The following is a 60,948-nucleotide window of genomic DNA, read 5'->3' as shown; positions in this document are numbered from 1 at the left end:
TTAAGTAATGCGTGAGTATCATTTTTAAGTAAGTATTATTTAGCAGCATATTTAAGTAATTAGCATTATGTAGCATATTTCAATAATGCATATTATTAATAATGCATATTATGCTGAAGCAGCATTTTTAAGTAAGCACCATTATGTTTTATGTTTAAAAATTCTTAAGTAGCATTTTGAATATCATTATGCCATATTTTTAATGAATGCTTAAGTAGAATTTAAGTAAGCAACCACCTGAGTAGCATATTTGAGTAATGCTTAAGTAGCATTTTTTTAAGTAAGCAGCAGTATGTAGCATGTTTAAATATTGCTTAAGTAAGCAAAAGTTTCATATTTTAATAATGCTTAAGCAGCATTTCTTGAGGAAATAGCATTATGCATCATATTTAATTAATGTGTCATTTTTAAGTTAGTAGTTTTCAGTAGCATATTTAAGTAATACTTCAGTTGTAAATTTACTTGATGCTAAGTAGCTTTTTAAGTACATATCAATATATTACATATTTAAGAAATGCTTAAGTAGTATTTAAGTTAGCAGCATTAATTTGCATATTTATGTAACGCTTAAGCAGCATTTTGGGTTTTTTTTTCTACTAACAAGTGATTCATTGTGATTTTGTACAGATTTTTTTTTTAAAGAAGCCACATAAGCACTTTTGAGGTTAGTTAACATTTAACACTGTGTGAAGTCATTTTACACAATGCTAACTGGTGGGTAAAAACATCTACTACTTGTTAGCTACAGTAGCCCCATAACTCCAGTGCAAAGACAGAAACAGAGACAGACACAAAAACTTCATACACCACACTTTTTCACCAATATAAGAGGAAAAAAGTGGAGATTTGATTTTTCACTGATTTATCACCTTTAAGTATAACCCTGCATTTACCTTATGCATTACAAAATACTGAAGTGGTTCACTCACCAACACCTGGTTTGCATGAAGTAAAAAAGCAGGTGAGAGGACTTTCCTTCAATCTGAACTTTGCCTCTAACTCTGAATACTGAGTCAACATGCTAACACATCCATGGGCCCCTCTGGAACAAAGCTGAGGTCATGCTTGAGTAGCAAAAAATTCAGCACAAAAAAATTTATTTAAAAGTCAAAGTAAAACGAGGCTTCAGAGTTTGACGGCTGCATAAATTTTAGTTTAGAGAACTTGAACATTTGAACAAACGAATGAAACATTCACTTTTCAGCCAGCAAAATAAAACTGAAACCATATCATGCTGGCATCATGCAGCGTGAAGTTAGCACGGCTGGTTTTGCATACTCTGATACTCTGATACTTCTCAAAGTATCATAATGTGCTAAACAGTTTCTTTTTCTGTAGTCAAGTGAAACTTGCTGACACATTCATTCAATTTCATTTATTTGTTTTGACTACAACTATAACTACTGCTGTAACTGTCTGTTTCCTGTCTATTTTAGAATTAGCTGTTAGCAGGCAGGGCCTTTGCTAAGCAGTATAAGAAGTTGCTTAGGCGCCCTGAACCAACACGGGACCCCCTAGTATTTACATTTTGAAATGTATTCATAATCACTTGTCAAAAAAGTGCAGCGAGTCCATTTAGTGCATTTTTCTTCAGCAAAATTAATGAAGTATTCATTCTTCTTCTACTCTTGCATTCATGATTGGTCTTGGTGGGGTGAGGGGCTCTCTGATAGGCTGTCACTTAGGGCCCTCAAATGTTCAGAAACAGGCCTGGTTATAGCCCTAAGAGTCGTATGATGCAAAAATGAAAATATCAAAACATATAAAAGTATAAAAAGACACATAAGAGCAGGGATGTAGGAAATAAGACACAGGATTGTTTAACTGTGACTGCTAAATGCAGTAACAGGAAAAAACGAAAAGAACTGCACTGAGCACAGTAAAAGGCATTATAGCACAGTTAACACTTTAGGATACACTCACTTTTCAGCCAGGGAACTGAAACTGGAAGCGTATCATGTTGGTATCATGCTGCGTTATGTTAGCATGAGAGGTTCTGCATACTTTGGTACTCTGATACTTATCAAAGTATCATAATGTGGTAAACAAAAATGAGTCAGTTTTGTTTCCTGTAGTCAAGTGAAATTCACTGGTGAGCAGAACAGAACAGATTTCTCCCATATTAAACTGCAAGGGACTGCGCTTCAGTCCTTGTGCCGGGATTATGCAAAATAGGGGAGGACTTTTATTTTATTTTAATTGTTTTATTAGTATTTTTTTTAATTATATTTGTTTTGTAATTCATTATTTTCTCCCTCACATATTCCTCAATTTAACTGTATTTATATATTTATTCTTTTATTTATATTTATACATATTTATATAAATCTATTTTATTTATATTTTTTATTAACATTGTTTAATTTTATACTGTTTTTACATTGTTTAATTTATCTATTACTCCCTTACTTCTTTCATTCAGTTTTATTTACATATTTATGTATTTTTACTTTACCTTATTTCTTTCCTTTATTACTCCCTTACCTAGTTTTGTTTTATTTTATAATTTTTATAAGTTTTATATATTTTTTTATCTTATTTAATTAAATTATGTCTCGTTCACTAATTCTTTCACTGTGTTTTATTTATTTATACCACTTTAACTGGCAGTTTATTGTTTATTTAGCTGCTAGACATATTTAAGGAGCTGCCCCAGATTAAAACATACAAAAAGTATGTACACAGAAAAACATTAAGATGAAAAATATGCAAAAGTAAAAAAGGTCACAATGTACCAAAGCATAAAAATTCATAGCAGCAGAGGTAATGTGTACATCGCTGTAGTTTCAGCTATGACTTCATTTCTTGTAATAGTTTAAGCAGCTAACAGTGAGTGAATGGCGCTGTTTTGGATCTTCACATCGTGACTGGTTAGAGAAACTCATATTTAAATTCTGATTCTTACATATATGAGACCAGTGTGCAGTCAGCCGTAGCATGTTCAGGGCTGCAGCTCTGAGGCCTGTGGAGGAGAAGAGGAGGAGACGCTGTTTACTGTCGTACTTGTTTGGGAATGTAACACTGCACAGGAACATATTAAAGAGCTGCGGGCGACTGAACTCAATGTACCAGCTAGACTAATAGCCTGTTCAGAGTGGAGCAAAACAGACATCAGAGAAAAGTATGCAGTAGCTCTCTTCATTATCATTTACGAGCATTTTCTTTACTCTGCTGTCTTTTCTCAAGAGGCACTTTGAACTGACTGCATGAGACTGTGCATATGTGAGAGGTTTTTTTGTTTGTTTGTTTTTGTTTTGGAAGTTGAGTGCATTTCTCATATGGTCACCATACACTGAGAAAGAAAAAGCTTACTTATGTATACTTGTGGATGCAGCCTTTTTTGTGTGGGCATGTATTTAGCTCTTTGTGGGGACTAAATGGGTCAAGGGGAAATACAAACTATGGGGAAACATTTCAACAGCATGGTGACATTTGTGACTTTCTGCCTTTCTTTCTTTCTGTCTTTCCTGCTTGCTTATTTATTTAATCTTTTATTTAAAAGAATAGAAAGTGTTTCTTTTTTTGTTTTTTTTTTGTTTTTTTAATGGAGCATTTATTATTTTTCTTCACATGTTTCCTAGGGTTGTACTTAAAGGGGAATTCCTTTGCAAAATCTCTGTGGAAAAAAAATGGTTCAAATGTAAACAAAGTCATTCAGAGTGGTTTGAGGTGAAATGCTTCTAGAACTAAAACTTAAAACTTATTTCTTAAGTCCATAAAACTTATTTTTAAGTCCATTCATGTCATTAAACTAAAACTTATTTTTTAAGTCCATTCATGTCATTAAGGAACAAGCAGAGCATTCTAATATATATATAAAAACTCAGAAAACACTGGTTGTTTTGGATAGTAAATGTAATAGCTATATTTGCATAGACACTGTGACCTTTGATTCCTAAAAAAACAACAAAAAATAGCACCATTTCACATCTAAATTTCTCTGAATCACTTTGTTTACATCCTAACGATTGAACAGTTCAAACATTTTATCAGGCTTATTTCTTATTAAGGTCCATGCAAGTGCAGCTATTCAGGTAATTCACAAGTCAATAGAAAGGAATACAAAAATAAAAAAAATCGCCACAAGACAGGAATACACATTTATGTGTATGTGGGTGGGCAATATGGCAAAAATAAAATATTCTTCAACACATCTGGACAATACATAATATGTATCACGCTACTTCTGAGGTTTGATAGGTCGGAGGTTTGAGACGGGGGTGGGGGGGGGGACTTTTATTTTGAAAAAGGTACGAAAAACTATGAATGCAATGATTTTTATTCAGCAGTTCACCGCAACAAATCCAACTGAACAGATCTAGTTATGCTCTCTTTGTAATGAAACGTGCAGTTCTGTAAGTCCGACATCCACCACGGGCTCAGAAAAGCGTACTGAGACATAATGAGACGTCATTTATCACAGTACATATTGTTATTTTCCTCACCACTAATTTCAGACCTGAAGGTGGCGGGAGGGCGAGAGAGAGAGAGAGAGAGAGAGAGAGAGAGAGAGAGGGAAGGAGGGGTAAAGGGAGGGCGGGAGTCCTGCGTCTCCATGACGACGCGCGCTGTTTTTGTTAGCGTGCGCGTGAGTCAGAGGAGTGGTGAGTCACAGTCAGGAGGAAACTCTCCCCGCGCGCGGCTGGCTTCACACGACCGTGCTCTCCCTGGAGCCAAATAAGGTCAACACACACACAGAGAGAGAGAGAGAGAGACAGACAGAGAAAGAGAGAGACAGAGAGTTAAAGAGTGAGTGAGAGAGAGAGAGGCGAGTGGAAGAGAACCCACCCAGTTTGTTCACACCTCAGTTTACAAGGCAAACAGTTCATTCTCCGTTTGTGTCATATCTCATGAGCGTATAGCTTCCTGTTAGCCTAGCTCCTTGTTTACGTTACCAAGATACTGTGTTATTAGCGCATGCGCATATCATTGGCCAAATATACATTGTAACTCCGAACGTTTAGCTTTGTGGCTCCTAAGGTTTACATGCAGACTGCAGCTGAGGTGGTTAATGCGAGTCTTGGCTAGCGTCGCTGTCCCTCGCAGCTGCATTAGCCCGTCAAGCAAATTTGAGGCAGTCCTGCTGGGCCTATCAGATGCAGGCCGGGTTGTGGCTTAGTGTAGTACTAAAGCAAGGCCTTGCTTGCTGTTTGTAGACCAGGGGCCTCGGAATCAAATTACCTGGGGGCCACTGATCAAGTGGTCTTCTCCTAGGTGGATCGGCTGAAGAACATAAGACGGAAACGACGTTTCATGTTCTGTTCAAGCTCACACCTATGCATATCCAGTTTTTTTTAGTATAGTGCTACAAATAGGTTTTGTTTGTTGTAGCAGGGCAGTTTATGAAGGTTTATTGCCTGGTTGCAGGCCTGTAGTTGGTCAAGTGAAGAAAAAAGTTCTGCAAACTTTCAATAAAAACATGAAAAATGTTTAAAACCAAAACGCAGAAGATTAAAAATTGAATTTTGGCTAAGTTTAGACATGCAAGGAGTTGTGTTAAGTTGTCTGACAGGCCAGATGTGGCCCCCGGGCCAGTACTGTGAGACTATGCTCTAGACAGTTGGAGGGCTTGAATGCCTGAATACAGTAACAGACAATTTGTAGCATAACATTTCCAGCAGCTGTTTTGTGTAAAGTCCTATAGTGGTGACCACTAAAATGAGTTCAGTTTCTGGGCCTGTGTATTTCATGACAAGCTTAGAGCTGAGGGCACTGTGGTGAGGAATCAATAGGCCGCTGGTTTTCAGTCTCAGTCCTCAGCAGCCCATGTACAGCACGTTTTAGTGGCTTGCCTGCTGGAACAGATCTGACTCAGCTTATCAGCTAATCATCAGGGTCTTTAAGAGATGAGTCAGCTCTGTTAGAGCAGTGAAAACCTAAAAAACATGCCCTGACAGTGTGAGTCATTAGAGTAGTTTGTGACTTGGTTTTAGGATAACAATAATGGGCGTTAGGGCAGGTTGATTTCCACTGAACTGTAGAATGAGGAAAAAGTGATTAGGGCACATCTGCCTTAATGAGCTCCGGAGAGATAAGAAAACAATAAACTTGTCACCTTGAGACTTCAGCTGTGTACTGAGATTGAGTAAGGATTTTGCAGCGTAACGAGGATGTTCCTCACCTTTGTCACTCAAGACAGAGCAAGTGCTATAAAGAGACACGCTCTGTACTGTGGCCTACATAATAAGGTTGACCAGCAGGTAATTTGTATACTCCTGCAGTGTTGGCAAGCACATTTTGGTGAGTTTCAGCTGCTTTTTTTAATTTGTTGTTTCATTATTAGCTTGTCTGATGAGGCAATGTAAAAACTCATTTGCTACCCTTTACTGAGAATACAGTACATTAATAGTCAAGACCCTAAACTGTAATATTTTGAACATTCGATTTTGCTCTGTGTATGAACTCAACTTTTTTCTAAACACCTCTCCTAAATAAAAGTCCTTCTGTAGCTTAGCAACTGTATCTAGGCAGTTTTATTGTTAATATTTTAGAACCATTTTACAATATGCCGCACCATTGTGCTTGCTGGGCTTTGGAAATCGGTTACCTCAATATCACAAGGGTTTGGCGGGAAGAGTGAAAATTTATCAGTGTCTTAATCCAAAATTACAAGAGGAGAGGGGAAGGATTTGGATTAAACAGTGTGGAATACCCCATTACCAGTTAAAATCAGCACATGGAACACATACAAAATGAAACACACATATGTATGCTTTAATGTACATGACTAGTACAAGTTACAAGTTAACTTGCAATGAGCTAACTCAACAGATTTAAGTATGCTTGATTTCCTGCAAGTTGGCCAAGTAGTGTATTTTTAGCCAAGTAGTGTATATAGCCTTCAAATGCCTGTTAGAGAGTGTTCACCTTTCTGAAATTCTGGTGGGGTTGCTCCAAAAATGACTAAGAATTTAACGGGGTAATTAATCTACCCTTGCCTTTAATAACTCAATAGTTGACATGCCAGGCTAAAAAGCTGGTGAGATGCTGTATTAACAGTAACCAAGCAGGGTGGAACTTAGTGAAGGGTCAATTCATATTAGAGTAGCTAAAACAGAAAATGAAATTAAATTCATATGAAGCCAAAAGAAGAAAACCCAAAATGCATTCTAACCGGCAGTAGCATTTTATATTAGCATGGACAGTGCACTATTAGCCCCTATCTTTACTCTCTTTGTGCTATTTCAGTGCACAACTGCTGTTTATTTGAATTTAACATATAAAAAACAACACAACATTATTGTACATTTTATATTTTGTTTTATATTTTTTCCAATGTGTTCGGTGTTTTCTCTCTAGAGAATGTGTTAACTTATAAATCAACAGAACTGTAACATAGTTGTCAGGAGTGTTCAAACTTTTGCATACAACTGTACGTCTTAAACATGTCCTGTCCATGAACTCTGAGAATGCTCACAGCTTTCAGCGTTCAGGCTGTACCAGACAATATCCTCTGTGTAGAGTGTGTGTATGAGAAAAAAGAGTGTGATAGTAACACCAAGGCTCAAACCCACCGTGCTGAGGTAGGGGGATGTTTAAGCAATATCATAGATAGACAAATTGAGAACATATTAGGTCAACAATTATTTTGAGCTCAAAAGGAAGAAGACGTGCGTTGCTAGGGCAGAGTGAATGAGCTCATTGCTGTGGGTACTGAGAAAAGAAGGCCTGCTTCTTCTTCTCCTTCCCCTTTTCTTTGCTTCATTTCCGACTTGCATCACTTACATCACATTTCCTTTCAATGTAATGACGCCATTCTACAGCAAAATCCTCTTTCAGAATGTCTAGCGCTCTATTTAGTGCCCTGAACAGAAGCTCCTGATCAACTTAACAGGACATACAAGGCCAAAACTGGTACTAGTTCAGCACTGTTCACAAAGACATTTGACATAGTTTGACAGTGCTTTCTTTGCAGTGTAACCAGGTGCACTGCAATAATGTCATAAACCAACTAAAATTTGGACATACTTTATCATAAAGGATTTTTCCTTATTTTATATAGTTTTACACATTTTAGAATAAAAGTGAAGGCATCAAAATTGTGACATAATGCACAAAACACGGTGTGAAATCAAAATCATCCTTTGTTTGGTTCTTCAAAGTAGACACTTTTTCTGTGATACAGCTTTGCACATTTTTAGCATTCTCTGTAGCAGCTTCATGAGGGGACACCAGGCCTAAAGAAGGTCCCATGTATGTTAAGCACTGGCATGGGAAGTCATTTAAAAACATTTTGTAAATGTATTGGTATCAAATGTATTGGTAACTATTTATATTTGTCTTAAAAGCTCAATTTGAGCCTTTAAGCATTCTCATTTGGAGACACTCTTATCTAGTGCGACAGTTTAATCATGTCTCGATTAGTGTTATAGAGTCTTATAGGACTCTTATTCGTTTAGCCTCTAGTCTTTTCATTTTTGGTGCACTCTATCTAAAAAATCATAACGCTCAGTAGTCAGAGATATGACCAGTCAGGTAGCAGTATATTATGCCACGAGAGATGCACCAATGTAGGAATTGTGGGCCAATACACACACGTCAATACACATCACCAAGCATCATCACAGTGGAAAAACATAAAATGTAGTGCACACATGACATTACTTTTCCATAGTAACATGCAGAATACATGCCAAAACGAAAAACAAACCCTCTATTACACTGTTTTTACATTGCTTAATCTCTTTGATGAAATACAATGCATGATGATTCGCATTTCAAAAACAAAATCCTGAATTCATGTCAGAACTGAATACAATCTACTTTAAAATGTAATGAAGGCACAGCCATATTGCTTTCCACAGTGCAGTACTTTAAACAGGTTTGCCTCGTTGCAATGCAGTCAAAACAGTGAAAACAGAAACGCGGTGCATTTACGTAGTTTTCACATCACTTGCCCCCTTTTTTAACTTTAAATCTATTTGATTGAAATACAACTAAAACAGTGAAATGCAACCCACATGAGACTGCATTTAAACAGTAACATCCGGAAAACATGCCAGATGAAAAATAAAAGATCCATTACGTTGTGTTAATGTTGTTTTAATTAGTGCACGGTAGAAAGCAACATAGTCATGCTTTTATTACATTTCAAGGAGGACTGTTTTCAATTCTGATATGAATTTAGCATTTCATTTTTAAAATGCAAATCCTTGTGCATTGTTTTTTCAGTTAAGAGGTCGAGAAACATGAAAAAAATATAATAGAGGGTTTGTTTTTCATTTTGGCACATATTCTGCATTCACTATGGAAAAGTAAAATTATGTGTGTGTTGCATTTCACACTTCCATTGTAATCATTGCTCTTCAGTTCAGCTCTAACTGTTCTCCACGTTTACTGGTACAGGGTGCTGCAAAATGATTAAAATGCAGAAACTTCAGCATAACTAGTAGCCCAGCATTGCCTAAATGTTCAGTTTCCCAGAGCACAATAAATGCTTCCTCAAATAAGGGCTTCAGTTATTGCTCAAATCTATCCCACAGCCGATAAGGTTTTTAAAACAATTATACGCCGATACCGATATGATTCCGATATTATTGCGCATCCCTAGCTTTCACCAAGTTAACATAAAAAATAAAACACCAGAAAGGAATTACTAACTCATTGTTAATGATGAAAATGGACCTGAGTAAAAAGGAGATTCCTTTCCTCACAAACATACTTGAGTAGGAGTAAAACTATCATTTGAAAATATAAATATTTTGACGGAGTATAAATCCGTCAAAACTTTACTTAACATGAAGGATGAAAGTGAGTAAATGTAAGTAGCGTTGGAGTGAAACAGCCTCTCTCTGTGAGACTGATTTTGCAGTACCTAACTATACGTGAGGCCTCAGAGTGGCTGCTCTTTAATTTAATTACCACTGTTAAAGGTGGGTGGGGGGAGAAAGAAGGAAAAAGAAAAAGAGAGGGAAGGGAGGAGGAGATGGGGACAAGGCTGGGAGTGGAAGAGAGAGAAAGAAAGAGGGATTGTGGGGGGGGGTTAAGGTGGTCTGAGTTGGATATATTTAGCCAAAGAGGGGAGAGGGAGGTCTGTTCTCAAGGGCTTATTCCAGTAGGGTATATTTAGACTCCAGCTACGAAAAAAAAGAGAAGGAAAAAGAATGATGTATAAACAGTAGTACTGGAGTCTGATGTAACACAGTGCAATAGGGCCACACACACACACACACACATACTGCCTCAGCTACTCATGTGAGACACACACTGCTGCAAATTAATAATGCTCTGAGAGACAGGCATTAACCATGGTACCCTGGTACAAAAACATACACCCAACCCCAGACATTTCAGTCAGTCTTTTCCATGCATACTCCAAAGCCAGCGTCGCTGCAGATTCTTCAAACGTGGGCACGGCTAAAATGCAAAGACGGAGTGAGTGATACAGCTGAAAAAGCAATAGTAACGCTAATAACACTGAAAAGTGTGCGGTCTGCATGAGGATTAACGATAATAGTGCAGAGTTCTGGCCAAGGAGGCAGAAAGCTCAAGCGCAGCGCGAGCCGCAGTGACGCCATTGTGGTTCAAACACACTTCCTGCCTGCTGCCACAATGTTTGTATGTCTTGTATCCATAGCAACTGCCAACACATAAATACCAGAGAAAGAGAAGGAGAGGTGGAGGGGAGAGAGAGTAAGTGAGAGAGGACAAACCCATATGACTGGCCAGAAAAAGAGCAAATGGACCCAGACTGGGCCTCAACCCTCAGTCTGTTTATGTGTGCGTGTGTGTGTATGTGTGTGTGTGTGTGTGTGTGTGTGTGTGTGTGTGTGCACGTGTGTGTGTGTGTAAGAAAGCCGCACGGTTCTAGAGCAGCAGTGCTCTACGTGGTCTCTGACAACCTGCTGCTTTGTGCTGGAGCAATTTAACATCCCAAATATCATTATCCCAATATGAAGCCTCAGACAGGCTGCGTTTGACAGTTTGAATATAAACATTTTATAAATACATTTTTAACAATTTTTCCTTTCTTGCTAATTGCAATTACTGTATTTATGACTTTCCAGCCTGGAAAAACCAGTCTGCAAAGGCAAAATGCGAAAATGAAAAGTAGAACAGAACATAAGACTTACTACAGATTTTCTTTGTTGTCATATGTAGGCCTTGAACTGAATTTTCTTCACTTTCTTGCAATTAAGGAGTCTAATATAGTTTGTAAACACTTAAAATTTTACAAATTCTCACTCTCCAGTCCGAGCAGTCCATATGCTAAAAATAACTTCAAAAATAACCCGTTTTGATTTCATTGTTGTTGTGATGTGGAAACCAGCAAATTTATATACATCTGCCTATTCAGCCTACATCAGTTTAGCCCCGCCCATTCTCACTGAAGTTATAAGGAGTGTTGTGAGCCTGGATTGCTTTTTGAATGAGGCACGATGAAGAACAGAGGAAATCTATCAGTCATAAAAGAAAAATTAACGACAGCTTGTTTGATTCTAAGGAATAAGGGGGGATTGGAAATGTTCAGGTAAAAATGAATTATGAATTATTGTTGATAGATAAACTCACACAAATGTCATAAGTAGGGCCCGGAGAAAATACAATACAAGAAAAAATATAGGATTATGAGTCCTTGAAACAAAACTGTACTACATTTATACTAGAGTTTCATACACAATAGTCAGAATAGTTATGTAGAAATGAAGAGCAGCATAATTTAACGTAAACAAGACTTTATAACTGGTTTTCTGTGTTTGGTATATTGGCTTGCTCACTTTGCTTAAAAAGTATGAAATATATCCCTGCAAAATAGTCCTACATAACTGAGTAGTTATGTATAAGCTGATAAGTAGCCCATCATCTAACTGACAAATTTAAGACCTACTGTAACACTGTTTTGCCACCAAAAACTAAACTAAAAAAAACTCCCATTAACTCCACGCAAATAAACCAGCAGTGATAAATTCACAGTTACAGTGCCTTTTACACTTTGTCTAAAACTGACAGCAGCAGTTTGAAATATAAACTACTGGTGGTAACGGTGGCCCTTTTTTCTCTTTCTCTCATGTAAAAAATCTGACTTGGAACAAAATCTAGTCACATTAAAGGGCACTGTTACACTAAAGAGAAGTAAAATAATTTGATACAGTTTATAAACACTGTACAGTTTTCAACCTGTTCTGTTTACTCCCCAGTCCATACAGTCTGTTTGAGGAAATTAAGCCTGTTTTTAATTCACTGTGTTTGTGATGTCATTAAAAACAACTCATTTACATATATCTGCTTAATCAGTCTCGAGCAGAGAACCCATTCATGTTCAAGGTGTGTTTCAGCCCAGACTGCTTTATAAATGAGGCACAGTACAGAGCCAATTAGAACAAAGGTCATTTACATATATCAGTCTTACAGGCACAGTAACAAAAAAACACACACACACACACACATCATCTAAACCGCTTATCTTTCTGGGTCGCAGTGGGGTGCTGGAGCCTATTCCAGCTGTAGTAACAAAACAATCACATGTAAAAATTAATTATGATATAATAGTTGAAACCCTCTCAAATGTTCTAGAAAAAAATGGAAATGGAAATCGAATGGAACTCAAGGAAAGAATAAAATACAAGAAAAATGTCAGATGGGTCCCTGTAACTTACAGTAAAAGGTAAGAACTTTTTATCCTGTAAAGTTACCATTTTTGAGATATTAGTGTTTATTACAGCGATGAGGCTCTTTCTCTCCTTAGGTTGCTAGTTTAAGAATTTTTGGAGAACTGTAGCCTCTCTGTATCTAATGGGTAAACTGATGCAAGACCTTTGACTGGACGATTATGATGAGGGTGATGTGGAAGATTTGGCGTAATTATCGGAAATGGTTGAGTATTCTTGTATGAATTTGTCACTAACAATCTATTGTCTTGTCTTGTTCTGTATGTAATATCCTCTACTACCGTGGGAAAGCAGATATAGGTAATTGTGGCACTATTGAATTAGGAGAGAGAGGGAGAGAGAGTCTGGAGGAAGACCTCTTTCCTCTCAGGAATGCTTGTATAATTAGATCGGTGCTGTCATGACAACCAAACTGGATTTTTAGGGGCCCGAGGCTGAGATTAGAGTCAGTTATAGCAGCATGAGTCACAGTCTGAGACACACAGTCATACTGACACTGCACATGACACACACACACACACACACATACCTCAAAGCATTTACAAAGCCTTTAGGCACATATATATAAACTGTTTGACACTCTCACCCTCAGCAGAACATACGTGTCAAACAGGACAGTGAATTCTGGACACACAAGCGCACACATCCACAATGTATTGTCTATTCTTCCTGTGTAGCATTGTGAGCACGTACTCTGCCTTTTTAAAAGTCTGGAGATGCATAGTTTTGCAAAATGTTTTTAATCAACAACTTGTTTTCTTTCCAATAACTTGAAAGGAAGATCTATTCAACATATCCACGTAATTCACTTGGCCAAAGTTATTCAAAGTGCTTTGGTGTGAAGTGGTTCACTGTACAGAAACTAACCAACTTACAACGTTGGGTTGTGATGTTTACAACATGAATATTGCCATTTTATTCATTTCTTTTCCTTTCCTTGTCTGTAATGCTGATGGTGGTAAATCTGAAAAAAAAAAACAGGTTTCCTTTCTGAACTATTTTGTCTTACAGTGCTCTGCATGTACCTCTCCATTAAGAATGAATTTTCAAAAGAAGTGTTTTGGCCAAAACCTTACCTCAAAACTATCATAAAACAATGTCTCAGGTGTCAAGCAGCATTTTTGTAAACATTTTGTGTGATGACTTTCTGTGATGTAGCTAATGGAGGCATTAAACTCTTCAGACGTCTGCTTCCTATCTCCACCACTGTGAACAATTCTGACCTGCTAAGTTTCTCTAGCTTGGAAGATTTCACATCAAACTCTGAATGACTTTTGTTTACATCTTAACAATTTAATTATGCAGAAATTTAGAAAAATTCACATTTAAATTCTGTAATAATAGGCCAAGTTAATTTAAAAACATTGTTTTGTTAATGAAATAATCTTTTACTGTATTTTTTCCTACTTACAGAAAAATTAACAGTAAATAGCAAACATTAATTGGAAAATGGAAAAAGTAAAAAGTAAAGCATGGTGTCACCAAACTTCTGATGTGCAGCGTATGAACACATAGGCTGTATCTGAATCCTGGAGCTAATGCTTTAGTGTAAACTCAAAAAGGAGCATTAATTAACTGAATTATCTACTCTCTGACCTACAGCCCATCTCCAAAAGATCAAACAGTTCAAGAGCTACAGTCTGTTCTAACCTGTCAACACATATGGCGTGGCACACTGTCCTCCGTACGAGACCAGTCTAAACCCAACACTGGACATTTGATACTGCATGTGTCTGGGTTCCAGCGGTATTACACAAGGGCCTCTCTGTCACACATGCAGACACACTCACGCTCATAAAACCCACACACACTCAAAAAGCCAGAACTGAAAAAAAAAAGTTAAAATAAATGATTAAAGTTCAATAAAACGGATATGTGAAACCTCAAGTCAAAGTCAAAACTCCCAGGTCATTCTGCTTACACGAGCATTTGTGTGCGTTGCTAGGTGACTGTGTGTATGTGTGTGTGTGCGAGGGAGAGGAATGTGTGACGTGTGTAGAGCACTTAGAGGGGCGTAGACGTCTGAGAGGAGCCTGTTCTCAGCGAGAGCGAAGGCTGAGGCTGGAGGAGGAGAGAAAAGCTGGAAGTCGTAAAGCGTCTAATAGCTCTGTCGGTAAGCAGCGCTCTCCCTCAGGGCCTTCGGCACGGGGGCGGGGGGGGTTGTGTGTGTGTGTGTGTGTGTGTGTTGTCAACAGCAGACAGGTGCAGGGGTCAACTAGCCCTGTTCTAAATTACATCACCCCAAACCCACACAACCTGATCTAAACAAATCACTTTAGAACACCTCTGCTGACAAACTAACAGCTTTGCTAAAGCTGCTCAAGTTGGAATGAATGCTGTCATGTCGATACACAATAGTAGTTCTTTGACACCAAAGGATTTGTTGAGCAAAAAAAGTTAATTTTCAGAATTTTTCACTTACCTTAAATGTAGTCGACCAGCCAGGATATGTTTGAGTTAGTCAGGTATGTCCAGAGGCAGTTTCGCCCTAGTGCTATGAAGCAAATGCAGCTAACAATTAATGGAAGCTATAAAAAAAAGAAACAGGCGAAAGTTCATAAGAAGTTCAATAAGGTTTGTTTCTATAAAATTGGTTCTTTGTCCATTTTTATAGATAGTAGTATGCCTACTACTACCTACTACTAGTAGGATGAAAATCACATTTTCATAATTTTCCAAATGTAGTCGATCAGCTTGTTTGGTGTCCGAAGTTAGTTTCACACTGGAGCAGCAACTCGGCTAATGTAGCTAATAATTAATGAAAGCTATAAAAATGAACAAAAGTTTGTAGGCTGTTTTTTGTATATTTTCATAGATAATAGCATGCCATACAATGTCCAAAACCACACAAGCAAGTCTATTTGAGATTATTTAACAACTCAAAACAGTTTGTGGCAAGTTTATGATGATTTAAATATGCGCTCTGCAGGATACTAATCAGCCAATAAGCTTCATAAATAAAAAAATCAAGTCAATTTCGAACACCAACGTACTTAAAGCTAAATCGACTAAATTTGGGGGAAGGGGGATACTGTGTACATGTGGGCTTTTGCCAAACTATTATTTAAAATGTGGACTGCTTTAAAACAAGGCCCAATATGAATCTTTTGTACTAGTTTGAGCACAGAGTACACGACTGCTTTGAGATTGTAAAGGATCTTGTTCAACAAAGGATCAAATGCAGTTACGGGAGATCAAACAGTGTAGGCGAGAGAGGAGCTGGAACCATCAAACAGAGAGAATAAAGGGCCGGGTGTTTATGTGTGCGCGTGTGTTATTGCCTGTCGTCTGCTGTGTGAAAGGGAGGGAAACAAGCTTGCTCTTTTATTAGCAGCACTGCGGTGTAATTGCACCCTGCCTCTTCCTGTACTCCATGCCACCGGGGGGGCCGGAGGGAGGGAGGGAGGGGAAGGACGGGCCTTCTGACGTTTATACAAATCGGAATTCCCTTCCCGCACTCGTTCACTCACTCGCACACTCCCTCTAACCCCGTCTGGCTCCCAGACGCTCTCTCACTCTCTCTCTCTCTCTCTTTCTCTTTCTCTCTCACCCTTGCAAACACATGCCGTCTGAGAGACCGCCGGCCGCTCCCTTCGAGACTCGCTGCAAAGCAAACCTTTTTTAGGATCTGAAAGAGGGAGAGAGAAAGAGGAAAAAAAGTAAAGAAAGTAGCAGGTAAGTGACTGGACTCTTCTTTTAAAACTCGTTCGGACCATTGGGTCGACTTTGTTTACTCCGAAAAGTCTGTGCGCTGTTTTTTTTTTTCTTTCTTTCTTCTTGAGCTTCCACTTGTTGGGCGTTACGGAGATGTGTAGGGAGGTAGTGGGACGCTTCAGTGTGTCTCAGTCCTGGTCCTTTAGTACCTTGCCCTGCACATTTTTGTTCTTAAGACTTGTAATTAAGTATGAATTATTTGGTATATACAATGTAACTAACATAAGTTATGTAGTAATGAGAGCAGAACTGAAGGGTGGGCTCACATACAGGTTCTTTACAGTTGAAGGCGTTAAACCACACCTGATTCAGTCTGATTCAGCTAATTAATAAACCCTTCCTGTGTTGAAGTTGGTGAGTGTTTGACTGTTAAAAATAAAGATGAGATCTTTGGAGTGATGTCATAGACTTTTGGTTCCCTGAAGAACCCTTCAGTGGATGGTTCTTTAAGGAGCCATTGTTGTAAATAAGACGTGCGAGTGTGAAGAACCTACACAGAGAGTAAACGTTCCATACCAACCACCTTTTCTCTTTTAACCATTGAGGAGGCTTTGTTGAGTGTTGAGTAAGGAAAAACAGGCTAACGTATGCAGGGCATTGCTACTCCATGACCAGGATTGAGAAGCATTTGCCTTAGTTGGTCATGCTTGGACGTTTGGGTGTGCAGAGACGTGGGTCTGGCGCTGCCCACGCTGACCGAAAGATTGAGTCTGGCTGAAAGGTCATCTGTAAATAGGTCTGAATGGGATGTGTGTCTGTCTGTCTGCATCCAAGAGTTGCGTGTGAGGATGTCTGACAGGCAGAGGGGAGCGGAGGTCGTAAAAAAGTTCTGGGCAGGCGGGTTGCGGAGCAGCCGAAAACATTCCACTCATTGTTCTCAGGGCTCGCAAGGCTGAGCCAGACGCCGCGCAGCCCAAACAACTCAGAGAGGGCAGAAAGGAACGGAGAGCGAAGGAAAGGGTGCGAAGGAAGAAAAAAAAAAGAGTCCCAAGGAAAAACAAGGAGGCTCTGGAAAAATGGATCCACTAAGTTTGTGGCGTTGAAAGGTACAGATGTGTACAGAGCTAATTATAATTATCATTAAGGCTTCAGAATTTTTTAAAGAACTACTATGAAATTAAAATGCATGTTACAAAGTAATTAGAGTAAGGAAATGTGTGTTAACCCCTTTTTCAAACAGCTGTTTTCCACCTAAAAAGAGAACGGATTTATTAGAAACACATTTATAAATGAAACGACTGCCCATCGATTTCTATTATTAGTGTCATTTGAGTCAACGTGTTTTCAGTTCTTTTAGAAGTACAGGGAAATGCTTCAAAGCTGTTGTCAGTGGTAATCGACCCTATGTTGCAGGTTTATTATTCAGTTATTGTTCAGTAATTATTATGAAACAGATACGTAAGTTGTGTAGCTATGAGAGCGAAGAACTAAAGTATGGACTGACATACAGATGCTTATAGTTGAATGGGTTAAAAAAAAACAGATCAGACATCAAAGAGCAGAGAGAAGCCCACTGAGGTGATTATTCATCTCATATTGCTCTTATTAAGGACCAGAGTGTTAGAGGGCAGAGGGGAGGGGGAGAGAGAGCGAGAGAGAGAGAAGGCGAGGTTTCTGGCCTTAGGCCCGTCGCTTGGTGGAGTTCTGAAGAGTGGGACAGGGACCAGGAAACAGTGTGCTAGTGGAACAAGTGCAGTGTGCTATTCTGTGTGAGTGAGTAAGTGAATGTGTGTGTATGAGAGAGAGAGAGAGAGAGAGAGAGAGAGAGAGAGAGAGAGAGAGAGAGAGAGAGGGACAGCTTAGCCACTGACGCCTCCATGCCATTATGGCGTGCCGAAGGTCTCCTGCTAAAGGGTTTAGGTTACACAGACGCTGAAAGTCAGAGAAAAAGTGGTGGAGCAGCTGGGCCTCAATCAGACTGCAGCTCAAGCACTAAATACTGTGTGTAGTTTCCATAACTGCTTCTCAGATAGATAGATAGACAGATACATACATACATTCACACATAGATAGATAGATAGAGTCCTATGCAAAAGTTTGAATACTCCAAGTCAAATTACATTATAACACAACTTAATTGTGGAAATTTTCTGCAAATTTTAGTGCACGAATTTCTGTTTATTTGCTGAGTTTAACATATTGACGAAAATAAAAAATCTAAAATGTGCCACAACTTTTGCAAAGGCCACATTTTATGTAATTTTCCCCCCAGTATGTTAAATTCAGTAATTAAACAGTAATTGTGCATTCAAAAGTGTTCTCTGTAGAGGATGTGTTAATTTTTCAGTTGGAAAATCAACAAAATCAGAAGTGCCTAAACTTTTGCGTATGACTGTAAATAGATAGATAGACAGACAGAGAGTTACAGTACCAACATACTTGGTCGAACAAACTTTCCACCTCAACACAGAAAAAGTAAAGAATCTAATTTGATAATGAGTGAGAGGTTAATACTGTGAGCTGATATGAATGTGAAAAACACACTTCACTCAGTCACAAAACCACATAACGTCACTGTTGGAACAAAACCTCATCTTCAAAAACCCAATCTCCAAAAAAGTAGGCTACCAAAAAACATTACTGAACATTAAACAGTATTGTTAAACATTAAACATCATTAACCTTCACTGTAAGTTAATGTACCAAGATTTTATTCAGAGTTATTTTGGAGCATTCCTATCCCCTTTGTCATGACAATCTGACATGGCGTAAACAGCAGCCGCATTTTCAAACTTGAAAAAAAAATAGTACTAAAATAGCTTTTATTCCGACAGTGACGTTATAAGATTCATTGCAGTTACTAGATAAATCATATTGGTTACTGTATAATATGTCTTAAATTAATAACCTAATAATAAGCCAGTATGTGAACTCATTAAACACCACTTTAAGAACTTTCTTTTTTTCCCCATGATATATGTTGATTGGAAAAAAATGTGATTTTTGACAAAGTGCATTCAGTGTCAGCTGTAATTCTTGTTAAACAAATAAACAACTATACAACATTTCAGAAGTCTTTATTTTTAGGGATTAATTGACAACTCAGTTTCAATGCCATTGAATTTGACTTTGCTTTGAAGACAAGAAGTGCGTAAGCAAACTCGGCCCATATATGCACTCGGTCTCACACATACGCACACGGCCGAGCATGCAGGTAGCTGCACTGTACCGAGTCATTCGCCCTGTTTCTGCTGAGTCACCAGGCTAATGACCCCCACACCCACCTTCTGTGATCCACACGTTTACAGCTGAAGATTTATGATGTTAAAAAAGTTTTTTTTTTTTTTTAACTCAAACTCCACAGGAGTTTCACTACAAATCCTCTTCAGATTTAAGTATACTTTTTAGAATGATGCAAAATCCTAATATAAAATCAGCCACATGTACGCTGAAGAAAAACTGTGCAGTAAATAAACAAGCAGGGTATAAGACAGTATGTGTACTGTAAATGGGCTTCCGTGCAAGTAGGCCACACACACACGGGTGTAGACGAAGGAAAAACGTGTGGAAAGAGTGCGGAGAGGAGAACCCAGCTGTTTCAACACTACACTCGCTCACTACTGGGGCTAGAATTCTCTGAGGAGAGCGTCACTGTCTGGGAGACACATTCATACAGACACAGACATTTGTATTCCCCTCTTTGTGGGGTGTTTCTACTGACACCTGTACTATTAGCTAATGCAACTGCTAACCAAACCCTACACTTAACCATGGCAACAAAAAGGAAATCTTTAAGTGCTTATACTTTTTCATATGTAAGTTGCATTTCATGTCAAATAAAAATAAAAACAAATAAATAAATAAATCATTTTTGCCCAAAGCTCCTCCCGTGAAGTCGTTTGATTTGGCACGCCAAAGACCCTGACCCCGCCCCCTCACCTTGTTTTCTTTTAAATGTTTTTTTTTTGTCCAATGACGACGTGTTAGTCAGTTTGAAAAGATGTGGTGGCATCACGTGTCTCTGAGGAAGTACATGTTATCCTTCACCCTCCTAGCTTGGTAGTATCGTGTGCATTAGTTACCAAGTGGAATTGGTCATGACTAAATTTTTTTTACAAAATTGGGTACAAATGTATTTTTGAGGTATTCTGGTAACAGAATATATTAGAATTTTATAAAAAAAAATATTTTAAATTATTTCTAATATTATTAATTTATTTGTATTTATTTCTTTATTTATTTTGGTGACCTGCATTCCTTCTTTATTTGTATATTGTGATTTTTGGACCTCTAAGAGCACCTTGGCCCCCCAAAACAAAAAGGTTGGGCACCACTGCTTGGGGTTTGGCCAAATGTCCAAATAACATACACATAAACACACATTTCTCGGCTTACACACTCACCAACTGTGCACGTATACAAACATACACATGCACTCACACAGGCGTAGGTGAAAGTTTGGGCAACCCTGGTTGAATTACATGTTTTGCTGACTTTCTAAGTGAAAATAAGAACACATCTTCTACAGAGAACACTATTTAATGCACAATTACATTTTATTTGCTGAATTTAACGTATTGGGAATAAAAACAATGTGAGACATTTAGTATGTTATAATTTTATTGCTTCTATTATTTTCCAATATATTAAATTCAGCAAAAAACAGAAACTGCATTCAAATGTGCATAAAATCTGTAGAGGATGTGTTAACCTTTTTACACTTGGATTTCACCAGGGGTGTTCAAACTTTGGCATGTGACTATGACTGTACACTCATACAGTCATACACATGCAATGGCACATACAGATCTACACTGATACTTTCCAACTGGTCTCTTTTGCACTAGAAGCTGAATTACCTGATTTAGATCATATTTAGAAGAGTTATCATTTATGAACATAATAACTGATGCTTGAATATTAAATGTCACTCAGCACATATAGGCAGAGTGAACAGTGGTGTATTAGTAGGCTTAAAGCCAACCTGAAATCAAGATTAAACATTTTTTTTATCGTATTACCACATATCCTTGCTCATATTAAGTGTGATTCATCATATTATGTAAAATACAAAATCCTCATCCTCATTGTCCTGTGTTCTCTAATCAAAATGTAGTGACTTTTGCACCGCATCTAAATTGTCTTCTGAGTTTTGTTTACAGCGGCAGGGAAAATAATATAAATCAATAATATCATGTTTCACTTCCCAATTCCACTGATCTTTGAGTGAACACTCTCAGCTAGCTCAGAGAGCCTCCCTGATGTTGTGCTTTGCTCAGAAGTACATCACATTATGGAAGGAATATTAATGATTCACGTTGACTTCATTAAAAACCATTAGTGAGCTGGGGCCCACACAGCTGGACGTTATACACGGTAGTCGTGTGAGTGAACTGTGAACTGAAAAGTGAACTGAAAAGTTGATCTGTCCAGCAGTTCCGTGCCAAAGTGGTGTTCGAGTTAGAGGGCACAGGTATCACCACACTGGCACAATTTTACATGAATTATTTCTTACTCATAACCTTGAAACAAGCATATTTGTGTTCCTAAAAAGAACAAGCAATATTCAAATGATTTGGGGAAAAAAAACTCTTATATTTTTCTCACATTTCTGTCATTTTTCAACATTGGAGTAAAAGAAAAAGTGGAGTAAAAAGAAATGCTTGTAGACTTGTAGAAACTTGTAGATATCAAATGTACATTGAATGTAAAATAATGATATCGCTACTCAGAAAATAAACTTACAGGGTTGTTTGATGTAAAAACTGAAAATATGTCAACATTAATTGCAAATGCATTTTATACAGAAGGTAAATGCTGACTGTTCTCACTTTGACTGAATGGAAATATGTGGCCAAAGTACATAAAATGTTTTTGTGTTAGCCATTTATTACATATGTATGTAATTTGAAATGTACAGTAACACTAGCAGTTAATTAAATAGATGAGGGAGAAGTTCAAGGCCTCTGCGTCCTCTCTCCTCTCACTCATCTGAGGGTGGAGCCGCCCTATGAGCTGTCACTCGCTCAGGCGGAGGGAAAGACTGAGCTCACCGGCGCTAACGACCGCTTCGATGAGGGGAAGGGAAAAAAGAGGCAGAAGGAAAAGATCTGATGGAAAATATTAATGGATGGATGGAGAGAGAGAGAGAGAGAGGGAGAGAGAGAATAAAGTGTCAGGATCCTCCCCATGCCCAGCATCACTCCATCAAGAGCAATGACAGCTGGGTAAATGTCTCCAAGTGGTGGGGCTGATCAGGAAAACGCATTTACTCTCCAAACAGCTTCGATACCTCAAATAACCCTCATCCTCCAAAAGCAATATTCAGCTTTCTAATACGTCACCACCGAGCGGCTCCCTTCAGAGCGGCCGAGTCAGTGAATATGGAAAACGCATAAAGGCGTCGCTATGAAAACAAGTGTGTCCTACACTCCTTCCCAGATATTTTTTCTTTCTTTTTTTTTTTTTGAAGATAATTGGTCATTCCAGTTTTCCCCTCAGCTGAGACACACTGTCCCCATCTTTGCGGTGTGTGTGTATGTGTGTGTTTGTGTGTGTGTGTGGGAAAGATAACTCGAGTAATCCAATCAACTCTCCCTTCACAACCAGTCACGGTCGAGAGAGAGAGGGAGAGAATAAGAGAGAGCGAGAAGAAGAAAGGGAGAAAAAGAGAATGACAGAAAGAGTGAGAAAGAAAAAGGAAGAAAGAAACAAAGGGATAAAGAAAGAAAGAAAAAGAAAGAGACAGAGAGGAAGGGGGAAGCTGGAAAATGCAGGGTCATCTAAGGAGACAAAATGAAAATGAAAGAGTGACAGAAGACAGAAAGAGAGAGGCGGATAAACAGAGAGAGGAAAAAGACACAGAAGGAGAGAGAGCGAGAGAAAGAGAAAAAAGAACAAAGAGAAAGATGCAAAGAAAGACAAGAGCGAGGGACAAAGTGAAAGAGAAAGAGAGACCTAAAGACAGAAAGAGTGAGAGAGAAAGAGAAAAAGACAAAAAAAACAAGACAAAAAGAGATAATTAAAGAGAATAAAGAAACAGCAAAGGATAAAGACAGAAAAGAGTGAAATACAGAAAGAAGAAAGTGAGTGAGAGATAAAAAGACAGAAAGACAAAGAGAGAAAATAAAGAAAGAGCCAGAGGAAGACAGAAAGAAATGAGAGTGAGTGAGGGAGAAGGATTTTAAGAAAGAGAGAGAGAGGGACAGAAAGAATGAGAGAGGAGGATGAGGAAGATGGAAAGAAAGCCATTGAAAGACAGAAAAAAGAGTGAGGAAGAAAGACAGAAAAGAGTGAGAGTAAAGGAGAGAGACAGACAGACAGACAGACAGAGACCGTCTCTGGTCTTCCTATCACAGTGTGCATTGTGAGTGGTGAGGTGGACTGACTGGGGTGGTTTAGTGTGTGTTGGCTGCCGACAGCAGTGATGATCAGGGTGATGGTGGGAGGGGGGGAAGGGTTTGTTTAGGCCGGGAGTTCCCCTGTGGGTGATTGCGCTGTTGGAATGCTTCTCTCACCAGCCGTGTGGGATTTAGAAGACATGGAGACGCAGCAAGGGATTAGAACTCGATGTACTTCAAAGATAAACTACAACTTACAACGGTTTAAACAGACAGCCATGAGAACATAATTACAAAAGCCAAAAGTCATCTTACGGTATGACAGAGTAAATCTGATTGCATGAGCACATCATGACTTTTTGTGAAATAACTGGAAAATTCATCTTAGCCTCTGAAATTCTAGGTCTCTTATTCAGTTCTTCATTTTAAGACTTTCAAACTTTAATTATTCCCCCAATATTGTGGTCAAAAACCCCTGTTAAAGCACATATGTTGTTAAATTAACACATCCTCTACAGAGAATAAACTTCACAAGTGCATAACTTCAATTTTGTGTAACATATACGAAAATAAATAAATAAATAAATAATACATTACATATATATATATGTAATGTATTATTTATTTATTTAATATACAATAATTGTATATTAAAATGTGCAGAAGTGTGTTCTGTGTGGAGGACATGTTATTTTCAATTACAAAATCAGTAAGATGTGAATTGGTCAGCATTTCGTTTAATATCTTCAATATTATTGCTACAGAAGTGACCAAAAGACTGTGAGATCACTGATCCATGAACAATCCGGCAAGAGGGTGACCTGTGGTTCTTTAACTCAGAGTGGGAGCTGATCTAGGGTGAAGTTATCCCTCACTCAAGCTGACCGCTGTGGGTTGAGCAGCTGAGCTGAGCTGAGGGTGAAGTGTGAGCACAAGTTTCCTGCCTGGCCTCATTTAGGTCTGTCATTGAAAAGCTATTTTTATTAGGCCACAGGAAGCCCTAGGAAATGCTAGCAGGAGGGGCTTGGGGGGGTTTTTGCCACGGCGGCCCGCGAATGGATGACAAAGGCAGGACACATATTACTCTATAAAAGACAAAGTGGCTGTTCAGCAAAAAAAAAAAAACCTAACATACACAATTTTCCCCTGAAGTTTAGTTTTCCAGTTACTCACTGGAGCTACAAGGCTAATGTATCTAAGACGTACTTGTAAGGTCACATGTATTAGCATCATATTACTTATATATGCCAATATGTTGAGTTAATAATCTCAAACAGACTTGCTTATGTGGTATGACTGTATGTCATGCTGCTATCTATAAAAACGAAAGCAGAAGTATGTCGCAAGGCTAAATCAGTAGTAACCAGTTTGAAGGCTGAAATTTGTCCATACTTTTGTCTGTTTATATAGATATTAGTATTTCACACAATACCAGAAACATCAAAAAGTCTATTTGAGATTATCCAACAACATGACACAGGTGAGGCAAGTGTGACGGTTTAGGCATGCAGTTCACATGGCGCAAATTTCTTGGGGTATAAGCTGATATTATTTGTTAGCAACATTAGCCTCATAGCTTCAGTGGAAAACTAAAAGTAGGCTACTGTACACATTCTGCTGAACTGAGATTTGGCTCACAGCACCTGCATCAGTCACGCCTGTGTATGATGGTAGCGTGAGGCTGACCAGGGCCCACCGTCTCATCTAGAATGACCTCACCGGCCCACCCCTCCCCTCCCCCCGAATCTGCTCGTCTGCTGGCCAGGGGAATTCCTGGCAGAGTGATTTTTAACCTTAATGACTGAATCACATTGCCAGGGATTTCCAATGGCTGGTATGAAGCAAGCGACCCTGAGAGCGCAGAATCCTCTCTCTCACACACACAGACACACACCTATACACAAATACACTGTTCTTAATCCTGCTGGAATGCAAGTGCGTCCATGTGAATACTGCAAGGCGCCGACACACCCTCTCGAGCCAGTACACACATGCATAAGCCACTTTAATGCAAATGTATGCACACACACATACATGTTTTGCTTAAACAATGTCAGGACAAGAAGCCATTTATATGGCCTATATGTACTGTATGTATTATATATAAATATGTACATACCTATATGGATTAATGTGTCTCATATATATTACATGCACGTAGTACTGTACAAATGTCAGAGACCACTTTATTAATTTTTCAGGAGATTTTTCTGACTAGATATAAGACAATCCATTAAGTCAAAGAAAAAAAAAATGAGGAAACAAGAAAACTGAGGAAATGGGACTCCTGATAACTGTGCAGGACCTTGTAGACCACCAAAACTGTTACCATGAGATAAACAGCACTTAAAGCTTTCATCTTTGAGAGAGAGGAGAAAAATTCCACTCTTGCTTTAGATCTGAAAAAATCCACAGGTGTTTCTGTTCATCCTTTCACTGTGAGGAGACAACTCAACACTGAGTCTGAAAGGATGTGTAACTGTTCAGAAGCCTCACTGAGAAAAGACAATAGACCAAAAAATAGACCTTATGTGTAATTTTCTGCTAAATATATTTCTACTTTTTGCCTGACACTGATAAATGAATAGATTGTACCAATTTGACTGGAAATTAAATAAATAAAGTGTGGTCTCTGATATTGGCACACTGCTGTATAGATATATACAGTACATAACAAGAATAAAGCACTTTATTTTGTGAGAACCATTTAACTTTTTTTGCTGTTTTTCTTCACTTTTCCTATAAAGTCGGGACATTTTTCACTAAAAATGTATGAAAACAAACATTCAGAAACACAGTGCAAATGAAATACAACAACCTTTCACTGCGTACAGCTTTGGCTCTGCAGCAGCAGGACTTAATCCACATGTGAACAGTGTAGTAAAGCTCCGTGTTCACAGTGGTTAAGTTCTGCCCCTGTGGGGCCACGCCTCAGCCCACTAGTCCAGAGAGGAGAGAGAACATCTGAGTAAAATACATCCAGCAGCAAATATCTCTCAAACCAGTAACTGCTCAAGTGTACAGATCTACATTATACATCATACTACTGAGTAACCTATTAAACTTCACGTCCGAATACTTATGATTCAGTCACTGTATGGAGAACCATGCAAAATGACCGAGTTACAGGAGTGAGAAATGGAAGTACAGACCTGCTGACAGGTCCATGAATGTTAAGGCTCTAAGCCTTTCAACACCAGGCTTGTTATTCAGCTATCAGTCTTTACATTTAGACAACTACTGTTAACTATTCTGTATGTGCTACAAAACTAATGTCATTATTAAAGTGATGGATTGATGCGTGGACTCACATGGAGCCCTTCACAGTTTCTTTTTCTACATGGAGGATACATTTTATCACATAAACATTATGCTGGTGAATAGTTAGGACTATTTAGACTCTTCGGTGTCAAATTTAATGTGCTGGGGAGAAAACTGGAAGACATTTTACATAAAAAAATAAACCAGTCATAAGTCATAGCAATCTGTGGCTGTCCATCAAGTTCTGCTGTCTTCATTATGTTTAATGTGACATCTACTGCTTCAGGGCAGCCTCTGAGGGCTGGAGGTGTGTGCTGTAGACTTCTCTCATGCCACAGTGTGTGTGTGTGTGTGTGTGTGTGTACATATTTTGAAGTGCAGTCAGATCCGTCTAGAGGTGGAAAGAGTCCTACAGAGTAATACAAAATTTAATACAAAATTGTTCAATGCAAATTATATCAAATTATTATAAAAGTAAAATACTTGAAATATTTGCATAAATTTCAAAATTATTTGGTATGTGGTATGTACATCTTTCACTTTAATGACACTTGATCTGGCATGAAATTCGCAAGTTTGTGCAAAAGCCTCATCAGTAGACCACATCCACCTGAGAGTCGCCTGAGCACAAGCTTCAGTTGAAGAGATAAGACTCAATGTCTCAACATCAGTATCACGTATCTGCTTAAATTTGAAGAGTGATCTAAATTAGTGCAGAATATTTCCTCTTTACTTCATTGTAACTTTTCTTTGTTTTTAAACTTTCTAAATTCTAAAACTTTCTGTTGAATATTTCCATTCTTTTTGGGAGACTTGATCATAGTTCTAAAGAAATCTGCAATGGCATTTTTCCACATCTCCAAAGTTCAACCTTAGACATTGGCTGCATTTTCTGCTTCACACAATTGCAGCAAAAAACAGTTACAGTTGTTTATATCAAGCTTTTTCAGTCACATGCTTTATTTTGAAAAAAATAATGAAATGACGCAACACGTTTTTGTAGGTTTTTTTTAACATATTAATCAGTACTTATTTAGGAAACAAAGGGTTTAAAGGAAATAGGAGGAGTGCCTTTTGAGAAAGGCTTAAAAATATATAGATTTTTTGTTGTGTATAACTAAAATAGTTATAGTTCATTAAAATTAATTGGCACCATGGTTGTTTAAATGAAACTGAAGTTTTGTCTTGAATTTGTCATGCAAGTTCCATGACGTGACTGGAGGTAATTTGATAATTTAGCATGGAATGATGCATAAATTTGCTATAAAATTGTAAAATCTATATATGTAAAATAAATAAATACTATATATGTAGCTCTATAAAGCTTTCAGTTTGGTTGCAGTATTATATTTAATTGACACAATGCATAACCAAACACAGTCTCCACCTGTGTGCTCAAAGTACACTTCAGTGAAAGTACGGCTCATGAATATTCAAAGAAGTACAAAAGCCAGAAATGAAATCCTGCTCAAGAACAGTAACTACACTTTATAACGTTTTATCTTATTTTGATGAAAAGGTCATATTTATAAGTAAAGCACTTTTTTTTTAAATAACACCATAATGGTGATTAGTGACTCAGTGAGGAATTCAGATATAGGTCTTTCTACTACAGTGGGGGGGAAATGGTATCCCACAACTTTGAAGTCATGGAGCTGAAAACAAGAATAAACCACAGAAAGTTGATCTCTGCGTTTTCTTTGTTCTATTCTCAAATAAACAAACAAAAAACTTCAGTTTTTTTGCTTCAGTTTTTATGTCAGTGATTTTTGGTCATCGTGGGCATGAAAAACACTATGTCAGAGCAGTGACACTATATTTGGATAATATAAATATAAATATAAATATAAATATACTTTATTTTGATAATGAATCTTAACCAAAACCAAAACGTCATTTAAATTTTTGCTACACTGTAAATACACAGCAAAAAAATGCTGTTTTGACTTTTAAAAGAAGTTACCGGGATGCCTATTGAACTTCTATCAGTAAGTTAACAACTTGAAATTTTTGAGGCAACTTTTTTGAGTTGAGTTGTTATTTGAACAATGTACAGATATTTCAAAGGAATAAAGGCTAATTCCATTGTTAGTTAAATCTCTTTATATTTCTGGTAAATTTGACTACAATTCTGACAGCTTTATCTGTAAAAGACTATAAAAAGATCAGCGCCAGTGGTATTACTTAAGAGACGCTAAGTGATTTTAAATCTAAAATAAAATAGCGTGTATATGCGTGAGCTGCGTGTCTGTGCATCTGTCTGTCAGAGTGATACTGCAGCATGGTTTCAGTTGTCTAAAGCCTTTTGAGGATTCTCTATTCTTGTGTGTTCTTTGTAGGTAGCTGGCTGACCTCACACAAGTTCATGTATGAGTGTGTGTAGCCGCTGTTGCGTGTATAAACTGTCTGGCTGTTCTCGCCAAATGAGTTGAGCTTCTTCTCGCGTGCGTGTGAGCTCGAGACGTGAAATGCGGTTAAAAAGTTTTAAGCCACAACATAATGCCTCCCTCTCCGCAGTGCCAACTGAAATATATTATGGTGTATCTGCAGGTTTCTATTTGTCACCTTGTACATGTTCATCTTTCTATAGTTGACTGTAGTAGTTGATGTGGCCTACCTGATATTAGATCATCTTCTCTTGATCTTCTATATTTGTGTCATTTTGATCCTTTATAAACTGTACTTTAGCGAAAAAGTCAAATGTACACAATTTCCACCTTATCCCAAATGGAGTCGATCAGCCAGGACATGTTTGGTGTCTGAATTTTGCTTCTTGAGTGTTGAGAACAGGATCTATGAGGCTAATGTAGCTTTCAAGCATCAAACTTCATTAAGTTTTTCACAACATTGCTCTGTAATCTATAAAACCAAAAAACAGAAGTAAATCACATAGCTAAAAATAGTTGTAGCAGCCATCTTGAAGCTAGTCTTGTGATGCCTACAAAACCATGAGAATTTTTAGGCTAAATGTTGGTGGGAATGTAGACTTACTAGGCTGGGAACAATTTCTGAGCCAGTTCAATACCTTGTGAAGGTGAAGCTCAAAATAGCGATGCATTCATCAACTTAGTCCAACAGAAAATTAGCCTGTCATTAGCTGATGGAGAGAACTTAAGTTAGTATGGCTGAAAAGCCCCCAAAAAGCTCCAGGTAAGCATGCAGACGAGCATAGCATGTGTGGAGAACACATTACATGCGATACAAAATAAACATTACTTCTTACAAGGGAAAAAAGTTACATTAGTTAACAAACAGAATTCTGCTAATTAGGATGTCTTGCTTGTGTTATTGATAGTACTCCAGAAACAAAGATACTCTGGACATTAAAAGAGCTGGACCATGGGAATATGGGGGTGGGTTTTAGAGGGGGTCTCCCCACATTAGCAGCAGATTTTGCCGCCATCCAGGACCTAATGTTTAACAAGTCCCCAGGCGTGTATTTCTGTAATGAGATCACATCTGGTCTTGAAAGACTATCTTGAAGCCTACATTTTGTATAGATCATGGTATGTCATATGGTGTGAGAAACCACATAAGCAAGTCTATTTGGCTTTACTTAACTATAGGGCTGCATGGACATACAATGCTATGTTTGATAAAGCAGTTGGATATCACAGTGATGATATGAGAAGCAATAAATGGAGATTAAAATATTGTGCTTCTGACGTCTTATGGTGATGCAGGTTTGCTGTGACAGTAGCCATTACTGCTTCACACATTTAACACACAATACTGGACATGAAAATAATTCTAAAATAATTCTAAAATAATTCTAACATAATTCTATCCTGATCTTTTATAGACTAGATCAGGATAGAGTCATTTCTGAGCTGTGTATGCGTGTGTTTTGTAATCGGCCATCTAGCTGAATGGTTAAGCTACTTGCTTTTCATCCAAGAGCAATGAGGAACTATTATTAAGCTTCTAACACGTTTTTCCATTCTATCTACGTTACTCGGGCAGGAGATAATATGATCTGGATGTGTAATATGTTCTGTTGAGTCATCATTTTATAATCATGACCACGGGAGGGGTTGCACTGCAATGACTAAACATATATTAACGTCAATTAACATCTGTACAATTGCTAATAAAAGCTATTTTCAAAATGTTTATCTATTTCGGAACAGGTTATTTAACATCAACACATACAATTTATCCTATCTTACACGTATTTTCATATGGCCTTTGGCTCATGGAGGCCCTAAGCAGCTGTCTACCTGTGCTTAGTGCAAAAAACTCCCCTGGCTGTTGGAATAACTGTAAATCCCATTTACAGATGCTCCGATTTGTCCTCTATCACCCCCTTACTGAACGTTTGAACTGCCACAGTATTGTAAGAAAGCATGTTGGGTCTGTACAGAGGGTTATGCATTCATGTTCTTGCATTATGTTTGCAGTATGTTTCTGGCCATAGGCACTCCATTTACATGATGCTTCTTTCTTTCTTACAGTGACTGTGCTGATCTCCCTATCCGCCCTCTTGGTTGGGCTGGTCTCCCGTGCCTGCTGTGCTGATAATCAGTGTCTCTCTTCAGCTGGCTCAGTTCAGCAGGAACAGGAGCCTGGTCTTACCTCTTACCACCCCAGTCTGACACCTCACATACACACCTTCCCCCAAACAAGACTTCAGAGCAGCCAATATGATCCTCCACAACTTGGACCAAGAGAGAGACGGTTATATGCAGCGACATAAGTTCTAAATGAAAATGAGTATATGAGTATAATAGTATGATAATATGTAATGTCATTTGCGATTGTACAATTACTAGCTTTAATGCTATGAAGTATAAAAAAAACAACAGTAATCAGCCTCTTTCAAATTTTAATAATTCTTACCTTCATACCTTTCTGCAGTTTTCTGCATCTTTTAAAAATTTACAGTGGAAGTTATATCCTGCTGCAAAGCACATATACAATTGTATGTAAAATTGGGTGATTTTTTGTTGATTTTCTAAGTGAAAATAAGCACAAATCTTCTACAGGGAGGCACATATTTAATGCACAGTTACTGCTGAATTCAATATATTGGAAGAAAACATGGCCTGTGCAAATGTTATGTCATTTTATATTTTATTATGTTAAAATAAATAAAGATGTGCACTAAAGAATTGAGAAAATGACATTTGTAAGTGTGTTCTCTGTAGAGAATGTGTTAGCTTCATTTCACTTAGAAAATCAACAAAACATGTAACTTGAACAGGAGTGAACAGTACTTGAATAAGTAGTGATTTTATGTTTGTCATCATGTTTGTTTAAGCCTCTCCAAACCTCTCATGGCAGCCCAATATTAATTGTAGTTAAGTCAATATGTTAAATCAAGAGTTCTGGTGATGGAATTTAACAAATCCATGAGATGGCTGGGGGCGTCCAGGAGAAATCTGGAACCAACTTTGCTTTTCAAACTAGCTCACAAGACATCAACTATTTGTTTTGAAAAAAAAAATACATTCTTGTTATATTTTGCTGTATTCATGTTTATTTGCATTTATTTAAATGATACATGGTGTTTTTAGAGTCAACAGCACACATCCTCTTCAGGGCCCAGTATCTCAAAAGCGTCTTAGTATTAAGATCATCTTAACTGGTAAAGAGAGTGCTTAGCGTGATACTCACTCTACCATTTAAGAATCACCTTTGTGCTAAAATGCTTTTGGGAAACCTAGCCCAGGTAAAGCTTAGTGTTAAATAATGTGCTTAGACACCTGGGATTTTTGCACGGTACTGTATATTTTGACATAGTTATCATGTGAAAAATAAGTAGTAATAAGGCTGATGTTCATTTAATCTTTATTTAAACTGTAATTTGTCTTCTAAAGAAATGCAACAGGTTGCATACAAGTTTATTAATGTGTAAACATTTGTATTAAACCTTTTGGCCAAAGCTGTTTTAGTCACTGATATATAATGATAGGAAACATTCATATCATCCCATCTGCAAATGTAATAACATTGTAATGTAACTTAATACAGGATGCTGCTGGCAGTTTTGGTCATTTGCATGGATGTGTTTTTTTTTTTTCAAATAAACCTTAATAAAAGCAAAAAGCTCCAAGTCAAATTGAGTCTTCTGCCTCTTCCCTTGTGACTTGCGATTATCAGAAATGAATCAGAGCCAAAATCTCCCTTTCTCTCTGTCTGTGTCGTAGTGTCTCTTCCTCTCATTCTCAGAGCCGCCACCGAATCGCTCAAAAAAACCCTCAACGGCTCAAAAGTTCTCCACTGTTCACCACCCGCCAGACAAACAAACATCAATCACGACATGCAGCCATGGAAACCAAAATACATACATACACATTTGCATGTCAGCTAGCCAAAGCAAAGAGGAAGCGAGTGACGATTTTGAAAATCAAGCCGCATTGACTGAAGTGTTGGCTGGGTCATTAAATGTCAGTGTATTTGCGCATACTACATTCATTCATGTACTGATTCACAGGCCCACATAGGCATTCACACACAGGGTGGCATATTTTAGGAAGCAATACAACATGTGGTTGCACTACGCACAGTTTAACACAAGGCTGGCGCCTACAACTCTATAAATAAACAGAGCACAATAAAAAGTGCTCAGCTGGATCAGGCATCATAAAGTTATTCTAATTTCAGATTTGGATCATCTCACAATGGTCAGGAACACAACTGCAGCTACATCTGAAGTGACTGCCCTAAGCACACTCAGGACCGCTAAGCAATACTAACCACTGTAAGGTGAATTAAGGATAAGAGGACTAGCATGTTAAAGGAGAATTCCAATGATTGTTTCATACGTCTGCATAAGATGTAGACAAAGTCATTCAGGGCGGCTTGGTATGAAATGCACCAATCTAGAGAAACTTACTGAGTCTGAACTGTTCACAGTGGTGGTGACAGGAACTAAACATCTCAATCGTATAATGCCTCTAAAAGCTGCCTCACTGGACATGAAATGCTTACAAATTCATTAACTGATGTCTGAAACTTTGTTGTACGATGGTTCTGAGATAAGCTTTTTTTGGAGAGGGATAGGCAGAGAGTTAGCAAAATAGAACCCAAAGAAAACTTGTTTTTTCACCTTTACCATAATTTTACAATTATCAACATTACATATAAGAACTCCAAAGATGTGTAGGTTCACTGCTCGTTTTAGATAGTAAATAATAGGGGTAGACATTGTGACCCCTCCTGCCTATCAATACCACCACAGTAAAGTTGGAAAGTTTCCCTTGAGTGGTGCATTTCACATAATACACCCTAAATGACTTTGTTTATATCTCAATCACTGAACAATACAGAAATTCTCAAATATAAATATCAGTGGTATTCCCCTTCGCACGACCTAATCTATTAATGTTCTTTACACAGGTGTAAGCTCAAGGAGGGACGGAGGGGATGTCTCCTCCATTATTTTTTTAAATTATGCACATAATGCACATGACTGAGTTGATAAAGAGCTGTCAGTTATGAATTATGATATATCTGTCAATTACATTACAAAATACATTGTTGTTTTATTTAGTGACAATCAGTAACAACAAAAGAAGGGCAGACTAGCCTGCCCTGGAATATTTTTAAACACTAAGATGATTGTTGACTTAGTTGTTCATTTTTTAAAATTATTATTTTCTTCTTTATTATCATCATATTTATCATTACTGGGCTATTTTGTAAAAATATTCCAAACAACATACAGATCAGACTATGAATTTTAGTGACACAATGGAACAGAAAGTGTCACTGTATTAACAACAACAAAATTGAATCTCTATACTGAATATGATATTATTATGATTTTTTTAATATTGACATATAAAGCATTAGATATCAATATAATAAGTGTAACTGTAGTTGTACTTTGTTTACACTGTTTTACATTTAAATTGCTGCATATAAGCTGCAGCCTCCCGATGTTGGTACCTCTTTCACTTGTCAGAATTTTCACATCTGCTTATTTAGCATTTTTGAAGTAAGTCTAGTATTTCATCACTTTTTGGACTAAGTGAATCTCCCACTGGGGTACGAGATGGGGTTTTTGTTAGTGACTCATTTCGGTCTTCGTTGCCATGAAAAAACTTACATGTGCGTACTGTATCATTTTCACATTTTGTCATATCACATATCATTTACCAGCCAGCGAATTGCTGGCACGCTGATGAAGTCAGCGACACCTACATGCATTTAAGGATTGTGATGTAAAACAAATAATTACCACATGAATTCTCTGTTGTCTGACCACTAATAACATGTAACCTAGGAAGACAAAAAGTGTCTCAAATCAGGTCTAATTTTCTGAAGTTATTTAGGCAAAAAATAAATAAATAAATATTTTCTTTTATTTGGGCCACTTCAACCTTGTGACGTGAACGTAGCTTAACTGCTGATTTGAATCACGTGTGCCTGAACAGAGAAACCACCAAACTGTACTGGAGTAGGTTCTCCAGAACATGGCTAGCTGAACATTCTGCACTATGTGCTGCTATTTTTAACAAGCCCATATAATGGAAAACAGAATGTTTCTCACTTTATTTTGTTTAAATTGTTTTAACATTCATTAAACAAGTTTATAAACATGCCATTCTGTCACAAGTCTACACAGTCCATATATAGAAAAACAAAAGTGTTTCGAACTGATTGTTTTTGTGATGTCACAAAATCATGTGTATTCACACATATATGCCCATTCAGCCTACTGTAGATTAGCCCTACACTGAAGTTATACGAAGTGTTTCAGCCCAGGCTGCTTTTTGAATGAGGTACAATACAGGGCAGCCAACCAACTTACATCTATCAATAAAAAAACAAACAAACAACAACAACAACAACAACAACAACAACAATATGCCTGTTTAATTCTAAGAGATAAGGAGAGGTTGGGAAATGCCATTATCAGGAAAAAAAATAAATGCTGGATGTGGACCATTTAGCAATAAAAGTTCCTGAATAACTTGTGGCTAGGAACCTTAACATTACGTAGAGGTTTTTTAAACTTTAAAAAGGTTCTTTGCACACATGGTTCTTTAAAGAGCCACTCATCAAAAGATTCTTAGTGGTTCCTCAAATGCTTTTCGGCACCTCTTTGTTTAAAAGTGTTCCGTTACCCAGCAAGACATTTCAAACACTTACTCCATGCAAATCTAGCAGCATTGATGCTAATCAGCTTGTGCTAGCAGGTCGCCAATTATCTTTCACTCATCTCAGGTTATCACTGACTGGTAGAAGTGTAACGGCTGAGTGGGGTGCGGTCATGTTAGCACAGTACTGTGCTGGACACCTCTGGAACAGGCAGGTGTGTGTGTACGTGTGTGTGTGTGTGCGTGATAATGTAAATGATCAGGGTTAGTGGTGGTGGGGGGGGGGGTGCAGGTCCGGATGTTTGCTCCCACTGAAGCCGTCGCTACGGTGACGGTGCAAAACGGTCTGTCAGTGGGAGCAGATGGCTGCGTCAATGCAGCGCTGACATCAGCACACTTCCTGTTTCGAAGAAAGCCGACGGGGCTCTGTCATTCACAACCTCTGTCTCTCTCTCTCTCTCTCTCTCTCTCTCTCTCTCTCCCTCTCACATTCTCAGTTTTACTGACACACAAACACCTACTGTGCGAACATATTGTGCTCACTGCCCTTCTCCTTTTACTGTTCTCTCTCTCTTTCTCTCTCACCCACACTCACACCTGCTGACACGCTTTCAGGTCTGCAGCACAGGCAGTAGGGCGGGAATCACCATGGGAACACAACAGGTAAACACAGGCCCAGATAAGGGTGGAGAACGTTGCTCTCTGAACACACAGAGCCGCTGACTCTCAACAGACGCACCCCACCCCACAGCTGGATGACCCTGCACTTTCCACCCCCCACCTCTCTCTCTCTCTCTCTTTCTCTCTCTCTCTCTCTCTCTCTCTCTCTCTGTCTGTCTGTCTGCGCATGTCTTTCTATCTCAGATTGAATTAAAAAAACAGCTTTATTGGTATGAACTGTTATTAACAACTGGTACTAAAGCAATAAATGCCAATACTGATAATATTTAAGAAAACAATGAAAAAACTTAAATATTTAAAAAAAAATTCTTAAGTTGTTTAAAAGTCAGAAACCACTCGTTTAATTAAAGGGCCTATATCCAAAGTCCGCTCACGCTGTTTATTTGTGTTTGTGTAGCAAAAACAGTCATAAATTATTTTTACATGACCATTTTTTCACCTCTCTTTATCCCTCTGGCTGTTTTTGTTACTGTGCCTTTAAGAATGATTTTATGTACATGACCTGCTTTAAACTGCTTTAGGCAGATTTGCAAATGCAGGGGCGTTAATGAAATCACAAAAATAAGGAATTCAAATCAGGCCATTTTTCAGTTTCAATTTCATAAACAGAGTTTATGGACTGTCGAGTGAATGTTACGTTTTGAAACTTTTGTTGACATACTACATCAGACATTTTTATTTTGAAAAAAGTAAGGTAAATTTGGACATCTGTGGTATGAGTCCTCTATTTTTAGTTAAAACAACCATTAAGTTATTAATTTTTCAGTGGATTGTTCCAAGGAGATTAGACATGAGTTTGAAAACTGGACTTGAACAAATTTATGTGTGTGAACATGTCATGATTAATTCCAGTAAAAGTGGCCTTTAAGTAGAAGGTATTCATTTTTTCTGGAGATATTTCTGAGGAGATTAGATATAAGATGATCTACTTGCTTAGGGAAGGAGAAAGTCGAAGAAAAATAAATGAAAAAACAGGAGTTTCCAAAACTGGAGTTGAAAATGATTAAAAGATACAACGAAAATGGGACTCCTAAGCAAGCAAGCAAAGTTTATTTATATAGCGCTTTTTACAACAGGTGTTGTCACAAAGCAGCTTCACAAGGAAATCAGCATTACAGAAAGAAATCCGGGTCCAAACCCCCATGAGCAAACCAGAGGTGAGGAAAAACTCCCTAAGAGAAACAGGAAAAAACCTTGAGAGGAACCAAGACTCGGAAGGGGAACCCATCCTCCTCTGGTTGACACCGGATAGTAAAACATTGTTAATATAAAGTATTATAGTACAAAAACAGGGAAAACAGGTGGAGCAAATGATTAATTTGATCAGTTCATGCAGCAGCAGCGGCAGCAGCATCAGTGGGGTCAGGTTGTGAGGGTGAGGTTTGCACGGTGAGCAGTGGCACCCGATCAAGGCAGAAGAGGCAGCAGCATCAGAACGCACAGGATGGGTAGCTGTTCAATTCGGCAAAGAAAAAAAGAGAAAGGAAAAACACACAGAGAGTCAGTTCTGTAATGGGTGACTGATCACAAATTACAGTGTTAGCAGAGCAGCAAAGACTCTGGCAGGTATAGAACTGACAGGGAAAACTAATTACCGAAGGCTCGGCTATAGAAGTGAGTTTTTAGCTTAGACTTAAACACTGAGGCTGTGTCTGAGTCCCGAACATTAACAGGAAGATTATTCCAAAGCTGGGGAGCTTTGTATGAGAAGGCTCTCCCCCCTAACAACCGTAGAAGTCCTGGACCACCAAAACTGTCACAATCAGATAAACAGTAATTCAAGCTTTCATCTTTGAAAGACAGGGGAAAATCAAGCTCTACCAGAGACATTATTAAGGAGAAGACAGTTCACTGGTTCAAAAATGAATAGGAAAGCTCGTAATGCTCAACATGGTGTCTGTTTATGGGGAAAGACCTGGCCTTCAGTAAAAAAAGCCAATTAACTTGAAGGTAAAGTCAGAAGCAGGAAACGTTTCTACTTATTGTGGAGATAAGAGCATACACAGTAGCCAGAGCAGACTGAAAAAAGTGTTTTTATACATCATTTGAGCAAAACACTACAAACCACTGATGCTGTTTTTGTCAGATTTCACCTGTGATTTTTAAATATGTTTTAGAAATGTAACCATCCATTTTGTTTCAGGTTTATAGGTCTCTGCCCATTCAAAGAGTCAGGAGCCTGATGTTGTATGACTGAAAAATAATTGCCCAGATTGCCCACTTTATAAGGACTCTGGTTCTACTCATGCTTCAGATCTGAAAAATCCACAGGTAATTCTGTCCATCACTGCACTGTGAGAAGACAGCTCTCTTTCAGGAGATGTTTCTGAGTATATTAGACATAAGACAAGGTTAAAGGGAAACAGACCAACAAAACTGATACTTTCAGAATAACAGCACTTAAAGCTTTCATCTTTGAGGGAGAAAATCAAGCTCTGCTCTTGATTCAGATCTGAAACAATCCAGGTGTTTCTCGTCATGTTTCCACTGCAGGAAGATAACAACACTATAAGTCTGAAAGGATGCGCAGCTGTCAAGAAGCCCTTACTGAGAAAAGGAAACAGACAACAGAGAAGAACATTTGAAAATCAAACAAAGAAGCTGCTGGTGTTGTCAGAACAATAGACTGTCCACCCCTGTCCAGACTGCAACATCACTAAATGTAAGTGTAGATTGTGAGAAGCAGAAAATGTAACCAACTTCTAAGACTGAACTTTCGAGGTGTGGAAAAACATCCCTGCCGATTTCTTTGAAGAACCATAAGTAAGTCTGGAAAAGAATGGAAGCTGTAATAATGGCAGTGTGGACACAATAAATATTAAAAAAAAAGATTATATTTAGTTGTTGAGGCTTCTGTGTAATTTTGTGTTAGATATATGTTTTCTGCTTTTTCCTGGTGTTAAAAACGAATAATTTGTTAATTTGTTTCTTAAATGCCGTTTGGACTGGAAATGAAATAAATAGCAGGTAGTATTTGACTTTGTCACAGTACTATATTTATTTTTGTCAGATTTAGATTCAAACAACTGTTGTCAAAACAACAAAAGGAATGTTTAAAGCTAACAGTCATAATAATATTAAGTGGTATTCTCTGTCACTATCATTCAGATTCAAGTGGCTTTACTGGTGTGAACTGTAATTAGCAACTGTTGCCAAAACAATGAAGGAATGCTTAACACTAACAATGATAATATTACAACAAAAATTGCTTTCTCTTCGGGTGTAAAATGCATCAGTCATCATAATTCATGGATATGAAGATGTTGATTCACCAACACCGGTTATAACCAGTAGGTTATAACTGATAATAATAATATTCAATGCAGTACAATTTTTTGGCCAACATAAAACTTTTTTTGAAATGTAAAAAAAATGTAAAAAAAAAAGTTTATCTATATTAATTTTGTTGTCTGTTTTTAAATTACTGTTCATAATCAGTCATTCAGTGTCCTCTACAGTTGAAATGTCTCCATGTTTTAAATAAAATAAATTCGGTTTGCAGAAATAAATTAATTCTAATTTGCTAGTTCTGTGCAATAGGTTTCATATAATTATTAGGAAAATGAGAATCTTAAAGCTGCACTAGGTAAGATTTTTAGTTAAAACTGAAAAAAAGTAGCATTACTGAGCCAGGAGAAAAAATGCAAAAATTTGATGTGCATGCATGGCTGCGAGTCGGATTTTGTGAATTTTTCAGAGCATGTAAGACCATGCCATATGTCTTAACGTATTAACGTCACACACAGACTCAAAAAGAAGGTCTGGCTCAATGTTTACCTCAAAAGCAAAATCAACATTATGCTGATGAAGATATGATGACAATAGTAGATAATTCACTTACATGCTCAGAAGACACGTCCTTCATCAAGTTCCCTTTGAATTCTCCTTCACCTCGCTCGCAATCATCAGATTCATTCTCACAGGGAAGGAGTCCGAAGCACAACCGACAATTTAGAATATTCTTCTGCATGTTGCGCGCTTTTACACTGTGTATAATAGAAAAAAGAAATGTTAGATGTGTACAGAGGAACGAGGTGTAGACAATGTTCTAAAAATCACAGAGAAAGCTGTATAACATCAAGAATGAAGTCAAGATCAATACAGAATTAACATCCAGAATACCTTGTTTCAAAAGTGGTGATAGAATCTTGAGGCCAAAACTCGACAAAAGACAGTTCTTAATAGTTAATAATTATAAAACAGATAGTCCCAGTTCTAAAATCTGATTGAGGCTGTGCGTTACTGCGATTTTATTATGGGGAAGGGAGTTTTTAGGCACAACGGCCTCTTGTGGCTTATTGCTGTATTGCAAAATGTTGTTTATCATTTTATCATTTTTCATTGGTTACAAAATACTTACAGTATTAAGTAAAAATGTTTTTATGTATTGTTCATGATTTTGTTGCTGTTGAAACAAAACTTTCCATCTCCATTTTGTCATTTGTTCAATTTTTTTTTTTTTTACATGTGAAAATGCCAGCGGCCACTTCCCGCACGTCAAAATGCAATGATGAACGGACCAATGGAAATGATCCACTCAAAGTTACACACTCTGAAAAAAAACATATTTGAACCTGTACAATATTTCACAACAGTTGTTTTTTAAGCTGTATTGACATCAAATACTCTGTCTTCACCCCAGGCGCTGTGTTTTATGGCTCTGTTTTAAAACATTGGGTAATGAAAAGGTACAAAGACATACCTCTCCTCTGGAAAAAACTTACTTAAGGTAAACAGTTGGACCTTCACTGCTGTACCTTTGCTCTGTTTGTACATTGCACTGTTTGTACCTTGATGAATAAAAAATGTACCTGTACAGTACCTTTTTTTGACAGTGTGTGAATGTTTTTTCTTTCTACAGTTTCCTTGTATTTTACTTTTACCCCTGAGGTCCACTTATAATGTATGACATAAAAATTGTCATAATTTTACATGACCAGCCTCTTTTTGTGTCTTGGAATGCCTTAATAAATCATGCAGTTTCTGTTACTGTAAATGATCTTCATTCTGATTGGATGCCCTGTATTGTGCTTCTTTCAGAAAAACAGTTTTTGCAGCTTAGTTTCTATATATGGACTGTATTGTGGGGATTGAATTGTATGTTTTAACAATATTTACATGCAAACACAAAATGTGAGGGGATTTTGGTTTTCCATAATATGTGTCCCTTAAATTTTACGTTCTGTAAGTCATTATTGGATATAAAATAACAAAAATGATTGATATGAGTAATTTCAACCTTTTGAACAGTAAAGTATTTTGAAAAATAATTCAGATTCATACCAAATTGTGGTGAGATCTGAGATTTTATGATGTACTGCATAATTTCCTAAAGAATTGTAATCAAACTGAATCATTGTGAGGTCAGAGATTTACAGCCCCCTCTCTCTGACCACAGATAACTGACCGTCAGGCCTTAATCAGCATTATGAATGTAGTTGTGCAGGGCAGCAGACAGGGCTGTGATTGTTAATAGTGAGAGTTAAGCAGACAGACAGACTGAACACTGCCTGCACTGTAGCCTCCTCTGCACAACATTATGATAGCGTGACAGCAACTCTCGGCCTGAGAACACAACACACGGCCATTTCTGTCAGCTAGACACACCATCTCTGTGCGTGTGTGTGTGACCCCAGGCCTTCACTCCAGGCTGCTGTTAGTTTTAGCAATCAAACCAATGACACTGCAAACAGGCAAAAAAAACGCTAGCACTGGAGTAGCGAGCGGGTCTGGAGTGAATTTAGCTCCACTTCAAAGTGTGCTAGGAGACAGCTGCTGTCCCCCTCCTCATTCCTGCCTCTCCGTCTCCCCCTCCACTTCTAATAAAGCCCTCTGCAAACACCGCCACTATCGGACACAGATTAAAGGAAAAATCCATACCGCCATCGCCCTGCACGGGCCACCTCGGGCCGGGCCCTCAGCAAACAAACGTTACTGTAAGGCAAACAGTGGCTGCGAGAACGGTGGGCCAAGTGGCCCATTAATGGAAAACTCAATGCAAAGCCGCAGGGACGGAGGAGGGGGAGAGGTGGGCGGGGGCTTACTGGAACCGTGAGAGCTAGGAAAAAATGAGCCGCTCCAAAAGTTCCCATATTTCCCCTTTAACGGCCTCCGAGCCCAGACAGCGACTTAAAGGAATACTTGAGTGAAAAAAAATCTAATTCACACAATTTTCCCCTCATTTGGTCATTTGATGACTGAAGTTTGCTTCTCTAGTTTTGTACTGGAGCTATGAGGCTAATATAGCTAACAAGTAATGAAGCCACCAGTTGACACTGTGTAAACTGATTTCATAAATTACATGTTTGCCTCAAACTAAGCAGAGTTATAAAGCAGGCTTTCTTATGTGGTTTCTGACACTGTATGATACACTGTTATCTATAAACATAGCATGTTTGCTAAAACACAGTAGCAGCCATCTTGAAGGCTGAATTTTGTCTGTACTTTCGTCCTTTTTATAGATGTCAGTTTGTCATATAGTATAGGAAACCACATAAGCGAGTTTATTTGAGGTTTCTCAATATGATTACTGTAAACTGCGATCATTTCCTATAAGGTTATGCTGGAAGGCTTGCCAATTGGGAAAGAAAGCCTGCGCAACATGTTTCTGGTCAAGATTTGAGAGACTTGGCCTTAATACAAGTAGGCCTACAAACAGTATATACAGTAGTAACCAAGTCTCTCATGCACAGATGTGGGTAGGAACCTGTCACTTTTACACAGTTGCACTCAAGCAATGTTATGGGTTTGTACTTTCCTAAATATTTTCAAATAATACTTAATACTAATATTAAAGCATACAGCGCTGTGCAAAATTCAGAGACCACCCTTCATTTATGTAATTTCCAGTAAACACGACTGTTAAGCACAATTTATCATTTTTTAGCATCAGGAAAAAACAGAAAGTTACACAGAAGCCACAAAAACTTAATATAATAGTTTTTTTTTTCAGTATTTTGCGCATCCATTTGCCTTTATTACAGATACTATTCTTTTTGGGATACTTTGTTTTTCAAAGCAGATTTGAAAGTTTTGTCTATTTGCTTTACTCAGAAAGGGCTTCATGACAGCTACATATCCTTTCAGACTCTTACTGTTGAATTGTTGTTATTTTTCTTTGACTTTCTCTTTCCTTAATCATCTTATATCTAATCTCCTCAGAAATATCATCAGAAAAATGAATACCTTCTACTTAAAGGGCATTTTTTACTGGAATTGTGTTCACACAAATAAACGGAGAGTGGTGTCTGACTTTTGCATAGTTTGTGTATTTTCACTGTTATACTGGTGATTTGTGACTACTTACACGCCTGATTTTGAAGCTTTAGCATTTCGCTTTAGACCAAGAGGGCATCAAAAAGAGAAGAACAGAGCTTAACAAACTTAAAAAGGTTCTCCAAAGGTTCTTTAGTAAAAGAAATTGTTCTATTTAGAACCATGCATTCTACATACAACCATTTCATGCTTAAATGGTTCTTTATATGGTGAAATCGTTCTTCAGATTGATGCAAAAAGGGTTTTTCTCTTGTAAAAAGCCTGACATAGTAACAATAGAAGAACCCTTTTTGGTGCTGTATAAAAGCATTTTCACAACACAACATATACATACATACATACATATACACAACACCCAACAACCTAAAGAAACATTTCACCATGAAAAAAACATATAAGTAAAAACCATTCCTTGAAGAACCCTTATTGAACCATCTTTTTTTCACTGTACACTGATACATGATGAATGTACTAAGACACGCCACTACAGTTCTACCTTTTACTCAAAACTTAAGTGGTTCTACTTTTTTTATTCTTCCCAAGCAGTATTTAAAGAAGGCACTTTTACTTCTATTTAGCTGAAGTAACACTTTTACTCAAGCATGGCTGCAGGCTGCTCTACCCACCTCTACTTATGCATTTCAAAATGGAAACCAAATGGAGAAAAGTGTAAATAGCTCTGAATCAGCAGTGAACTCAGGTACACAAGAAGATCCAAAACTAGGACTCACAATACAGCCACCTGACCTGGCCTGCTGTACACACTCCACGCTTACATTCCAGACAGAGCGCATGCACACACACACACACACACACACACACACACACACACACACACACACACACACACTTTCTCCCTCTCCTTCTCCTGTCAACACCATCTTTCTCATATTATCTACTAAAACATGCACACGCACACAAACACTGCCTTTCTATTTTCTGCTTATCTCCACAGACACACAGGCCCACACAACGATAGAAAGTTGGTGGAGTGGGAGAACTGATTCCATCTCTGTATTTCAGCTGCACAGTTTATCATTTCAATCGAGCGTATCCAATCAGGTTTACACAAACTAAACATATGACGCAAGACAAGCCAATCATTTAAACCGCTAACACGCTTTAACTTCCAAACAGTATGAACAATAAGGTGCTTCCCCGAAATATTTGGCAGGCCTGTGTATTATGTGTATTCTAACATACACTTTTACGTCCAAAAGTATCCAAACACTCCTTCTAAATTTCCAACTAGTGAATTTGGCCCATACAATAGAAATGACCTCAATTTTATGAAATCAGAGTCTGATGTAGTAAGCAAACATCGCTCCCCAGTCCATATATGGAAATTAAGTTGCAAAAACAGCCCATTTCACATTTAGTGTTTTGTCATGTCACGAAAACCAACACATTTACATGTATCTGCCTATATACCTGTAGCAATTTAGCCCCACCCACTAATAACTAAAGTTATAAGAAGTGTTTCAGCCCGGACTGCTGTTTGAATGAGACACGATACAGGACAGCTAACCAGAACAGAGCTTATTTACATAGATCAGTCTTAAAGACACAGTAACAAAAGCAGCCTGTTACAGAATATTGAATATGGTCATATAAAATAGAGTTATGATTGTACGATTAAGGTGCAGCCTTAATCACATATTCTGTGCACACAGCTTGTAAAATCTCCCTTGGAAAGCACCGTCAATAGAACGGGACACTTTAAAGAAGCCAGACGTGAGCCTAAGATTACTTTTCCCAAAGCCAGTTCAGTCCTCTTTCACTGATTACATGATCACCTGATCGCAATTATTTTCCATTTATGTCACAACAAACAGAATGAGACTTGTGTGTGTTTTCATGTTAGACCGAGGTAATTACATATAAATAAATGAAAACAGAAACACATTTATTGATACACGGTACAGGTCTCATGAAGACTAACAAAAGTATGACAAAAACTAAAGTCTGAACTTCTGACTTTGTGATACATGTTTAGAGGGCAGTAATGCTTGTTTATTTGAGCTGGAACTGTTTTGGTCATCTGTTGAAAGCTAATTATTAACAACTCACGAATCCGCCAATTTGGCCAATGGACTGCAAGAGTTGCATACAATAAGGAAAAGGCAATTCAATTGCTGATTGCTTTTATTTATATAGCAAAATATAGCAATTAATCGTCAGATAAAACTTTGTGATCATAATAGGCCTACGCCAAACAATGTAGAGGAGTATAAAGCCCTCTAGCACTGGGGCTGTGCAGCAGTGGAACTGCTGGAGCTCCATCAAATACCTTTGGAATGAGTTGCAGAGGCTTTTATGATTCTGAGCTAATCATCCAACATCAGTAACTGATCTCACTAATGCTCTTGTGGCTGAATGCAATCAAATCCTCACAGCAATGTTCCTAACATCTTATGTAAAGCCTTCTTAGAGTAGTAGAGGCTGTGCAGCAATGGGAGAAACTCAATATTAATACTCTTGATTTCAGAGGAAATGTTGGATTAGCAAGTGTCTACAAACTTTTGGACATAGTGCAGCTCTAAGGCAGCTCTGAGCTCTAAGCACCATAGGCTCCCAATTGCTGAGGATGCAGACCATGATGAAGGTGGATACATGACTCTTTTTGATCACCAGGTCAAACAGCTCGGCTCTCGAGTCATGCGCTACGCTCGGCGTCGATGCTGGGCAACCAGCTGAGCTCCGCGCGGTATTTTCGACATCTGGACCTCAGATATCAGCGAGCAGTCAGAGCCCCGTGGCCTCTCTCACCGGCCCATAAAACACACTGTGTATGCGCTCAAAGCCAAGTCAAATAAATCCAAAGGAGCATTTAGGCCGTGACTGTGAGACTGAGGTTTAGGAGAGCAGGTCATTGTACGGAGTCAGGACTGTGTCAGTGATAGGGAGTCTATTCCAAAAGAATCGATTCTTCGACTTCGGAAAACGCAAACCAATGTTTTTCACAGAACGGTGTGGAGAAGAGGATGAAGTTGGGATTTGCGCCTTACTTGCCAGCTTCTTATTCAAATTCCGTTCCACCTTAAATGGCGCTGATATTACTGGCGCCATTAAGATAACTGCTGCATCACTTAAGGTGGACCGGCAAAGTCGAACAAAAAGCTGGCGAATACGAAGCCAACTTCAGCCTCGTGAAAAAGGAAGAAGATGAAATCCACCCAGTTCCTTTTCAAGTAATGGAAAAAGATTTCATGACTACAGGAATGATTTCCCTAGTACATCACTCAGAGTTTCCCCAGCCCCTCATTATGTGAAAAACGTCCATCGTATCATTATAATCTGTCGCTTCTCAACCACGTTTAGGATGGTTTAATCTCTGCTGTATCCATTTATCACCGGATCTGGCGTTGTCTTGGTTAAAATTAAGTGGAGTAGAAAAGTCGACTGGATCGATTCCACTGGCAGGAGTCAAGACTCGGAGTCGACCCCAGAAATCCTGAACCGTTCATCACTAGACAGTGTGTGATACAACACAGCCACCTAGCGGATAAAGAGTGTAACAACAGGAGAACCATTTAAACCACTACCTACGTTTTGAATTGAGAGTTTGATGTGGTAGCTTATGTAAACACTGATAGTTTCAAAACGTGCCGTTGCTCCCCGTCCATTCAATATAAAAATGCAAACTAGGCAGAAAAAACAGCACCGTTTTTGTGAGCACCAAAACATTTGTATAGCTAGGTTATATAAATTTTACAAACGCAGAACGTTTTGAGAAGTTTAGACATATCACATAAAATCTGAGACTATATGCTTCGGTTGTAAACTTGATGTATAGCCGGGGTGTAGTGCCTTTCTTTTTGCTGTTGTTAACTGTGTAGCCTTTAGCATGCCAGCTAACTAGCAAGCTATGCAGAGTAGAGTGATGTTTCAGGAGTCATGTTTAACAGACGGACTAAACGAACTGAAGCCCAGCAAATCTAATATTACGACTTTGAAACTGTAAGCATTATAAATTAACTTACTTTACTGATGTGGTTTATAAACAGCTTTATTGCCCGTTAAGCTATTATGTTCGGTGTTTAAAATGGGAAATGCGTCAGAGCACGATGATTTTCAGAGCACAGTGACGTTGCCAGAGTCGTCATTTGCGTTAACTCGCCCCTCGAATTAGTTCGTCTTAACTAATTAAGTCAAATTGCTTATAATTCACTGAGACGTAAACACATTATTCAAAGTATTTTGATGTAAAATTGTTCGTAGAGAAACGTAGTGACTTTCCTTGTAGTGGTATAACGGGCTGTCTACAATGCAAATATTGCCATTTTTATTTACAGTCCAAAATAATCCATATGGGTTATGAAAGAGGGCACAGTTCACTGGTAAAAATATAAATAGAAAAGCCTGTAACACTCAACATGTCGTCCGTTTACGAGGAAAGCCCCGCCTCAAAAGAGCCAATCAGCTTGCTGTTTAAGCTAGCGGGCAGTCCTGTTTTTCAGTGTTGTTTTTAGCTAAATGCTACAAACTGTTAATGCTGTATTTGTCAGATTTTATCAGAGGTTTTAAATGTTTATTTGAAACGTTAATATGGCTTCTGGATTTGGTTTTAAAGGTCTCTCCACATTCAAAGGAGCCTAGTCTTTGAAATAACCATATTTATGGAAATAATTTCCTGGTGGCGGAGCTAAGATGGCCACCTAGTGAACAGACTTTGGTAAAGTTAATAATGGTAAAATAGTGGTAAATCTGGAAAAAAATCTTTTGGGAACTGTTTTGCCTTACAGCACCTTGCATGTAGTTCTCCTCCCTTCAATTTTAAAAGTAAAAAAAAAACACCCTGACTTTAAGTTTTAGGCCAAAACCTATGATCTCAAACTATCATATGAACTATCATAAAACAGCGCCTCTGGCATCAGACAGCAAACTTATCTTTGAGAATTTCATTAAAGCAGATGTAAATTATAAAGTCTGTTTAATTACAAAGGATAAAGAGAGGTTGGAAAATGGTCCGGTAAAGTTTTTGGTACAGTTAACTTTAAAAGTGGAGAAAAAAATAAAATACAATAAAACTATACAACTTTGTCCCTTTAAGCCATATATTGGTTAAAAACTGGTTAAAAATACACAAATATATATGGAAGAAACATACATTTTGTTTATGCGATGCTTCCTTTCTTCTTTTCACTTTCCTGAATACACAGATTTTTTAAAAGAAGACATCATTGAGTAAAGTGTGAGTTAAGATTTTGACAACCAACAGATGCTCAAATGCTAATGCTTCAGCAAAAAATGAGAAATACAAATACAGTCAGTTTTACTGATGCATTTTCCTTCTCCTTTGCTACACAAGCATAAACTGTATTTGGGGTTTCTTTCGCACTCTTTGGCCAAAATATTCATTTAATTTACATCATGAGTTCATGGTGTCCAAACTAAAATAAACTAGCTAATTAAATTAATCTATTGCTAAAAGTAAAATGATGAGGATGAACTGAACAAAAAGGGTAAAGGCTGAAACAAGATGGACAAACAGAAACACAAGAATAACTTAAAAATGACAGGATGGAGGGAATGAGATTAACAGAAAGACAAGGAGAGAGGACAGCAGACACTGTTAGTCGCCCTTTTTGTCCACTATCAGTCTGCTGGCGAGGGGTGCGAAGGTCTCAGCCACCAGCAGAGGGAAAACTATAGAGGCATCTGCATAAACCTGTAAGAGGACAGACAAAACAGACAAATAAAGGTTACTACAGACGAGGGATGGGCATTCTGATAATTCTCAACATTCTAGTATCTGCAAAAAGAGCCAAGCTATGGCCTACAAAGACACCATCTCTCAACCCTATTGAAGACATATGGGAGGTTTTGAACAGACTTGTCAGACAGCGCTCTCCATCACCACCACTATCAAAACACGAGAACAATACGGGGAAAATCATTTGGAAGAACAATGTTCCATCCCTCCAGTACACTTTCAGAGACCCCAGTGAATCTATTCCAAGGTGCACTGAAGCTGTCCTGGAGACTCATGGTGGCCCAACACCTTACAGAAACACTATTTTGTTTTTTCCTTTTTTTCTTCAAGTCTGTATGTTAATGAGGTCAAACGGCACCTTGACAGGTTTGGCATCCATGCGGATCTTTCCCCAGGACACAGCCTCATCCGGTCTGGCCCCTGAGTCTGACCCATCAAACTCCTGCCCCGTGTTCACAAACACTGCAAAGTCAGCACCATTCCTCTAGAAGAGGAAAAAAAGAAGAGGCTTAGAAGCCAGACTTGTTGAGAAGTTCCAGTTAGAGACACAGCAGCTCGTGCTCTTGATATTGGGTACACACCATAAGATTCGCGTTTGCAATGTGGTGCTTGACGAGGCCTCCTCCCAGGATGATCATGCCTGTGCTTTTCGCAAACACAGCTTTACTGTTCAACCTCCGGATATCTACAACATAAACATTAGGACCAGTTTAAGGTTAATAACACTGCACTGACAATATACAAAGATTTTATGTCAACAGAATACCTTCCACGATGTCCAGCACCAAACCAGGATTCTTATAGGAATGGAAATAGATCATGTCACCCAATGAGCCATCCGTGAGGGCGGGACTAAACACTGGGATGTCATTCTGAAAAACAAAGAAGTTTAGTTACTGCTGACCTAAACTGACCCATTAATGAACGAAAACCAACTGAAATTGTTTTAACTCTACCTTGTAGGCCCAGTAGTAGACAGAGTCAGGGTTGTTGATTTCTTTGCCCAGTCTGTGGATCATCTTCGAGGGAGTCCAGTGGGTGCCCTGAGTGACACACAAAGCATATTTTTACACCCCTCTCATACAATTAATCGTACAACATTCATTGGTGTCATTTAATGGGCAGATTTCACACTGCGTTTTTTGAAGACAAAACACGAGGTACGCAGTCTTATTCTTCTGAAGGTTCACACAGCATTTATTTTAACCAAGGCTGCGTATCTCACTGTTACTCAGCAACAATAAGGTCATAACTGTTAATCAGCTGTGTTAGCTGGCTGCTGTTTTGATATGTGGAGGGTTTCCCCTTAGGAAGTGTTCTACCAGTAACTAGTAGATAGTAGTACTATTAATTAGCAAGTGTGATGCTACAAGATAAAACAAACTAAACTAAAAAATAAGCTGTGAAAATATAAAAAATAAGATGTGAAAAAATAATCTGTGAAATAGAGTAAGTTCAGTGTACTCAGCCACTGCAACCATCACTGAAGGCCCACCTTCCTTTTAGTCAGCACAGAATATACTTATGACTACCTGAATGCTTCAAGTCATATTTTTTCAACTCAGGGCACCTGGAGCGCTCCTTACAAAAGACAGCTGTGCAGGGTGCATGTCATGCAAGGCATCCAGCACTCAGAATTCAACACACACAATTTGTTTCTCCCATTGAAAATAATAAAAAAGCATGTATATGTGCAATGGATATATTATGCATACACAATTTGCAATAAAAAGCGAATGTTCTGCTACCATGGATGCAGAGTGCACAACATCATTTGTTTTGCTCAAACCAAGCATTAAATGTGCTATAATCTCCTCAACCTCATATGTTCCAGAAGAGCTTCTATGGGTGTTTGGATGAATCAAGGCACTCACATCATCCAACAAATTATTCTGGCCAAAAATAATGCGAGCCAACCTCATTACATCAAGATTTCACCTAAAATCATAGCATAATTGGACTGTGCAGCAATATAAGCCTAATATGTAATTTTATCATTATCATGCAGCACTACCATGGATAACTGACCTCCGTTTTCTGTTCCAGCACCATCTGGTCCAGAATAGGCATTAACCAGTCCTCAAACTTGCAGTAGTTATCATTCGGGACCAAGAGGTTGCCAATCCTGAAATGGAAAAGCCTTATCGAAACAAATCTGGCACTCAAAATACACATACTGTCACTTTAGTGAGATACAACTTAGATCTTCAAACAAGATCTAAGTGGCTCTTTAAGGTTAACGTAGTGATGACAGACAGACTTGTGTAAGTAGGTAGGCAAAGGACCATAGTACTAATTGAAAAGAGAAGAATGTCCCACCTGTTGATGCCTCTCTGTCGGAGCTCTTTGCCTGGAAGGCTGAACTCACCCAAGTAGGTGGGCGCCAAGCACTTAATGAGGTCTTCCTCAACACCTCCTGCTGTCGTCACAATCACGTCCACCTGCATCCACACAGTGTGCTTTGAGCATCCTGACTAATCACAGTTCCAGATAACTGTTCTGCATACTACGGACCCTTTTCACACTCGGATGCCATTAAGAGGAAATAGCAACAAAGCAGGTAAAAACACTTCCAGACTGCCAGTCAGTCCAAAACATGGAAGTAAGGCGCTTCACAAGCTGTCTTGAGGACCTTCATATATTTCAGGCAGTGATGTAGATTTATAAAAGAATATACACACACAAAACACACACCAAAAAGAATAAAGGACATAGGCTGATCTTCGAAAACTAAATTTTTGACTTTCAAGGAAAGTTACTTTATCATAGCCAGCTAACTTTGTTCACTTAGCGGGCTAACTTGGCTAAAGTTACTAGAATTGTTGGCTTGTTTTAACATGAAAAACATCCTAGAAGAAGCACTGCAGCCAAGCTTTTAGTTTTCACGCGTGGAAAGCATCAATGGAGTGTATATTGTAAGATTTTGAAGCTATAACTGTGCAAAAGTGAGGTAGCTTCACTGGCAAAACAGAACATTTTTAGTTTTCAAAATTGTTGGCAGGGACTATATTCAGGGCTGGGAATGAAAAATCTCTGAAAGCAATGCAAAGGAAGACAATGGAACTGGAGCTAAATTAAGCTGATTGTTGATGCTGACACATACCATCTTGTGCTGGGCAAGGTAGCGAATGGTCTCGCGGACACCAGAGCTGATGAGGTTGGAGGTGTAACCCAGAAAGATGGTACATCCGGGACAACCCTGCTGATTTTGTTGCTCCTCCTGTTCTTCCACTGGCTCCAGACGCTTCTCAATCTAAAGAAAACACAAGCATGACAGTTCCTTTGGAACAAACTGTTCTTCCTTATCGACAAAATATGCTTTATATTCAGTGCTGTGAGAAAGTATTCCCTATTTTTGTATTCTTTTATTTTTGCATGTTTGACACATTAACTGATCATTTCATTTATGGAAAGAAAAAAAGTTTTGCAACACCTATTTCATGCAATCTGGTGTGCATCCCCACACCGTAAAACTACCACCACCATGTTTGACTGTTAGCATAATATTTTCATTGTGGAATGCTGTGTTAGCTTAGACTCCTGTCTTCCAAAACGTTCCACTTTCAACTCATCAGTCCACAGAACATGATTTCTTTTGGGTCATCAAGGTTTTTTTTTGCAAATGTGAGATGCCTTTATGTTCCCCTTGGTTAGCAGTGGTTTTCACTTTGCAACTCTCCCAATTTTTGCCCAGTCTCTTTCTAATGGTGGAATCATGAATGCTGAACCTATCTATGGTGAGCAAGACCTGCAGTTCTTTAGATGCTCGTCTGGGTTCTTTCGTGACTTCCTGGATGAATTCTCAATGTACACTTGGAGGAATTTTGGTGGGCCAGCCACTCCTGCGCAATTTCACCCCTATTCCAAGTTTTCTCCTTTTGGAAATAATGGCTCTCACTGTGCTTCGCAGAAGTCTGGGAGCCTTAGAAATAGCTTTGTAACCCTTTCCAGAATAATATATTTTTGATACATATCTTTTGAATGCAGTACAGTCTGCTGCCTGTTGAGACCGTTTAGCCTATCTGTCTGACTATATATATATATATATATATATATATATATATATATATATATATATATATATAGTCAGACAGGTCTTATAGGTATATAAGAAGTCCTTTGAGCTCACCATCTTATTGATCTCCTGCACAGCCAGTGCAAAGCTGCTGGCCTGGAAGCCCGTGGTGAGGTAGGAGTGCAGCAGCGCTCTGTGGTCCACCCCCTGGTTAAAGTCATAGCCTCGGATCTGTGGCACATCCTCTGGCAGAGCGGTACTCTCCTTCAGGACTGCATCCCTGGCCACGGACGGCACGCTATCTGCCATAGGGCCTAGAGAAATAGCATTGAGGACACAGGTAGATAGCTTAAAAAAAAAAAAGCAGCTTCCTTATGATTGCATATGATCAAACATTAAACAGACTTCAATAGTGTCAATAATGTGATAATCAGTGCTTTACTGACTGATATTCCTGCTAGCTGTCAACTGTGGATTGTCAAATATAATTGTTCTCAACTGTCAAATTTTGCAAATGCAAATAAACAGAGACTCTTTTACCATATATGCAGCAACATTCATTTTCAACTACTTAATGGCCTCATCATTCAAATTATACAGTTATATTCCAGAGGAAATGTAAGCATTACAAAACATATAAGCTTTGAAAGTTTTTAAATATGCTTTAATTTTTCCTACAGATAAAAATAGCTATGCGAATGGTTAGAAACTGATTCCCTCTGATTCCAGTCATTTGGGAATTGAGAATCAACTCCAAAGCTCTCCATTATACAAAGAGACATTAAAGTTTGTCCACAGTCACTGTATATTTTGCCAGATATCCTCCCCTATGTATGAAATATAAGAAGAAATATTGTGTTGAATCAACTCTTGCAATCGATTCCCGTCACTTGAAATCTGAATCTAAACTGTTGGAATGAAACAGTCCTGTTCATAATGTAGCATGAGTGATGGAGCTGCCCAGCATTCTCAGCACTTTTATTGGTTTCTGTTAATTAACTCTTATTTCTCAAAAAAATCATCAATTCTCTTCACGTTTTTGTGTTATAACATGATGTAGGCCTGCAATTAGCACTGCAATTATTTTGTTTACAATCATTAGAATTCACAATCATATTAAGCTTCAACAAACAAAATGTAAATTGGGTGAAAGTGGGTTGAGGCAATTAGAATATGGGCACGTACCAGTGCAAACGCATTACTTATTCTGCGTACAACCACTGTCAGCTGCTAATTAAATAAAGGTAGCCAACAAGGTGGCTAAACAGCCAATTTGGTCACTTTAGACTTGTTTTTTAATAGTTGCAAACAATGAACAAGTAAAGACAAACAGTTAATCGCAATTATTGATAAGACAATTAATCGCCGCTAAAATGTCATGAATACAACAGTCCTAACATGATGTCCTCATGCTACAGGATAGATGTAGTTGCAATTAAGATGCTTTTAATTAAAAATGCCATCCTGGTGTTTTTAACAATTTAGTATATACTGCTGTATTGGCAGTTACCAAGGGTTTTATTCACATAGCATGTCCATTCAGGAGCTGTTTCTGGATCAGTGTGACGGATGTCTGTAAGGAGTGTATCAAATCCTAGATCTGCTGTCCTATTATGAGATGCTTTGCAAATAAGTTACCACTCCAGTTTACTCTGTATCGGAAAAAACGTTTTGTGACATAATTTATCACGATAACGACAGAAATTTGTCATATCGGCCACCCCTACTCTGTATAGAAAGGGCAAAGGAATACATTTCCATGAATATCCCTCCCCCTCCCTCTCTCTGTCTATGGATAAACACAAGAAGCAAACTCATGTCCTTTACCTCTGATGGAACCTTGGATCTGCCATTTTACATGTGAAAGCGACAAGCTAGTGTCCATTTTTTGTGAAGTGGTCAGATCTCTAAATAAATATTTGTTTTATTTTTTAATAAGAGAATCTTTTCGAGACTGAGTCCGTTGCACAGTAACAATGTGTGTATACGAGGCTAAAGCTAATGGTACTGCAGCCGCCTGTTTTCTTCCCACTGTTCCTCTCTGACTAAAATACTTTGATGAACTACGGTTAGTACCACAGAAGATTTTGTCATGCAGTTTTTGAGGTACTTACTTTATGGGATTTTGGCTGAAATATCTGTATTCAGAAGCCGATCCTGCCACATTGGACAGGCTCTGTTGTGACAGGTTACCCACGTTTTTTTTCCTACAGACTACGGTGCCCTCGAAGGGACAAACGCAGACAGCCTTCTGTGGAGGGAGACATTTCGGATACAACAGATGGAAAAAGAAAACCGAAACTGCTAAATAAATACATAGAAGTGTACATGCTGCTATTTATTAATGAATACACTTAATATTTTTTGAATGAGTTCGATAAAACAAAAATACTGACGTTTACTTTGAAACCATCACTCTTTCACACACACAAAATAAGAATTTATGCCATTTATCAATTCATTTTAACCGTGCTAGAATAGAAAATCCAGCATGGCACGGCTGGTCACCAGCGAAACTAGCGTTAGCATGCTATGTTCTGGATGCTGATATGCTAGTCAGCCGCAATTTGTGTTAATATGCTGGTCACTAGCAAAACTATGCTGTATTTCGGATGCTGATATGCTAGTCAGCAGCAATGGAAGTTAACGTGACCTGCAAAACTATGTTGAGTTAACTAGTCACCAACAAAACTATGTTGTGTTTCGGATGCTGGTATGCTGGCCAACCAGCATGACCATGCTGCGTGACCAGCCAAACCAGCACTCGACCAAGAGTTTTTTTTTTTTTTTACTATAATTGTATGAAGATAACAGTTATAACAGATAAGTAAACTTATTGTGTCCAAAAATTTATTTTTTAAGTTCAAGAAATGTTTTACTTAGTAGAGTTTTCATTTAATAGAGAAGATGAAGCTTCCTAGGATTTCATAGCGCTTTGTTTGTTTTGTTGTTGTTGTTGTTCTGTTACCTTTTGTTTTCTTTATTTTTTTTATCAGAAGATAAATGTTCCGTGCATTATATGTCTATGATATGTGTCGTCTGAGTCAATCTGCTCTGAGTTTTAATTAATTTAAAGGTTTAATTGCATTGACAATTAGATTGTGTGATGGACAAACATTTTGAGTTCCATCAAACAGAAATATTTGCGACACCATCCTCAACAATTGAGCCCCCTCAATGAGAAACCATTAACCATTCCACTCTTTTTTGCATTATTAGATACTTCGTACATTAAAAACCAAAATCATTTACATTTCAGTGACCCCTTTATTTTAAACGCAGGGCATCAAACAATGTCATATCATACTTAAATACAAATAGAGCTCAATTAAAGTATTATATATTTAAAACATATGTGTGTACCTGACTGTAAATCTGTAACTCAACGTTTGATCTTATAAACCTGAAAATATCAAGGAAACTGATTACCTTAATTATTGTATAATGTGTAATGTGGGTTTACAGTGCATGTCAAATTTCAGTTTATGCTTGTGTTAATAATATTTTCATCAGTTCAGATTGCATTTCCGATAAAGAAACTCTGGATTAAAAGCTAAAATGGCTTGCCGCACATACATAGGCTATTTCTTTCGGCCCCTCTGGGGATTCCCTTTCTGATGGTGTGTGATGTTGGCCTGACATTTCTACACCTGCCTGCATGACCTTTCAACTCACCCACATCACAGGACCCTTTGAAGTGTTCTTCAGAGTGACCACAGGCCCACAATGGGGGGAGAGAGCAGGTTAAATAGCCAAACAGGAGTTCAGCTCTTTCATACAACCCATATCTGAACTCAACTCCCTTCTGACCTACAGCTTTACGCAACTCGTCCAGGAGAAGCACCTAAGTCATTATCACAGCGTCAATTAAAAGAGGCGCACAGCAGCGCTGAATAGTGCTCAGACGATCACAGGGACTCAGTGGTCAGTGGGAGGATTATGACAGTCTGAAGGCCGTGGCTCAGGGATGGAGGCTGGAAAGGTGTACAGCAGTAACACTGTGCTCCAGGCCAGAAAAGCAGTAGAACAGCTGAGACTGGAGGCCGGCCTGGAGAGGATCAAGGTAAGCACATTTTGTAACAGTGCTTCTGAGCATGAATATATATTTTTTTAAAAAGTTCAATTTGAAAGCTGATCAAAACCTCACGATACACAAGTTCAGCTTGAAAAATTCCATCTTTTTTTTTTTAAACATTGGCTTTTTCAAAGTGAGCTCACTTAGTTAGAAATTATTTGTTTTGTTAAATAAATTTATTTAGCTTATAAAAATTGATGTGGATTCTTTTGGTATGGTATACATAAATTTCTTAAAAACTATATTAAAATTCTACAAAGAAGCGAGAATAGCTCCCATTTTGAAGTGCTTCAAGCTTAGGCTAGTAATTAATTAGCTTCTTATTTTGCACTTACACTTCAAACACTTACACTTTACACTTTTTTATATCTTTTTTTTAGCACTACTGTCAGAATATTGGAAAATATCTTCATATATAGTCAAGTTCATATCACTCACACAATTTTCTCTTATTTTCTTTAAATAAAGTAGTTTGAAGTGATATGTAAACTATGTATAAGGTTCAAAACATCATCATTCACTGCCCAGACTACAAATGGAAAATAAACTGCAAAAACAGGCTCTTTTGAATTCATTTGATTCACAAGAACCAGCGAATTTAGATATACCCACATATTCAGTGTACAGCAGTTTAACCCCACCCATTCACACTGAAGCTCTAAAGAGTGTTTCAGCTGCGAGTGCTTTTTGAATGAGGCACAATGCAGGTCAGCCAATCAGAACAGAGTTGATTTATATCGGTATTAAATGCATAGTAACAAAAACAGGCTGGTTAATTCTGTGGGGTAAAGAGAGGTTGGAATGTAAATGGCCATGTAGTGATGGCCATGTAATGGCCATTATGTACCATGATTGGTACATAAAACCACAAGAAGGTTTAAGTGCACCAATGGGGAAAAGCTAAATTGCTAGAAAAAATGTAGGATACGGACCCTTTAAGGTACATTTCAGTGTTGAGAAGATTTTCTGAAGACATTTTGAAAAGTTGCTGACCCTTTTGCTTGAACTCTATTAGCTGGGCTGATGGTGGTGGTGTGTTTGCCGCAGATTTCGGCTGCAGCTGCTCAGCTTGTGCAGTACTGTCAGGAGAACCGGAGGGGAGATCCACTACTGACTGGCATCGCCGCCTCATCAAACCCTTTCAAAGACAAGAAAACCTGTGTACTACTGTGAAAGAGGAAAAGACATGAAACCATGTGATACAAACGACGTAAACACCACAGAGATGGCCATAATATCCATATACATTCAGTGTTGTACATATCCTTGAGTGATTTTAAAAGCATTACTTCTTCAGTATTACTTGTGCTTGTAAATGTCCTGTGTAATGGATTTCATATCTTTAACCCATTCATGTCCTTTAACTAAACTGAAAATCAAAATACAAAAGAACTGGTATAACTGATGATGTTTTGCATTTGAGTTTAATGAACATCTAACAGTACGCATTTAAATAGTCTGCCTGCATGTAATTTTCATACTTTTTTTCTGTATGAAATTTAGATGTTGTTAAAAATGTGTAGTCCTGTGAGACTGAATATGACAAATAAGCTCTCCTTAAAAAAGAGATGCCAAAAAGGGTTTTTAAGCAATGCTACAGAAGAACCACTTTTGGTACTGTAAAAAAACATGTTTTTAAAAAGATTTGTGAGTGTGAAGAATTTTTACCTTCACAAAATGTTAAGATTCTACCCCAATTTGTCCTTATTACAGCTTCGTTCCATTACAGGAGCTTTCAATTTTTCAAGCAAATTTGCAGGGATACTTTTCCACACCAGTTTGGTCTGAACAGTTGGTTGCATTTTCTGCTTATAAAGAGTAAGAAGGGGTCCCAAATACATTCAAAGTTGCTGAGGTCTGGACTCTGGCGTGGCCGGTCTGTTGTTTTGAGAACACCAACAGCTTCTTTGTTCTATTTCCCTGTCTTAGTAAAAGCTTCTGAACAGCTGCACATCCTTTCACACTCATGATGTCTAGTTGTCTTCTAACAGTGGAAGAATGAACAGAAACAGCCGTGTTTTTTTTTTTTTTCTTTCTCTAAGATGAAAGTTTTAGGTACTGTTTATCGGATGATGACAGTTTTTGCGTTCTACCAGGTCTTGCATGGTCGTTAGTGGTCCCATTTACTCTGTAGCTTTTAATAATTTTTGAGCACTGGTTTGTGAAACTCCTGTTTTTTCACTTATTTTCTTTTGACTTTCCCTTTTCTCAAACAAGGGGATTGATTATCTTACATTTAACCTTCTTGGAAACATCTCTGAAAAATTAATAATGTTATTTAAAAGCTCTTTTGACAGGAAATTAGTAAATGAAGGGTGCTCTCTGACTTGCACAGTTCTGTGTGTGTAGTTTGCCCCTTGATTTATTAATCCACTGGAATCCAACTCAGACGCAACTTTGTTTAATGAGACTGTTTATTATATTTTTGTAAAAAATCACACACAAATTAAAAAAAGTTGTCAAATGGTGCAGCTTGGGTGGGTCAGTATTCAGGCTTACAAGGAATGAAGTCCCAGTATTTGACTGAGAAAAAGTTGCATGAGTGTTCAAGAGTATTAGAGCTACAGACGAATAAGAGAACTTTTATGAAGATTAATACTTGCCGATTCAGGACATACACAACAATTTCAATTCACACACTCGCAGAAGAGGAGTATGAAAAACACTGTTCAGCCAGTCAGTCAGTCTAAATGCGGTACGGAAAGCAATTAGGTGCAGCGTTTGACTTTCAAGTTTTCAAGCAATGAACTGCCACTCCACAATGAAATCATAGAAACGACGTGATGTACTGACTTGGCAGTAGAAGCCTTTGAAAAGATATAAGGCTGATGCTGTACTTCTGTAATTTGTGCGATGTGAAAGTCTCTTTGTGTGCTATCGGAGTAATATGTGTCACAGAGGAGGACCACAGAGGTGAAGCTGGAATGCTTATAAAGGAATGTGAAGTGTTTTAAAACTCTTTAACCTCTAACAGCACTTTTTAGACAAGTATTAAAGTGTGCTACACTAACCAAGTCAGTTTTTCAGTGTCCCTTTAACAACACAAATCAGTACGATTCAGCAACAACTTTGAAATACCATCTACATGTATGTGCAGTTTCAGGGTATGTTAAATAGTTTATAATAAATATGTTTAAAACACATATAGTGTTGCTGTATTTTTTTCCACAAACACACATGAAGGTAAACTTATCAGTGTAGTGCCTTTGGCAGATTATACGATTACATCATCACAAGACAACACGCTGAACAGACGATCCTTCCCACACCTCCTAC

The 60,948-nt window shown here is 38.1% G+C and overlaps 3 protein-coding genes and 1 long non-coding RNA gene across 11 annotated transcripts in view; 2 read left to right on the top strand and 2 right to left on the bottom strand.

Moving 5' to 3' along the window:
- Positions 1-16,171: 16,171 nt before the first annotated feature.
- On the top strand, positions 16,172-23,135 carry LOC118821100. The gene is made up of 2 exons (XR_005008316.1): positions 16,172-16,283; positions 17,097-23,135. It is a non-coding gene; the product is annotated as an uncharacterized LOC118821100 (long non-coding RNA).
- Positions 23,136-48,782: 25,647 nt separating this feature from the next.
- Positions 48,783-55,841, bottom strand: dhps (deoxyhypusine synthase). The gene is made up of 10 exons (XM_036590393.1): positions 55,712-55,841; positions 53,712-53,911; positions 52,686-52,835; positions 51,902-52,023; positions 51,611-51,707; positions 50,539-50,625; positions 50,349-50,454; positions 50,164-50,267; positions 49,941-50,066; positions 48,783-49,537 (listed from the first exon to the last, which is right to left on the bottom strand). Exons 2-10 carry the CDS (start codon positions 53,904-53,906, stop codon positions 49,442-49,444), a joined length of 1,083 nt encoding a protein of 360 aa, XP_036446286.1. The 5' UTR covers positions 53,907-53,911; positions 55,712-55,841; the 3' UTR covers positions 48,783-49,441.
- A 1,676-nt stretch (positions 55,842-57,517) lies between these two features.
- Positions 57,518-59,061, top strand: LOC118821274 (guanine nucleotide-binding protein G(I)/G(S)/G(O) subunit gamma-7-like). The gene is made up of 2 exons (XM_036589819.1): positions 57,518-57,660; positions 58,720-59,061. The coding sequence occupies exons 1-2, from the start codon at positions 57,565-57,567 to the stop codon at positions 58,843-58,845; spliced, it is 222 nt and encodes a 73-aa protein (XP_036445712.1). The 5' UTR covers positions 57,518-57,564; the 3' UTR covers positions 58,846-59,061.
- Positions 59,062-60,800: 1,739 nt separating this feature from the next.
- Positions 60,801-60,948, bottom strand: part of fbxw9 (F-box and WD repeat domain containing 9) — a 10,280-nt gene continuing 10,132 nt past the window's right edge. For all 8 annotated transcript variants that reach the window (XM_036590181.1, XM_036590188.1, XM_036590189.1 and 5 more), the window contains one exon: positions 60,801-60,948. This exon is cut by the window's right edge and continues 147 nt beyond it. The gene's annotated coding sequence lies outside the window, so the exon portion shown is untranslated.

This window comes from Colossoma macropomum, unplaced genomic scaffold, assembly GCF_904425465.1.
Source record: "Colossoma macropomum unplaced genomic scaffold, Colossoma_macropomum, whole genome shotgun sequence".
NCBI classification, from domain to species: Eukaryota; Metazoa; Chordata; class Actinopteri; order Characiformes; family Serrasalmidae; genus Colossoma; species Colossoma macropomum.
This window is presented reverse-complemented; position numbering and strand designations above follow the sequence as displayed.

Coding starts and splice junctions, on each gene's coding strand:
- dhps (XM_036590393.1), bottom strand. CDS start 53,906: ATGGCAGATAGCGTGCCGTCCGTGGCCAGGGATGCAGTCCTGAAGGAG. Junction 50,626..51,610: donor TGCTGGAACAGAAAACGGAG/GTCAGTTATCCA, acceptor TGTGTCACTCAG/GGCACCCACTGGACTCCCTC. Junction 50,455..50,538: donor TCTACTACTGGGCCTACAAG/GTAGAGTTAAAA, acceptor TTTGTTTTTCAG/AATGACATCCCAGTGTTTAG.
- LOC118821274 (XM_036589819.1), top strand. CDS start 57,565: ATGGAGGCTGGAAAGGTGTACAGCAGTAACACTGTGCTCCAGGCCAGA. Junction 57,661..58,719: donor CCGGCCTGGAGAGGATCAAG/GTAAGCACATTT, acceptor TGTTTGCCGCAG/ATTTCGGCTGCAGCTGCTCA.